The 72,089-nt window shown below is 34.9% G+C and overlaps 4 protein-coding genes and 1 long non-coding RNA gene across 13 annotated transcripts; 3 read left to right on the top strand and 2 right to left on the bottom strand.

Annotated features, from left to right (window-relative positions):
- Positions 1–13,573: 13,573 nt before the first annotated feature.
- On the top strand, positions 13,574–15,412 carry LOC132187830 (protein neprosin-like). Its single transcript, XM_059602266.1, has 5 exons — positions 13,574–13,789; positions 13,923–14,081; positions 14,286–14,330; positions 14,798–14,944; positions 15,032–15,412. The coding sequence occupies exons 1-5, from the start codon at positions 13,574–13,576 to the stop codon at positions 15,410–15,412; spliced, it is 948 nt and encodes a 315-aa protein (XP_059458249.1).
- A 4,696-nt stretch (positions 15,413–20,108) lies between these two features.
- LOC132187116 (protein EARLY FLOWERING 3-like) lies at positions 20,109–27,078 on the bottom strand. 5 transcript variants are annotated; one of them, XM_059601298.1, is made up of 5 exons: positions 26,540–27,078; positions 25,666–26,037; positions 23,869–24,884; positions 21,343–21,394; positions 20,109–21,245 (listed from the first exon to the last, which is right to left on the bottom strand). In XM_059601298.1, exons 2-5 carry the CDS (start codon positions 25,888–25,890, stop codon positions 20,250–20,252), a joined length of 2,289 nt encoding a protein of 762 aa, XP_059457281.1. In that variant the 5' UTR covers positions 25,891–26,037; positions 26,540–27,078; the 3' UTR covers positions 20,109–20,249. The 5 variants fall into 5 exon arrangements, with proteins under 5 accessions (XP_059457281.1, XP_059457280.1, XP_059457282.1 ...); XM_059601297.1 differs by having other exon boundaries at positions 25,666–26,034; XM_059601299.1 differs by having other exon boundaries at positions 20,109–21,242; positions 25,666–27,078.
- A 305-nt stretch (positions 27,079–27,383) lies between these two features.
- LOC132187766 (uncharacterized) lies at positions 27,384–36,437 on the top strand. Of its 5 annotated transcripts, none has more exons than XR_009440851.1 (6): positions 27,384–27,681; positions 28,731–28,783; positions 30,474–30,570; positions 31,904–31,961; positions 35,618–35,785; positions 35,934–36,437. It is a non-coding gene; the product is annotated as an uncharacterized LOC132187766 (long non-coding RNA). The 5 variants fall into 5 exon arrangements; XR_009440849.1 differs by having other exon boundaries at positions 30,474–30,562; positions 35,934–36,436; XR_009440852.1 differs by lacking the exon at positions 31,904–31,961 and having other exon boundaries at positions 30,474–30,562; positions 35,618–35,806.
- An 11,092-nt stretch (positions 36,438–47,529) lies between these two features.
- On the top strand, positions 47,530–49,309 carry LOC132188424 (transcription factor bHLH87). The gene is made up of 3 exons (XM_059602869.1): positions 47,530–47,740; positions 47,904–47,956; positions 48,088–49,309. The coding sequence occupies exon 3, from the start codon at positions 48,172–48,174 to the stop codon at positions 49,243–49,245; it is 1,074 nt and encodes a 357-aa protein (XP_059458852.1). The 5' UTR covers positions 47,530–47,740; positions 47,904–47,956; positions 48,088–48,171; the 3' UTR covers positions 49,246–49,309.
- A 15,568-nt stretch (positions 49,310–64,877) lies between these two features.
- LOC132187829 (LRR receptor-like serine/threonine-protein kinase IOS1) lies at positions 64,878–71,160 on the bottom strand. The gene is made up of 14 exons (XM_059602265.1): positions 71,104–71,160; positions 69,740–69,887; positions 69,092–69,629; positions 68,477–68,949; positions 68,231–68,369; positions 68,056–68,127; positions 67,533–67,604; positions 67,361–67,444; positions 66,616–66,788; positions 66,301–66,524; positions 66,083–66,209; positions 65,910–65,972; positions 65,628–65,817; positions 64,878–65,316 (listed from the first exon to the last, which is right to left on the bottom strand). The coding sequence occupies exons 1-14, from the start codon at positions 71,158–71,160 to the stop codon at positions 64,878–64,880; spliced, it is 2,799 nt and encodes a 932-aa protein (XP_059458248.1).
- Between the last annotated feature and the right edge of the window lie 929 nt (positions 71,161–72,089).

The following is a 72,089-nucleotide window of genomic DNA, read 5'->3' as shown; positions in this document are numbered from 1 at the left end:
TCAAGCACAGATACGTTCGAGCATAAAGCTGATCGGCTCGATCCTTAACTCTTAGGTGGCTTTTTCCATCATTGCTTTTCTCACATTAAATATGCAATTTTCCCTTAGCAACTGTAAAACACTAAAATCACAGAACTAACACAAAACATTACGTTATAATACGACTAAAGGATTAACAGATGCAAATTAAGGCGCTCAAATATGCAACATTTGACACTTATCAACAGGTATGTTTGACCAAATATAGTCCTTCCTAGAAAGATAAAAGTTAATTGAGTTAAAGAATTTCTTTTGATTTTGAGTGTAAATCTAAATGTTGAAACAAGTAGAAACTTTGGGTTTCAGATGAGGAGGAGAAAATTGATGTCAAAATGAAATTCAAAACAAAAATTGTAACATATGAATCAAGTATTTGGAGAATAATTTCTCACCAATAATTTCATGGGTCCAGGTTACTTCACGTTACAAGGAAGCCAAGTTGTTCAAATACTTAATTGTAAGTTAGCTCCTTTCTTTCCCTATCACAGCACTGTTATATATTGTATGCATGCTTCTCAAACAAAAAGATAATCTCGAGTTTTTCAAGCTAATCCTTAGGATGAATATGTCAAATCACTAATCAAGCTATATATGTGGTTGTAAAGTTGATGGATACCAAAGAACTAGGTGCTACAATCTCAATTGTCTTGGTTTTGTGCAAGTAAACAGTAGATTTGCACTTGGGGAGCCAATACTCAATAGGAATAACCATATACAATTCAATATGCACATGTCTATTTTCTGTTGAAAGAAATGTGTGTTGGTGTGTGTGTGCGTGGGGGAAGGAATCCTGACATTTTTGTTTTAAATTCATTTTATAGTTCATAATGAACTTCTCCAACTTATTTGCTTTAGAATATGGGAAATCGGTGGTTATGAAAGCAAGACTAGGTATTTGGATATTGGCCTTGCTCCCTCTTCGCGAATTTAGCAATTAGTACTACCCAAGTGGGCTGGGCTTAAGGTTGTAAGCGAGCCGAGCTAAGTTGAGCTTTGCCAAACTCGAACATGCTCATTTTGGAACACTAGTAAATGAGCCAAGGTCAAGCTCGAGCCGACCTAGGAAAACCTCAACTCGGCTTGGCTCGTTGGGAAGATTTAATAGCTCGAGATCGAGCTTGGGATCGACAAAAAAATAATTTTGAGCCAAGCCATCATGTAGCTCGATTCGGCTTGAGCTCGAGTAACTTGCTAAGGAAAAACCTTGTGCGAGCTCAAGCTAGGCTAATAACCGAGCCACTTGGCCTGAAAATGTTTTTTTTAATAAATCATCTTGACTTAGTTGAATCAATTATTGTTAAAAAAATTGATTTCTTCTCACCATTTAAATTTCAAATGGTTTAGCACCAAGGGCATTTTAGTGATTCCATTCACTACCCATTAGTTGGCAAACACTTAACCTACAAATGATTGGACCATCTAATTTATAGAAGTGTGAAGTTGGAGTGTTTGCTTCTTTTTTCGATGTGGGACAAAGACAAGACAAGGACAAGCATATGAATTATCTCCTCTATGAGTAATTCATCATCCCAACAAAAGACTGCAACCTAGTAGTAGACAGAGGAGGAGGCTTTCTGTACATAAGCATCACAATCCCCCAATGGCAGCAACAACAACACTTGCAACTAGTACATCCCAATCCCCAGTCTACCCAAGGATTGTTGCCAATGCATTTGCTGTGTAGAAACCCAAAAGAAACAGAAATATCTTCATTGGGAACTTCTTCCTAATCAAGTTCAACTTCTCCAATACAGCTGCACTCACAATTCTGCCCAATCGAGTGCGTCCCATGATTAGGGCATCACCATTCAATATATCAAAGCACATTGGAAGGAAATTCATACATTTGAAAACCAATTGACTTGTTCATATTCTTCAGTGCACTGAGTCAACCCTTTTTTTTCTTCAATATCACCTATACATCATCACTCTAGTTGTAACAACACAAATGCCTCACAAAATTCAACAATTTTGGAACTAGGAGTTATATACTATTCAATGAATCATATTGTCATTACATTATATAATAAGATATATTGTGTTATATGCATCACTTAACATTTAATATCATTGAATTTATTATACTATATCATATGATTATATAATAATACTTAGATCATATTATCATATAAAACTTAGATCATATGATCACAATCGTATGATCATTTGATATAAAGTATAATGATAATACATATCATCATATAATCTTATGATATCAATTCAAATGACAATACTTAATTTGTGATTATATGACATGACATACATTGTTATTCTTGATTATAATGCTAATCAGTTCATTTGCAATTATTCCAATCACATTGACATTGTATATGATATGATTGTATGAAACTATGAATAAAAGGATCAAGTGTAATAAGTTTTCATTCGAGTTCTAAATGAGTCAGGCGATTCACGACTTCAACAACTCGAACTCACAAGCCCCGTCGAGTTTAATTGAGCAAGCAGAATATGTATCACTAACTAATTGAGCGAGTTTCAACAATAGCGAGTGAGCTTGTACAATGTCAAGCTCAAGTTCGGGTCAAGCTTAACCGAGTGGGTATCGAGCAAGCTGTCGAGTGTGTCGGCTCAGTTATAGCCCTAGTTGGGGTGGAGAGATTGTCAACTCAGGAGAAAAGGGTCATCACACATCAACTCAAATAGGGAGTGGACATTTTGCGAGTGAAGGCTTTTGGAAAGCAAGTTATTTTTGCAATGTTCAATACATGGATGGCAGTGAAAAATTCAATGACGCTCATAAAGGTTTGGTAACAAATGAAACAAAAACTTTGTGCTATAGTTTAAGTGTTGTAAAACATAAGAATGTAGGCTTTGGAACCCATTTTTATTTGGGGGATCCTGGTTATTCAGAAATATCCCCTTAGAAAGGGAAGACGAAAAATTGATAGTATTAGTAATAATAAATCACATATTGGAAGGATCAAAAAGACATCACCACAACCTTTATCATCCACTATTTTTTTTTATTTTCAATAATATCCTTAATAAGTTGAAATTCGATCATTCCATAAGAGGCAAAAAATGAAGTTGATAATTTGAAATGTCAATTCAGTCAATCCTTAAATGTCAAATAGAGCTGATCAAAGTCCACAAACATTTAAAAAGGAAATAAAAAAATAAAATAAACAAACAAACTCTCTGTGCTATAGTGATACCAAAATGTTTAAGATCAACTAGCTAAAGATTATACAAATGTTGGACGAAAAATTAATGTGACCATGAATTGTTTTATTTTATTTTTTCAAATTGCGATTGTTAATATCGTTTTTGTTACAAATGATTTTATTTCATACTCTTACAAGGGAAGATTCTCGTACAAACACTACTAAAAAACCTAATGGACTCCAATCTACACCTAGAAGGGGATTGAATAGGTGTTTAGCAACAATATGTAGAATTAAAAATTAATAATCATGCAAGCATTCACCAAATATATATATGCAGTAGATCAATGAGACACAAATATTTGGTTATGAAGTTGAAACCTTTTGAAGAATGCTTCAAAAGTAAAATCACTACAAGGTAGCCAAATCCAATAAATCATTTTATAATGGGAAAACAAGAAAATACACAATGTCAATACTTACAAAACCTTTGCAACTAAAAATCTCGTATACTTGTGGTTTCCTCTATTCCTTGGGTATGGAGATGAACATGTGCTTATATGTATACTTACACCCTTCATGACAACAATGCGTTTTAAAGTCATGATGATCATGATCCTATTAGAACTCCTTAGTTACGCAAGCTTATACAAGAGTAGTATCAAGATGGGTTACATCTCGGAAAATTTGGTTTAGGGGAGCCAAAAGCAGACAATATTGTGTTAAACAAATGGTATCATAGCCATTGTCCAGCCTGAGATGGGGGGATCATGTACAAGTCCATGAAGGTCGCTAGTGGGCACTCGTTGGGATGTCAAGAATGGGCTAATCCCTTGAAGGTCGCTAGTAGGGATGATGGGTCCCAAGAGGGGTGCTTGTGGCATCCCACATTACCTTTGTATGGAAATGGAGATGTGCTTATATGTATACTTAACCCCTTCATGAAAACAATGCGGTTTAAAGCCTTGATGATCATGATCCACTCAAAACTTCGCAGTTAAGCGAGCATATGCAGGAATAGTACCAAGATGGGTGAACTCTTGGGAAGTCTCGTTTAAGGGAATTAAAAACGGACAATATTGTGTGTTAGTGGGGAAGGGTGTTACAATACTAGGCAAATGACCACTTGACTGCCACCACAGTAATTCTCCTAAAACCTCTTGAACATTTCTTCTATGTGATCTTTATTGGAACTCCGGTAGGCTTCAGTTATTTTTGCCATGAGATGAGGATACAACCTTTTACTCGAAGAGAGAATAATCCTAACACTCTATATCTGAAAAGCTCTCTTAGCACACATGATTCTCACATAGAATCTATATAGAATTCATGCTTAGTAGTTCCCTATATATAGAGTACAAGATTCCTTAGTCTAATAGAATACAAATTGTGAAGAAAAACTACAAAACTTAGTCGGCGTTCGACGTGGTCCTTTCTTGTTCAGACGCAACTAGGTTTCCTAGTGCAGAATACCCAAACACTATATAGGTGAGAATTCAAAAGAGACTCCCTATAAGGGTGTCTTGTTTCAACAAGGTCTAGACGAGCGTCTTTGTGAGGGCCTTGTTCGGACGAGGTGCGGATGAGATTTCAAACGAGCGTTTCTGTGAATCTAGAAATGATGTCTCGTCCGAACATGCTTGAGACGGCATTGTAGATGGGCATATTTTATCACTGAATTTGGCAATTAAAAATTTAATAAACTCCCCTTTTGGCAATTTTGTGACCAAATTCACAAGTTACATCAAAATAGATAAATCTTATTTCTTGAAACACTCAAAAAAATGTTAGGTTTTAGGTTGGCCTAATTCAATGAAATCTCTTGTAACGTTTTTTGTGTTTAAAACTTTATGGAAATAGCTCTGATGTCTTCAAGCTGTTTTTGGTGAAGTCTCTGTTTTCCTATTATAACGAGATATATAATGGGGAGTTACTGTTTCCTCATCAGGAGTGCCGTCAAAACGAGACATGTAACGAGGAGCTACTGTTTTCTCGATAGGAACTGCGTCAAGATGGAACATGTAACGGGGAGCTACTGTTTTCTCGTCAAGAGTTGCGCCAGGACGAGGATGTGACAAGAGTGAAGCTGAAGCTACTGTTTTTCTCGTCAATATAGGACATGTAACGGGACCGATGTTGGGCTCTCTGTTTTCTCGTCAGGTGGCACATTAAAACGGGACATGTGATGAAAATGAGACTTTTATCCTTCCAGTTATAATGGAGTAGCTTTCTCGTTAGAACGTGGAATTCTCAAATCTACGGATTTGTTCTTCCTGTCATAACGAGAAATGTATTCCGTTAGGACGTGAAGAGTAAAACGTCTCTATTATAATAGGATTTTCCTGTCACTGTTCAAAGCAGACTTTGGATTTTATTCTCTGAAAGCACTTTTCACTAAAGTCTCAATAGTTTCTCTTCGGGCGCGGTGTCTCGGGAGTTTTGTTCAAGAGAGGACGTGATATAACCTTGGACTATCCTTTGCTCTTGATTGTTGGCATGTTACCTTGTTCGCTTGTTGATAAAAAGATCGTGAGTTCGTGAGTTTGAAGAAGGAAGTCTATTGAAGGGTTGGTGAGAAAATGCACTCTGTGAAGATAGTAAAGATGGAGACAAGCTAAGATGCTTGTTATTCTTACTAAGTCTAGAGGTCCTCAAGGTTGTGAGTATTGTCTAGTCTGTAACTCTGAATCTTCATATAGTGATTTTATGGGTTTGGCTGCCCCGTAGTGATTTTTACCTTTGATGTGTTCAAAGGGTTTTCCACTTCGTAAACAAATCTTGTGTTGTGATTATAATGATTGTTTATATTCCACTATGCTTGATTTAATTTGTTGTATATGTAGTTCGTTGTTTTGATTATTTAGCAATTAGAGGTAGAGCACGATGCTAGTCATTATTTTAAAAAGATATCAAACATATGTGGAACTAGAATACCCAATGTAACAAATAATATAACAGATCTGAATAGAATATAATCATGAATAGCTCACCAAATTTGTTAGAATACAAAATATCAATCTTAGATGCAACAAGTATATCAATATCAAAACCATTTATGGTGTTCTATCTATTCCCCTAGTCAAACTCTCTAAACTTTCTCTCCCCCTTTATTGTCATGAAATGGCAAAGAGTGTGACAATTAGTCAACCAATAAACTTAAGGAAAGTCAGAGAACAACACAAACAAGATCGAAACGGCAAAATGCATAATGAATGAAATGCAAGATCATGATAAAGAAAATTTACTTCTCCCCCTCAATGTAAGCATTTACTCAATACATATATAATTGTAGTAAATCAATGAGACACAAATATTTAGTTAAGAAGTGAAAACCTTTAAAAGAACTCTTCAAAAGTAAAACTACTCCGAGGCAGCCAATCCTAGAAAATCAATTCACTATAGAAAAAACAAGAAATAGGCAATCCCATGTACTAGAAAAGAGAGCCACTTGCACACTACCGTCATAGTTCTCCCAAAACCTCTGGAATATTTATTCTATGTGATCTCCTTTACTAGAATCTCGATAGGCTTCGGTTATTTTTTATCTATGATGAAGACACAACCTTTTACTCTAATAAAGAACACCCTAATGTTCTATATCTCAAAAGTTCTCTTATCACACTTGATTCTTACATAGAATCTATATAGAATTCGTGCTTAGCGTTCCCTATATATATACTATAAGAGTCCCTAGTCTAATAGAATACTGTAGTGACTCAAATAATTAACTAGGCTTAGGTAGCTTGGTTAAAGGCTTAATTGGACTTTAGGTCGCTTGGAACAGTTGGAGGGGCATTTTTGGGAACTTCAGACTTTCTAGCTAAACATTCATGTGAGGGACCATGCGAATGTTCGCCTTCAAACAATACACGAACACTCGTGTGGGGACTGGCCGAACATTCGTTGACTTTTGGTTGACTAGTGGATATTGCCCGAGTGTAAAATGCAACCCTAAAACTGCTTGGGTAAATAGTACATGAACTATTAGATATTTTTGTCAAATATGTATCTGGCATATTTCGGTGATCAAAACATTGTAATTGCATTCCACATGTAATTTGGCAACTCTAGGTGTAGTAGGAGCACTTTGCAACACTTAAAGGAGAGGTTAGTGTTCTCCGTTTGCCCTCCACCAGAGGCTGCTATCCACAGGCTGAAACACTGATAAAGAACGCTCAGAATCCCATCTTCACAATTCATATTAAGGATTCACGTGTCATGAACATCTTTGCAAAGTTTCAGTTCAATCGGACCACAAACGCTCATCAATCGAAGCTGTTGATCAAGAGTGGTCAGAATTTTTGAATTCAGAGACACTTTGGAACAATTAGGGGAAGGCCGTCCATGACCGTCCAGACGAACACATGGGTGTCTAGACAGACGAAGCTTCGAGGAAGCTGCCGATGAAGTTAACAACGTTGAAAAATTGCCCGATACATTTAATGCAGTTTTCGATGCAGTTATTGCAGGACATCCAGATGGAGACTAGGGCGTCCGAACGGAGGAAGCTTCCATCCTGAAATTATCAAACCATGTGAGAAATAGTTAGCCGTCACATTGAATGCTCTTTGGGAGACATGACGCTGCAGCATTTAATACTAGGCCGTCTACATGAACCCTATGCCCGTTCAGACAAACTCAGGTCAAAGCTGCGTTGAATTTTCCCTGACAAATTTAATGCTTCTCGAGAATCAAGGATCAATGCCATAAATGCTAGCCCATTCAAATGGCCTCCCAACCTGTTTGGATGGCTTGTGGTCAAAAGTCAGCACCGTACATTAAAAGCTTGCCGAAATTGTCAAGATGTTGTCCATGTGTCACTAGGCCATTGCACCGACAAAGTCCGTCCGAACGGCCCAAACAAAATTAAATGCATGCTGAAGTGGCACCCCATTGTTGCCTATAAATTGAGCACTCATGTTGCTCATTTGGATCAAGGAAAACAAAGGGCAGAAGCATGAAATTGAGAGAAAAATTCTAAGTGCTTGAGTGAAGTTTTTCCTTGTGTTCTAAGAGAGGTTTGTTCAATAGCTCTTGTTTTTACATTCTAGGTTCATTTTAATTTGGACTTAGGACTAATGTTAGGTTTTCCACAGATTTGGAGAACTTGAACCCCTTGGTGGATTTATACGACCCGGATGAGTACGAACTCACATAATGCTAGCCATTTCTTTTTCTGCATTACACTACTATTTTGTGTATTAAACATGCATGTTTACAGCTCTCATTAAATACATTTTGCTACATCATGAACTCTATCATTTGTAAAAATTTGCTACATGACAAGATAATGGAATGATTAGACTTGTAAAAGCATGCATGTAAAATACGAACAAGACTAATTGCATCGTATGACATGATACACTGGTACATGCGGGATAATGGCCATGGGCTTACTACACATGTTAACTCTATGGTCAAATGTGTGTGTTATATGGGTCTTAGATCCAATGGTTATTTCATAACCGGCGCAGCCTTAACGAGGGAGTCACTATAAGACGTACATCATTAATAGCGTGGGCACCCAAGGTTGGACTCGGTTTGGCTGCTAGTGTTATGCACAATAGCGTACAATGATTGAGGCATCGACATTGTATTAGAGGTCCCTCGGGAAAGCGCCAAACCTGCTGAGAATGAGGAATATCTCGAGTAGACCATATAGTTGAACTATCATTGATTCTCATGATTATAGCATGTATTGATGAGTGCCAAATATTGCATATTTGAACCCTTTAATTTATATTTGTTAATCTTTTAGCTATGTTTTAATCTGATGTTTTGGGTTAGTTTTGTTTTTTTAGTGTTTTGTAGGTAGCTAAAGGAAAACTGCTGGTTTAAGATGAGAAATGCAGAGTTTTGAACAAAGTTCATTAAGGGAAAAGCAGCACCTATTCAGACAATGGAAACGCCTGTCTGGACAGGCGTGCGCTCAAACGCACTGATCACGCACTCGAGTACACTCGGGAGAAGCAAATGTGTTCGGACACAGAAAAGGCCTGTCCAGACAGTTCACTCATCAGATTTCATAGCTTCAAAGCCCAGTGTCGTTTTGAAGGCAAAAAGCCCTAGAAAACCCTAAAAATGGCTCTATAAATAGAAGAGACATCAGAGGAGGCTAGGGGGGCTGTAGAGAACGAAATTCCACCATTTTTCTCCCATTTAGTTTAGTTTTTCTTTAAGTTTAGGTTTTATTTTTCATAATCATGTGTAACTAAATTCTAAACTAAGGTTGAGGATGAAGCCTCATCAATGAAGCACAACATTGTTTTCATGTAAGTTAATATTATCCAATTTTATTGAGTTTTAACATTTCAATTGTTTTACTTCTAATCAATTTGTTGAGTGATTCTTAGATATCTTGTGTGATTCAAGGATACATTTGATGATTTGAGATAATTTCACATAATTGATTGCTTGATTTTTTATTTATAAAACATTTGGATATCCCTTGTGATTTATTCTACGGATACAAATGATGTTTTGATTTAAATTGGATATCTTTTGTGATTTACAGATACACTTGATGATTTGATTTAAAGTGGATTTCTTTTGTGATTTGTGTAAAGGAATAGATACATGGAATGATTTTGATTAACTCTTTGAAGCGAAAGTAATACAAACCTATGATTTTATTATGAGAACTTTGGATAATATGGATGAACATGGAACATGTTGCTATGATTTGGTGAGTGTGGATTCCAAAACCTAGTACTTTATCTCTTGATTTATTTAACTTTTATTTAGTTTATGTTTTCTTTTTATTGCAAACAAAAAATCAAATCTATTTTGGAACTAGGTTAGGATTTAATTAGTTTAGATATAATTTGTTCTTCAAAAACAGAATTTCCTATGAGATTGACCTCACACTTGCAATCCATTAACTGCAAACAATTTGTGCACTTGCGAGTACATTAAAATTTTCACAACAAGTTTTTGGCACCGTTGCCGGGGAATTGTTTGATTTTTTAAAACAATTTATTTCTAAATTAATTTTATCTTTCTACTAGTTATAGTTAGGATTTTAATTTTGCAATTTGATTTTTTTTTTTTTATTATTCTTGTTGCTATATAAAAAATAAAAAATAGAGTTTCTTTTTTTCTTTTTTCTTTTTGGCTTGTTTTGCAGCTTCTGACTGACCTTCGTCCGTACACTAACTCGAGTGCGATCAAGTGCAAGTGCAGCACGCTCGAGCGCACTCGTGCCATATGGAGAACCAGTCAACAGACCAATGCACAACAAACAGCACCTTCCGCATACCAATGTAAGTGCAATGGAGCACACACCTAGTACGCTGGAGCGCACTCGCAGCCAAGGCAGCATCTAGCCCAGTTGAGCGCACTTGTGCTCAACAACTTCGTCAACTCGAGCGCACCAGCGCTCAAGGCGGCACCACTGACTAAACAGTGTGCCTGCGCTCGATCCCATCTAGCTTGCACTCGAGTGCACCAATGCTGTGGGCAGCCCCAACAGACTGGCAGTAGCTGAATTTTGCCAAAATTTATTTTGGAAGCTTTTGTGAGTTTTTCAATTTTAGGTTTTGGTATTTTTTTTTTAGTTTTATGCTTCTTTGTTAGTAATAATTTTTGATTTCATAATTTTTGTTTTTGTTTATTTTATTTTATTTAAAAAAAAAAATTGTTTGTGTTTCATGTGAGATATGTGCATGCTAAAGAGTGAGAGTGAAGCATGAATTTTCTGTTTGATAATTTTAATAATTTTTCTATACAACATGCTTCTCCTAGTTGTAGGACACTAGCTCCTACCAACTACCCTCACAATTTTTACCCACATGGACCATGTTCACGCTGCTCCAATCCTTATCATCATATTAGCAATTGTTTTTACAACTCAGACTGAAGCAACCCTTTTGCTGATTTGGTGCAACCTGATTCCACTTGTGGTGGGGAACATTTTCCAACTGCTCACATCGATGACCTTGCTGGTAGAGCAAACCAACTCATGGCAGCTAGGCTTGCCCATGCCCAGTTTCCTCACACTTAAGCACCACATAAGTCATCTTCATATTGTTTTAATCCTTATCACTATGCAAGAAAGTGTCCATTCATAGATACTACATGATTGATGATGATGATGCTAGTAATTCTTATCATGAGCATGTCAAAGCTTATTTTTCCACCACACTTGGGAGTGAGGAAATTATGGATAACCATGAGGAGGAAGAAAAAGAGGAGCAAGTTGAGCACCCATAGCAAATTGAGTCCCCAGCAGATAGTCCAAGGACAAGAAAGTGAGTACTGAAGCTCCTTCCTTCTTCATAGTCTCTCTTGAGACACATCATGAACCCAAAGCTTCAGCACTTCAATGCCTCAAAGAGCCATATTATGTCAAGATCTTCAAGGACTTATGCACACAAGCGCACAAATTTGGGAATCATTTTCCTAAGAAAATCCTTCAAAGCAAGCAAATTGCCTACCTAAGATGGTAAAACATCCTTCTAGAGTGCTATCAAATTTTAAAGAAGAAAGGGTGGAAGGAATTGGTTGGACATCCAAGTAATCGGGGAAAGTACGGTAATTTTTAATTTTTTTTTTTATTTTATTTTTCGCACTTCATTTTTTTATTTCTTTTTCCTTTTTCATTTTATTCTTGTCATTTTATTTTTGTTTCTAATAGCAATTAATTGTTTGATGTTTGTTTCTATGAGAAAATATTGCTATTGGTTTTGTTGATAGGTGTTTTGGTGTTTATGTTTGGGGGACGCCCTAGCCTTTTTCACACTCAGTTGTTTCCTTACTGCGGGTAATGTATTTCTATACTACACATTGAGGACAAAGTATAATTCAAGTTTGGGGGTATGGAAAGACACTCTGTCTGTTTGTTTGTTTTTATTTGACTGTTTGTTGTAAAATAAAAAATAAAAAATAAAATAACAAATAACAAATAAAAAAAAAAAAATTTGCTATGTTATTGTTAAGTATGAGTTAAGCTGTAACTGTGGTTTGCATTTCATTGGTTTCTTTAAAGTGTTGAACTCATAATGGTTTGTGACAGCTGCCTTACCTTAACTTAGATAAAGGCTTTGTATTTATAGAATATTCAGTTACACAGGACATTGATGTATAGAGTATAAATATATGTCTTTGTGAAAGCTGTTTACATATGACAATTAAACTATACATTAAACTCATCTTTGGCTTGTTGAGTAGTGTGCTTTTCTTGATTTGAATCCTCTTTTGTTTTGCTAGCATGAGATGATGTTTCAAACATATCCTTGACAAAATAGAAGTATTCAAAAAATATAAGAGAAGTTTGCAACTTTGTTTTTCAATGGCAAATACAAAAGTAATTAGAAGATGCATATTTTTCTTGCTAGCCCTATCTTTTGTCCTGAGTGATAGATTTGTTGGTGGAAGAAGGATTGAGAGCAAGGAGAGCAAAGAGTTAGTTAAGCATAATGGAACTGTCAAAACTATTAAGGTCATAATGAATATATTACATCTTTTTTAATTTTTAATTTTTATTTTGATTCTAGAAAATCTATTCCTCTCTTCGTTTTCTTTTTCTTTTCTATGGCTATATATATTCAGGCTTGCTTATTCATGGTCTAGTAACTATTAAAATCTTTGCAGGGTAAGGATGGTGACGTAATAGACTGTGTTGATATCTATCAACAACCTGCATTCAACCATCCATTACTCAAGAATCATACTATACAGGTTTCTTTATTGTTTCTCCTAACCCTAGTTGATGTTTTATAGTGCTATGTAGTTGCTTTATTATTGTCTCAGTCGTTCTCTTGCTTAAACAATTTGTATAATTGAAAATATAGTTAAAATTTATACCCAAAAAGTTTCTATTTTTTACAATTTTTCTTCTTTCGGGATGGGGGTGTTAAAACAAAAATAAAACAAACAAAACAAAAATGGAAAACAAAGAGCTTTACTGCCCATGGATGTCAGTTAACTCAATAACTAGGTTTTTTTGTCATTGCACAAGAGACCTATATATGCTTGAATCTTGCTAAAAGGTAATACTATGCTTGAATCTTGCTAAAAGGTAATGCGATAAACCACATTTTATCCCACAACTATCTCACAATGTTGACATGGCAATCATAACCAACTTTTGAATCAATCCCTGTTGAAAAAATAATAATAATAAATAGAAAAAATATGGGTTGGTTCGCACTACCACATGTTATTTATGAGATATAAAAATTTAGTTTATAAGATTACTTGTTGCTTATATAAACTAAAAGAAAGATGGATCTTGATGATGTTGTGATAGGAAGCTAAACAAGTTAATAATTTTCCTATCCTTTCAAATGCATCATTTTCGAGATCAAAATCTATTTAATATGATACATGTAAGAAATTGTGGCTTTGGCTTTTTATTTGGTCAATTGAAGACTAAGACTAATTATAGTAATTTGTTTATGGTTAATAAGATGGAACCCAGTTCCATTCCAAATGTAACAAGTAGAGCATTCAACAATGTCGAGTTGTCTCAAGGTTGGCTTGAGAATGGAGAATGCCCTGAAGGAACAATCCCAATTAGACAAACTCGAGAAGATGAATATGATGTACATCGTGCTATACCCCCAGTTGCACATCGGAAAAAGTTTAATATCAGCCTTGATTATGATTATAATCGTGGTCACGAGGTATATCATATATATATATTTTTTCTCCTTTTTACATATGAATTAGAAAAATGCTAAGGGTACTAAATTTTTACCAAGAGAGGCTTACCATATTGATGTGTAACTCATTCATATGAATTATTTTTCAAATTAGTACGCTGTAGTTGATCTACGTGGTGGTAATTACTATGGAGCACATGCATCAATTAACGTATGGAACCCTGCAACATATACTGGGGAAATTAGCATTGCTCAAATATGGCTTGCATCTGGTCCTAAGAACCTAATAAACACCATTGAAGCTGGATGGCTGGTAAGTTTGATCGATAAAAACATCATTAAGATTAGCAATTGCTTCTGATTTTGCATGTTAATTTGAATGTTCAAGCAATTAGAAACTTTTGGATTTCAAAAGTGGGGGAGAAAATTGATATCATAATGAAATTCAAAGCAAAAATGTAACATATAAATGAAGCATTTGGAGGATAGTTTCTGATCAATAATTTCATGGCTTCAGGTTAATTCACGTGACAAGCAAACCAGGTTCTTCATATACTGGACTGTAAGTTGGATAATTTCAATTCCTTCCATGATATAACTTAAATTTGCATATATTGGACTGGTCGTTTGTTGCCACTTAAGGGTTTGGGCATGGTTGAAAGGTATTTTGAATGTCATATCCCTGTTTGTGTCCCTCACATTGAGGATCCGGGTAGGGTTTAAGGATTTCAAGATAGTCATGCCCCATCTTATACCTGCTATTCGGAAGCTTGTTCTGTTTATGGAACCCTGCATACACTTACCGCCTTTTACGACAGCCTCAGTTAGCCCTTTGGGCCGGATCACTTATTTTACTCATTTCCAGCTACTTTTTGGGTAGCACTGTCGCCTTTTTTTTTTGAAAAAAAAAAACAAAAACAAAAAACAAAAAAAAAAAAATTTTTGCAGTAGGAATCCCCATCAAAACACTATTACATATTGCATGTATGTTTGTCAAACCACTAATCAAGCTATATATGTGGTTTTAAGCGTGATGGGTACCAAAGAACTGGGTGCTACAATCTTGATTGTCCTGGTTTCGTGCAAGTAAACCGTAGATTTGCAATTGGTTCTCCCATTAAGCCAGTCTCAAGCTACAACTCAAAGCAATATGAGATAGGGATAACAATATACAAGGTAATATGCAAGGATTGGGATTCTTGACATTTTTGTTGTAAATTCTCTACATATTGCTCACTAAATTCCCTAACTTATATGATTCAGAATAAGGGACATTGGTGGCTACAAGTGCAAGATCAAGTACTTGGATATTGGCCTCACTTAATCTACACATACTTGGCTAGTAGTGCTACCGGAATTAGCTGGGGTGGAGAGATTTACAACAAAGGGGAAGGGGGACATCATACATCAACTCAAATGGGAAGTGGACATTTTCCGAGTGAAGGCTATGGAAGAGCAAGTTATTTTCGCAATATTCAATATATGGATTACACAGGAAAATTCAATGACCCTGATCAAGGACTGGTAGCATATGCAACAAAACCTTCATGCTATAGTATAAGTGTTTCCAACAATAAGAATGGAGGCTATGGAACCAATTTCTATTTTGGGGGTCCAGGGTATTCACCAATATGTCCGTCTTAGAAAGGGAAGAAGAAAAACTAATAGTAATAAATCACAGATTGGAGGGATCTAAATGTCCTCAAAAGAATGTTACCACAACCTGTACTGTATTTTCAATACTATTTTTAACTAGCTTATAACCCGCGCAATGGGCAGGATTTTTTATTACAAATGAATTATAAAATTTAAAAATATTATAATCGTACTTTTCATAAGTATTATGAAATTTACTTTTCATAATTGCAAGAGAAAAACTTGAATTTTGCTTAATCAAAACATTAATATAAAATTAGAAAGAATCTATAATATTGTTGGTGTAATACTTATTAGATTTCAATACAAATAAAACTCAAAATTATGAACATTCGAAAAAGTACTTTGGTTGTAGAAAAAAATATGCGCGAGATTTTTTGTTATAATTTAATTTAAAAATTTAAACATATCTCTATCGAACTTTTTATTATAGGTTGTAAAAAAAATAAAAAAATTACACCTTTTTAAATATAAAGACATACTAAAGGTTATACACCAATATACTACTCAAGATAATAACACACAATCATACACAAAACATTGGATAAATGTATAAGTAGCATAAAATTTTACTATCATAAGGCATTTAACTTTAATTAGTTTAATCCATATAAATTAAAACACGTTAAAATCTTTGTTCCCATATGTATAGTTTAAAATGAAAAATATAAAAGAAAAAAAAAATAACGAAAAGAAAACGTGGATTGTGATTATCAAAGCATTAATAAAAAGTTAATAAGAATTAATATTATTCATCTTATACCTATTATATTTCATACAAATTATAAAAACCCATATACTTATGAGCCTTAAAAAAAGTACATAGCAAAATAATAAAAGATATTTCAGTCAACAATGCAATCAAATAATCATCTCACATTATATTTAATCTTAATTATCTCTTAGGTATTTCGAAATTCTTTTTTTTTGTATAATAATCAAACAAAATTTTGCCTTCTTTTGCTTTCAAAAGCATAAAAAGTATTTTAAGAAAATATCTGAAAATCATGGTAAATCATACAAATAAACAAAAAATCTCATAGGCGAATAGGTCTTAGGCAAATATCAAAGATCCAAAGTTCATCAGACCACCAAAAATAATAGGTAATCCACCCGAGAAATATAGCAATAATTATTGTGAGTTTCACGAAGCTGGAGGCCACTACACAGAAGGATGCATAGCACTAAGGCTATTAATAGAGAAGTTCATCAAGGATGGAAAGTTGAGTCAATTCTTGGGGGGTTGGAGGGATCAACCAAGGCATGACTGGGACAACCGTACTCGGGAATACCGTCCACGGAACCACTCGCGCAAGGATGGAGGAGGCCGGGAAACCATCCCCGGGAAGATGAACCCTGGGAGCATGGTTATAGAAGAAGAGAAAAGAGCCGGAATTGTTATATCGAACAATTAACGATTTTATAAACTAATGGACATTAAGAAAAAATAAGTCCCAAGATGATCGTTGTGATTTTACACTTTGGTTTGGACATTGAAGATATAATTGCTCGTAAGATGCTAATCATATATACAATTAATAATTAATATACAATATATACAATTAATAATTAATATACAATTATATATTAAAAAAAAAAAAAAAAAAAAATGCAATGAAATTTTTGATTAATAATCTTTATGCCTCTTAAAAAACCAGTTTTTTATTATTTTTTATTAAACGACTAAACCCATGCAACTTAAGTTCTTTTGAACCGGTCTCTTATTATTTTTGATTGATAATGCAATGAAATTTTTTTCTATTTTGTTTCTACATCCTATCGTTTAGTTCATCTAATTCAACTATAACATATAATATTATTTTATATACATATTAAAGTGATTAAACGTAATAGGGCAAGACTTCCAGGCGGTAAACTAGGTTGAAAGGTTGAGATTGCCTAAGGGTTTTTTAACCCCGTGAAATCACAAAAAAAAAAAAAATTGATGGAAATTTATTCCGTTTTAACTCTCGTTATTTTTTTTTTTCTATCCAAAACTTCTTCTCTCTCTATTTTCTCACCATACCCAAAATAGACCGTTTTGTTTGCTTTTTCTACCCAAAACCGGCACTCCATTTTCTTGCATCCCATCCCTAGCAAAGTTCTTCTACTTCTTCTTTTTCTTCCAATTGTCCTTTCTTTTTATTCTGTTTAATTTATGAATGATAATCATTTCGTGTAATTTTGATATATGATGAGCAAGATTTGATTTTTAGGGGGTAGGATTTGGTATTATTCCTCGTTTCGGTCAATCAATCTCAATCTTAATCTCTTCTTGATAATCTAAAGGAAATTCTATCTTCGGTAGCTGAGGAGGAGGCCAAGTTTTTAAATTTTTTATTTTCTTTTTAGCTTTATTATCATACTCACAAAGTATCATTAGCCTGAGAATTGGTTAAAAGGGATACTGGGTTTTTGGGGGGTGGAGGAGGTAACCTTTTGTTTTGTTCTTATCTTTAATAGTTGCTTAAAGCTATATGGGATTGGGGGAGGAGAGAGCCTTCATTCTCGTTGGCACTCCAAAGAAGAAGAAGAAAGAAGAAGATTTGGTACATTTTGGGTATTATTAGAAAACAGAGAGAAGATGTTTTGGGTAGGAAAAAAAAAAAAATTAAACGGAATAAATTTCCGTCAATTTTTTTTTTTTTTGATTTCACGTTAGTCTTTGGGATAAAAAAACTCTTACGCAATCTCAGCCTTTGAACCAAACTACCGCAGATATGCGGTAGTTTGGCTCACCGCATGTAAGCCTCTTCCAACATAATAATACATAATAATTTGATTTGTATCATTTGTTTCCTTATTTAATTTTGACATTAATAATTAATTTTTTGAATAATTTATATATGGAAAACTCTTCAAATATAATTAAACGCCATTAATTACCTTAATTTAATGACCGATTTTTTTAAGTAAAAACCGGTTCACTCTTAAAAAATCGGTTCACAAATTATGCCTTAAAAAGCCGGTTTAGCATTAAAATAAAAAAGGTTCATGCCACATGTCGCAATATTAAGATACTTCCGAGAGTGATCCGGCTTTTATATATGAGAAGTTGAAATTTGGTCATTGCATAAGTTTTTGTTCTTACACCTAAGGCTTCATTTGTTTTGGCGTAAAATTTTTTTCGTAAAAGGTTGTTATTATTTTTTATTGTTTGGCGTGCCATAAAATATTGGTCAATCTGAAAATGATTTCAATTGACTAAAAAAAATAACATTGACGAGTCGTAAAATGGTTTACGCTTCTCATTTGAGTAAGCTATTTCTCTCACAATTTCCAACCCAAATTGCAAACAATATGAGTAGGCAATTGCCCTGAATCATCTCAATCCCACCGCCAAATTCTTTATATTTTGACACACTCTTTTCCTTTACGACTCCTATTCATAATGAAGATAGAAGAATACAAAAAAGTTATACTTGCATTTGCATTTGACCACTTGATGTACGATGAGAAGGCTGAAAGATCATTTATGGCAAAGAATGCTAGACTTAGAAAGATTTAGTTGGACAAATTTTTTCAACAAGCATGGATATTAAAATTTGCGTATTATCGATATGTGTCCATTAATTTATTATTATTATTATTATTTTCAAATTGTGATTGTTAACTTCATTTTTGTTACGATTGATTTTATTTTACACTTTAACAAGGGAAGATTCTCATACAAACACTACTTTAAACGTGGCACACTACAAGTTCGAACACCCATCAAACGAAACTCTTTAAATTTGATACAAGGAGGTGTGGCTCTTATGCCAATTGATGAGGGAAAGTATGGCTCTTGTGAAACCCCGAAAAGTTAATTTCACGATCCAAGAAAAATGCTAACAACATTTGTGTTGAAGTTAAAAATTGAAGCTCTTTGAAATCACTTACAAAGCTCAATCTCACATATTAAGGAATCGTTGCTTGACTTGGCACCCATGCAACATGTTCATAATCCACCTACCTAATGTGGAACCAAAATTTGGGGTATCACAATCTCCTGCGCTCAAATCTTTGATGATCTTTGATGCTATCATCATGGTTTACATCATGATGTTACTAGGTTTCTCGAATAACATTTGTAACAATCAAAGAAAAACACTTACCACATCTACACAATTACTCTAAAAGGACTAGTCAAAGTTAGATTGAAGCTTCTTGAAAAAATCTATAAATCTCAATCCCACATAATAAGGAACCAATATGAGATTAGTACCTATGGAACACCTTCATGATCTACTCACCCCAATGTGTGACTAATTTCTAGGGTATCATAGTTAAGTGACAGAGACATAGATGTTGAGTAGCTCCACCTAGATCTTTAGGGCATTGTATTAAAGCCTAAATCCTGCATACGAACATTGATACATAGTGCTTTGCTTTCACATCATATTTAAGTATGCTATTAGTCTTAAGTTTTAACCTTAACGAGTGATTTGATAAAAGTTAAACCCTGCAATATTTTTCGCCTGATTTCTTAAGAAATTAATTGTGATGCAGGTTTGCCTTAATTGTCTCAAATAAAACCAGTAAATATTCGCTGGTCCGTGGTCTACCTGCAATCTTTATTTTATTTTTGATCAAGTTGGAAAAGGGTTGCCTGCATAAGGAACATATGATAACAGAAGAGTTCAATATTGCCAGTCAAAAGAATTTCTGTGACTGAATTTTTCTTCTGAATACATAAATGGAATAACAAGGCAAAAAAGATTGTTTTTCAACCTTTCAAAAATATATTTACAATATTAACATGTGTGATCATAAACAAGATGATTTACAGATACAAAATTCTCAAAGGAGTATGACAAAATAGTTGATTCCCGCCAACTACTAATCATAATTGTTTCCTCTCTTCCTGTATTGACCGAAAAATCCGGAATGCTGATTCAGTTGCTGATCTTGGATTATGAGGTACAACCTTAATAACTTGTGTCCGATTCTCACTAGTTTGCACATTTTGATCCATTAATGCGTGAGCTGTGGGTGTTGTAGGAAAAAGAGGAAGTGCATCATCTCCTTTAGCCCTGTAAGAGGGGCTACTTGCTGCACTTCCCTGTAACTCACTCTCTTTTGATGCTGGGAACTTGCCAGCATGACATGAGATTACTCGAGTTACCTCGCTGGACATGTTACATGAGCTTTGCTGGGGTATGGTGAAGTTGATGTCCCCAATCATCAACTGATTGTCCGGTCTATTCGACTGAGCTCCAGCAAACGGGCTCGTTTCCTCGACACCTGAACTGGATACAGATTGATTCATGACTGGGAGACCATACAGTGAAAAGTATGTCTGGCCTAAAGGAGGCGTGCCCGGAAGAATGGGAGCCGGAACACTATAAACAGTGTTTAACATGAAAGCTGAAGTTGGAAGACATGGCCCCGTGTAGGGCTTGTAAACAAGTCCTTCAGATGGAGACATTGCAGGGACTAACCACTGGTTTCCTGGTGGTGGGTGGAAACACCATGGGGCTGGTTTGGTGCTGGTGGTCAAAGGAGTTAAAGCTGGATTTGCTAAATGAAGCCCATCATTTGATTGGTGGGTAGCAAGTCCCTTGCTGTTATCATAATTGACAAAAGGAAGGGGAAACTTTCCAACTGCACTTTCATCTGTATATTCATCATCTTTGGGGTTTGACTTCATAGAATCATCATTGGCTTTAACAATCAGGGGAGCTGGTGGTTCTGCAACATACTCAGACACCAACTTCTTAACTGGAGGAGATACTTTTGTTGAACGCTTGCCCAAATAAAGGTTATCTTCAAGCAATAGTTGCGGTGACCCAGCCATCATTCTTTGTACCTGTTTCATTTGGAAGGAGTAATATAACTCCTTTTCCACAGAGTGAATTGAAAAACAGGAAAAATACGACCACATCTAATCGAAGAAGAAACGGCTTAGCAATTTGAGCAGGCAATGACCAGCTTACCTTAATCAGTCTATGCAACTCAAACACTTGCAGTGCGAACACTCTTTGTTGACTGAAAATTAAAACACAAGAGTTGGATCAAACACTAAATAATTTTCAATCATAAAAAGTTGGAACTGAAACATATAAGTTTTAAAAATAAAATGTTCATGGAAAAAGTAGAAGTAAACCAAATGGAATCAACTTTATGGTCTAGTCAAGAGCAACAATGAATGATGAAAGCACAAAAGAAGGAAAAATTAGTTTGGTAAAAACAAATAAAGAAGGACAAGTGTTCATCCAAAAAAAATAAAGAGAAACAGAACATCACTGATTGACAGAAGAAATTGTTCTTGATTGCCAAACCCCCTAAAACGAGAACAGCATCCGATCCATAAAAAAGTGAGAAGCTGTAAACAACAAATCCCAAACTGTGACCTCAAACTTTACTCATATGATACCACTCTTAACAAGACTCTGGCCTCCTTGGATCCGCTTACTCTTAAAGCTGGAGATAGTTTAGGATAAATTTTAATTATCTACCTCTCTTTTTACACCATTTTCTTTGGATTCCCAAAGTCTGGCTCTTTGTTTAGAAAAGAAACAGGAATCAAATTTTTTCTCGATGTTAATGGGTTCTGAAGAATAAAGAAATAAAAAGACACAATTGAAAGTGTAGGATAGGGGAAATTCATTGGAGAAGTGATGCTTTTCCTTTGCAACCCTTAATGATTTGTTCAATTTGCACTGTCATTGTATCTCTTTATTCTCCTTGCATCTTATTGCAGTGCTTTTCTCCTTGCATCTTCTTGTTCTTTTTTAATAAGTAATCGAAATGTCATTAAAAGCGAAAAGCGATATCCAGGTACACACGAAGTATACAAGAGAAACATTTAGTTAGAAGGAGAAAAAAGAACAAGAAAATCATGAACACTAAGCATCAAAGGAGTTAGAAATGCAGCTGTCAAATACAAAGAGTATTAAAGAAAAATGACTGAAGTTCCACCAACATCCTCTCGCGGTCCTCGAAACTCTATAATGTATTTCCTTCCAAAGGCACCACAAAAGACAAGAAGGCACCATCTTCACAATCTAACAACTACCACCAGTCCGCCAACAAGCAAATTAGTCAACTAACCTGTCTAGGCATAACCTAAGACAACCCAAAATGATTGAAAGAAGTATTCCATAAGGCACAAGCAACCTCACAATGGAGGAGAAGATAGTCCACATTCCTCTTACACATACAACACCTATTAACCACAATGACATGCCACTTCTTAAGGTTGTCCATGGTAGGATTTTCCGTAGGGCTGCTGACTAAGCAAAAAGAGTCACTCTCAAAGAAATCGTAGTCTGACAAATACTCTTCCTCTTCCAAGAGAAAGAAGGACACTATAAAAGGAGTTAACAACAATCCTTTTTTGGAGGGGGGCCCATCAAAGCTTGTCTTTATTTTCCCGTCTCACTCTAACTAAATTGACCTTTTGGATCCAATAAATTCAAAGGTGAACAAAGTGGGATTAGGAAATGTGTGGCAGTAAAATGGTTTTTGCAACCACTGTTGCATGCTTTAGTTTCGAGTTATTACCATATTCAAACTCTTGTTTAGTAAATTCAAGATCTCTGTTACTATAGCTCTAGTATTACCTCTACAAAAAGTTGAGTTAGCCTTGTCGTATCTTTAGAAGGCTAGGAGGAAAATTGAAATTTTAATATTTACCATCAACCAAAAGAAAAAAAACCTTCAATTTTTTCCTAAATGAAAAATGGGATTGCTTTCCTGCTGCATTAGAGGTTGGTTCAACAGTCAGAAAACCACTAAAGTAGCAGGAAGCAATCACATTTTTCATTTAGAAAAAACCACGATTGCCCAAAACACGATCCAAATATATGTTCAGCAGAACCACGAATGCCCATAATAAGGTAAAGCATGTGAGAAGTAAAAAGGTCTGTTCAAGGGAGAGGGAGAAAGTGTTTCATGTGCACAAGAAGTCAAAAGATATGGGATGGGCATTCTGGTCATTTAAAAAAAAAATACCACATTCCCAAGCCAAGGGCATGTTGGATTCCCACCTCTCTAGAAAGGAATCCACATTCCCAGCAAAAGGCACTTGGGAGGGAATCCACATTCCTTAAGTGCAGACAAAAAAGGTAAGCTTTTAGGATTTGCAGGAATCCTAACAGATTGCGTTCATCCAAACGCCCCATAAATGTTACCAAAACCAAGAATACATTAGAATGAAGTAGACACATCAAGTATCAAAACTTTCTACAAGTTGAGAAGTATGTGGAACCATTTATGGATATTCTTCAAACCAGACCACAAATGACAGAAAACAGATTTCAAGTTAAAGAACCCATTAGAAAATAAAAAGAGTCAATTGTAGGTACACCAATCAATGCATATTAAGAGAAATTGATAGATCAAATCTTATCTTAATATGGTTGCAAATTAATATGAATAAACTACAACTGATTCCATATTTTTGACACAGATGAGCACAAGTAGATGTACATAGCAATCAGCAGGTAAGAGATACTCACTTGACAATAGCGCTTCTGGCTTTCCAGAATAGTTTCTCACCTATCACTCCAACAACATCATCAGGAGAAATATCCACAGCCAACATAGTTTCCACCATGTCGGCATCCGAGACATTGTCATGTCTGTCTACCACTTGTACAGATCCACATCTCTTGTCTTCACAACACTCACTGCCACTTACGAACACATTAAGACTTCTATAATCATCTCCAAGTGATGGCCTTGAACATGATTTGCTTCTCAGCTTTGAAGCATTTTCCATGGGAACACCTATTCTGGGTACTACCATATCATCTCTGGCAGCTGTTCTGTCTTTCACAGCCACATACGCTTGTTGCGACTGTGCATTGGTACCTTGCAACCTGTTCAAATTATCTACTGAACTGCTTCTATTTTCTCGATCGGATGATGCAAGTTTTCTCTTTAATGATTCAGAATTTTTAACTTTAGTTGATGGGATTGAGGATGTATCAACCAAATTATTTCTAGATGACGTGATTGAAGCAGACCTTTCCACAGGGTCCTGATTACTAGGAGACACTTTTGAATCTTCTCCTGTTTGCTTCCTCAAAAATCCTATTGAATTTAGATCTATGGTGCCATCACCATTTATATTCTTGTCACAAACATTTTGATGTTTCACCAAAGAGCTTAAGCTCAAGCGAGGGGGTTTTTCCCTACCTCTTCTGTACTGAGAGTTGTCACAATGTGGAGTTATTCCTTGACCAGTAGTAGGAACTCTACCATCCTCATCTCCAAGCTTCTTCGAAGATAAGTTCTTAAAGTTGGAGAAATTGTATGACTGACTTGATTCGCATTTCAAAGTTGATGATGACAACCCTGTGGCATTAAAACTTCGATAACTTGTAGGTTTCGTGGAATTCTGCTCATGATTTGCCATCACAGTGTTCGACTTAACTCCGCTGAAAGAATACGAATTAAGCTTCTCTGCCAGATGAGAAGGTGAAGGGGAGTTGCCGAACGGAGTAAACATACTCCTTTGGTGTGCACCAACCTACAGTAATGAACCACTTCGTATAATTAGGCAAGATAAAACAACACAGAAATAAAAGCATTCATAATTTATGCAAAAAAAAAAAAAAAAAAAAAAAAAAAGATCAAGCCAAATTTAGTAAAACCCCTTTTAGTTTTAGTACAAGGCAGTGAAACTTCCTATCAAAAGTGATGAATGATAAAATTCTGTCACATGCAAATTAAGCCACCCTGAAGCACCTAAAGCAGAAACGAAGGAAAGATACAATATAAATCCAGAAGTCTTCGTAAGCAAGCAGAAATCATCGTGGCACTTAGGGGAGGAACTACTAAGAGGCTTGGGGGGCTTCAGTACCCCCAAACCTCAAAATGTTTCACAATTTTTTGATTTTATTTTATTTTTTAAATACCCGTATAATTCTTTCCAAAACAAATTTTTAATATCCTAATTTGTTTTTTAAAATTTCGACCCCTACATCTAAAATCCTAGTTCCGCCCCAGACGGCACTATTTGTTCCCAAGGTATTAGCGCAGCTAATAAAAAAGTAGTGAAATGATACCCACAAATTGAAGACGGGCAAACCAATAACAAGGTTTTAAAAAGTCATGGTTCAATCAACCAGTATGAATTTTATTCAAAGTGAATGACCTAAAACAGAATAGAGCTAAAACAGAAGTAATGCCGTTAACTACATGCTATACAACACTACAAATTTGAATCACTTCACAACAAGGAAATAATTGGCTACATGAACTATAAATTTGATACTTAAGAACAAAAAGGCATAAGTTATTGAACTCACATAACTCGAGGACATCAAAGGAGTCAAGCTGCTGCCGTTACTGGGCAAAATAGGCAACATGGATGCTGATCCAGAGGTAAACCCTTGAGAAGGAATACTGAACTGTTCATAGAGAGCCATTTTGTTCCTTGGAGGTGCTCTTGGCCCTCCTTTCTCTGTATCATTTACATGAAGTCTAGGAAACATAGGACTTACCAACTTTTCCTCATCTTTTCTCCCTCTCATCCTCTGTTTTCACACTATCTCCACTGACAAAAACAAATCCATTCACCAACTTCACAACAAAATCCCATTTCCTATTCTTTCCACACAAACACCTGGAATGCTTGGTCCGCTAAATACAACTCTCCACAAGTACTTGGGATAAACCTACTTCCAAAACGAAATTTTTGGGATAAATTCAACCATCAAAAACTATAAAATGGACCAACCATGTAGCAAAATCAGTCATGTTCTGAAGAATTCACAACTTTATAACTGCCCAAGATCAACCCACACCAAAGAAACAAATATCCTCATTGAAAATCCTTCAACCCACACAAGAAGGATTGGTGGGAAAACACACATTTAGAAGTACCCAAAACCAATCCACTTGACAAAATCAGAAATTTTTGGCCGAAAACCAAAAACCGGACTAACAAGAAAACAGGAGTTTGCTACCCTAAGCAAAAGTTTTCATGTGACCATAACCAACCCACCTCCAAATAAAGAAACCAAAAGTTCAGTTGAAAATCAGATACAAACAGCAGACACAAATGAAAATTGTTGACCCAGCATAGAATAATAGGCGGTAGAGCAAAGTTAAAGGAGAGAAAGAAACAGCAAAGGAAGATATACGTGCGGTAAGATAGATTCTGCAGGAGAAGAGGGTTACCTTGAGAGGATCTCATCAACGGAAAAGGTGGAGAGCCAACAAAAAAACTAACAAAGAAGGTGTGGGCATTATCGGACCCAAGTGGATAGAACTACAAACTCCTTTTAGAAAATATGCCCCTCTCCAACAAAATTCCTTCCATTACCACCAAGTCCAGTCCAAGATCCTGCCAACTCATCACTCATCCACTACCCACGCCACACAACATTGTTCTTTCCCGTTAGAAGATAGACAGGATCCTCCGTACATGACACGTATGTTGATAAAGAAACATGCATGTTGTTTGAATCAGATAATGAAGACCAAGGGATAGATATGATTTAAAAAAAAAAAAAAAGATTATTACATTTATTTCATGTCTGTTAAAATACATATTTATAAATTTCCATGAAGGAATACAGATGTGGCAGAAAATGTTGCACAGCCAGTGCAGAAAGCTGCTGCCTTCTCGAGCCTCTCACATGGTGGTTTTTGGCCAAAGTGTTGTATGTTTTATGACCACATGTTTTTCTCTCAAAGTTTTGTTAACGAAATATCTGCTAAAGGTTGTGTTCCATTGTCCATTGAGCAAGAGCGTACACTTTTTGGTACAGTCTACAGAATCACAATAAACGTTGTCACGCGCAGGTTAGAGCGTGCTTGAAACTGTCGATACCTCCCACAACATTGCTGTATCCTGTCCTGTATATGCCCATGTGCTTTTTAGGATTTTTTTTTTTTTGGTAAGAATATGCTCATTCGGTCACAAATTTAAGGAGTAAATCTTCAGACAAAAGGCCTACCATATTTATTGGAAGCATCATGGGAACCTCGATATTTGCATTTTACCATGTACGGATTAATGTCTCAACCAGAATGAACAAGTCTTAGAGAGAGAGAAGCTCTCACCCTTTTTCCACTGGGAAATCTTTTAAAAGGCACTTTCAAACGATAAACTTGATGCAGTATAAAATCCCACTTTCAGACCTTCTCCAAACACACTATAATGGAGAGAGGGTAGCAAGTGAACGAATTGATCGTACCTGGGCTGGAGGGGCCGCTTCCTACCTATTTGCAGACTGTATAATTTCCTGACTTTTCTCTAGTAGGGCATGAGTTTGGGGAGTAAACGAAATCGTGCTCCTGCCTAGAAAATCGGGGAGGTAATTTGAGTTTTGTCACAGTTGTCTATGTCTCAAATCTCAATATTCGCTCATACTTTCTATGCGGCCAAACGCGCATAATTCCTTACTAAATGGACGAAAATTTAACGGAGCAGGCCCTCGGAGACCACACTGTATCTTTCTCCAAGTCTCGAACTTTGCATTCTTCTGCACTGATACAGAATGCCAAATGTAAAACTAAAAAAAAAAAAAAAACCCATGTGCATGCTTATAAAACAGAGCGATGTTTTCTAAATGGCTCATTTGTGTTTAGGAAAAGACTTGACCCATTTGAGTGTTGGGGGGTTTTGATCACACATGGCCTACACCCCTTTGCCTTCTGACTCTGGTGTATTTGAGCTTATTGTAGTTCCAACTGCAAAGGTATACATTTTCTTTTTGGGTTCTTTGCTTTCTGGGTTTTGATTATTCTTATGATTGTGGTTTTGGTTTTTAATTGTGGGATTTTTTCTGATATTTTGTTGACTTTTGCTTTTTCTGGGTTTTGACAATTACTTGTTATTTGAGCTCAATCTAGTTCCGAGTATTATCTTTTACACTGTTTTGGGTATTTTGCTTTCTGGGTTTTGATTTTTAGCAGCTTCTGATTATGGGCTATGCATATAATTGTGTGGCCTTTATCGAATTCGCTCAAACTTATTGCTTTCAAGGTTTTGACTGTTCGACTTTAGGATGTGGTTTTTACCTATAATTGTTGGGGGTTTCTTTTTTACTTCTGCTCTGGTGCCTTCGATTATTAGAAGCTTTTCAATGTCGGTTTTGCTTTCAATAGTGTCATCATGGGAATTGTTTAGACTATTTGGTATTGTGTTTATGTTGATCATGAGGATATAAATTTATTGGATTGCCATAAATTGATCTTTGTTTTCTGGGGTAGCTTGCATTTTGAGATGCTATAATTTGGTTGATATTAATCCGGGAGGAGAGTGAGTTCTCAGTTAATTACTTTTTGATAGATTTTGACATTTTGTAGAACATAGTATTCAATAATAACCTCAAGGTTCTCCACCAATTTTTCTTTTTTGTAGGTATTGTATAGTTTCAGTGCGGTATCAAGTTGCGCAATGTTACAGATACTCAGGTTGGTTAAAATATTATCCTCTCTTGCCTTTGGAAGAAATTGCTGCATGTAGTTCCTCTGTACTCATAATTGCTTTTCTGGCGCATGGAAACCTTATTGAACTATTTTAGCTTATGCTCAGTCCACGCACTCTGGACTGGCTGTTGTAACCCAGAAGACAGTATTGGCAACTTGGCATTACTTGCGAATACTATTTAATAAAAGAACTCAAAAACATGGGGAAAGGAATCTTTTTTCTTTATTTGTTTTCTATTGATAATTTTCTAAATTTCCCTTTTTATTTTAAGGAAAAAGTTGGGGTGGGTTGCAGGGATGAGGCAGATTGGTACAAATCTTGAGTAGAACTTACCCTTGAAAATTGGCTTGTAAGAAGAGGGTGTCCAATAGCTTATATACACATAATTAAGATTAGACTTAACCAATGTCGGATACAAGAATCGCAATATACCACCACACACCGCAGCCAACATCCACGGCAGTTCACTTTATCAACACTGATTCGATGATAGCCATTTTTCTTTTGATGGCTCCACTCATCTGTTAATATTTAATGATTTACTATACTCATACATAGTACTAAGATATTTTAATCCGGTTTGTGGGTCACCTTCTACGTGACTTGACTACAAAGTCGCAACCCATTCGATTTCATACTAAACTGGATCTCGATCCCATACTTGACGGGGAATCTGGCTCTGATACAAAATGATATAAACATTAAGTAAAACTCACCTTAAAAAACGGTTTGCGAGAGGAGGGTACTTAAGAGCGTATATACATATAGTTAAGATTAGAACCCATGTGAGACACAAAGATCATAATACAGATAGGGCTTAAAAATTTGAGAGGTGAAGACAAAGGGTAGGTTGTTATGCTTGACATAAATTGGTCAATGGGTACTTATCTACAGAATGATATACATGCTGGCATTGATCATCCTGCTTTTGCAGGTTTTTTGACCAAATCAACCTGATTAAGCTGCCTTGTTACCTGGTCCTTCACTCTGAATCCTTTTATTTAATGAAGAGGTCTCTGAAAACTTTTTATTAGTTAAAATAAAACCTGTATGTTTGATTAATAAATCGTATCTTACCTCTGCTTTTTGTGTCCCTTATGCTAATGAATGAAGGTTTGTTGTTATCAGATAAGTTAATTGGTGGTTTTCCTTAGAGCCCTTTTTGCCATAGATTTTAGTCACTGCTTCACGAATTCATATGATCATATAAATAAAAATCATCGCAGTTGACGTGATTATTTAGAGGTAGGTATCATGAACTTTAAGAATGAGTCCTAGCTTGACTTTTACCATGAAGTGTTACATTGAACTTTTGTCTAGACTGTAGTCGCGACGATATGGCATTTTCAATTCCAATTTACACAACTTAACAAACTTCATATTTTTGGAGTATTGTGAGAGCATAAGCTATTCTAAGTTTTCAATCCTTAGTTTCAGACTTTATTATTTATTCATGCTCAAGTTACTGGGTTTACACCCTTAATTCTTCTGTCACTAGACTTCATTGCTGCGTCCTGTTTTATGCTTATAATATTAAAAATATGAAACTGTAGGGGCATTGCTTCATATTGTTCCGTTTAAAGTAAAATGTTTTGATGGGAAGCTTTTACGTCATGAGTGATTGTTGGGAGTACATTTCCGGGGGATGATTTCTATACACCCATGTCCATACAGGTTGCATATTACCTGATAGAGGAACAACGGGGATGTACAAGAGCACCAGATGGCTACGTTTCTTTTGTTGGCCTCCTTGCAGATCCATGGTATTTTGGTACTGTGTATTTACGGTTCTTTTCAATTCTTGTAATGTTTTCTTGTCTTCTCTCTAATTGAGAAAAATTCATTACTGGTAGTACTTGTTTTCTGTTTTGTATAAGATATTCCTAGCAATTATCTCTTACTTTAGCCTTTTCAGCTACTCTTCTAATGTTCATATTCTGTTATCATTATGGTAGCTTTTAAGAACATAATCGGGCATATGTCATAGTCATTACCTTTTAGTTTCTGTTGCAATGAGCATTCTTTTGTTTATAAAAGCAAGCATAACTGGAAGTAACATATGGAATAAACCAAAAGGACAACAAAATAAAGATGATGCAGTAAGGACTTTCTCTGATTCTACCCTGACCAGCTTAGATGATGTAAATTGAGAAATAAAGATGATGCATTTAGGACATAATTGGGCATATGTATTATCATTAGATACTTGGTATAAATATGATTCATAATTATCATACTTATCATAGATGATATTATTCATTATTATCACACTTTCTTTTGCCCCCTCCTCTCTCTCTGTCTCTCTTTCCTTTCATAGCTTCTTCTCTCTTTCTCTCCCCTTATCTTCTTCTTCCCCCCTATTTCCCGTTCTCTCTTCCTTCTTTTACTTACTTTGTGGTTTTGTTGTTATGTTGCATCAATTTTGGTATCAGAGTCTTTTGTGATTGTTTCCTATCAACATTTGTGTGATCCAACACACCCAACCTAGCCACACACTTGCACCACTTGTTTTTGTCAACCACACAAAGCCACATCACTGAAACCCAGTGTCCAACCGCACCTAGCCACAGTGCACCTTGTCACACGGCAGCCCACACCCCTTCATCCACCGCAGAAAGCACTGCACGGTATAACTTCAGCTTTCTATTCACCCTATCCCTACTGATCCGTATGCCTAGAATTTGTTTTGCAGCCCCCCAATCCTTAGCAAAGTCCTTGGACAGCTTTGCCTTGAGATTTGAAATCTCCTCCATGCTTGAATCTGCTACAAGCATATCATGATTATCATCTACATACAGGAGCAATATGAGATAAGAGATGTCAAGCTTTTTGAAGTAACATCAATGATCAGCATGACCTGTGCAAGCCCTCATTTCACATAAATCCATCAGTTATGACTAGAAAACCCTCATTGGACATAAATCCATCAGGTAGGTTAGTCATAACATACATTCCATAGCTAATAATGATGTAGTGAACAGTTGAATTGGGATAGTGTTTTGCACTAAGGGCCATTTCCGTTTGCTGAGAATTTCAAAACTCAAGAGTTTAAACTCATCAGAATTGGAAATCCCTGAATTTGACAGTTTTTTTTTTTTTTTTAGCATGTCCGCACAAGGGGAGGAGGATGAAGATTCGAACTAGTGACCTTTGCTTAATGAGGTGTGGTCTCCAGCCAATTTAGCTACCCTTTGGAGACTTGACAGTGTTCTACGGATATATTTAGAATTTGAGTAGAAACGGTTTTTTAGACATCAATATATTTGAAAATACAAACTTTCATTGTTTAAAATATCGTATACATATTCATTTAGTACATACAGAATTAATACTTTGACCATTATGGGCACTATTTTAATGACAAAAATGCCCTTGAACATTGATAAATGTACGGTTGTGTGAAATATAATAATTTTCCTTTCTAAAATGGCTCTATGCAGTTACTTTTTTCACTGAAAATATGAATTTAAGTTGCATTATAAATTATTGTAAAGACCGTTATGCAAGACTTGACATTTCCTACCTTAGGGAATTAGAATTCTCGTTTTTTATGGGAATTGAAATGTTAATGGAAATTGTAATTTTTGTGAATTTTTTTAAATGAACAACCAAATTTTCACGAATTCCCTGAAATTAACAATTCTCATCCTAAGTTCTTGGGTCACAAAAATACGCTAAAAGTGAAGAGGGACTCAGTTCATACATTTCTTTTCCCTCTACCTTGTGTGTTTTGGCACTGCTTTTGTCCTTATTTTCTCCTCAAATTCCCACCCAAAGGTCATTTAAATTCATTAACATATCTTAGATCTTTTCTGTCTCTCTATTGTGTTTCTGGTATTCCAATTTTTTATCATTTCTTCGGAACCGTTGGTAGGCAGTTGATCTCTCTGTATCCATGAAAATTCCTTGATAAATTCAAAATGTCTCTTTGTAACATTATTTGCAGAACTTTGTCCATTGTACTGGCTTACGCTGTGCCTCATTAAAAGCCCGATGCATCTGGCTAAAGAATTAGTTCCTTTTAGCACATGTGTTAAGAAATGAAGGGATTTTTCAAAAGGATGGCGGCCCATATCCATACACTTTACACAAATGTGCATATGCTTTAGTTACAAGTTCATTTTCTCCAGTCTGGTTGGTATAGAAACTGATATGCATCTTAACTTTCATATCTAGGACATATAGACCCTTGTCTGAATTGATGATCTGTGCAGCTGCTGATGATGTCCGCTTTTTTTCCTAAATAATACTACTTTTGCGAATTCACGAACGTGCATATGCTTTATTGTCAGTTTGGATGTCAACCGCCCAGAAAAAAAGGTTGGATGTTAACCTTTTATAGTCACTTTCTTATTCCTCAGAAACATATTATATGCAGGTTTTAATTCCATTTAGATACATTAAGGAGCTATATGTGCTGCAGTAGGATCGTCTAGAGTGAGGGTTTTTCCTAAATAGCAAGTACCACAAATTTATTGCCACTGGGATGCTCTCAAAACAACATTTTTAACGTGTTGATGTATAAATTAGCTATAACCTGGATGTTCCTTTGGACAAGTACATTAAAAGCACGCTTGCATTCTTGCAAAACTAAGCAGTTGTGTGGAGAAGAGTCTTTAATTCAATAAACCATGTAGTGAGCTAGGAATGAGAGGTGAGAAATGTGCCCTGCAGCTTGTAGATAGCAGTGGAGCTACTAAATTGACTACGTTAGATTTGTAAGAAAATGATTGTCAATTGGTGTTTTAGAAGGAAGATCTTAGCAACGATAGTTGATGATATTGAAAAAGATTGGAGGGTTGAATAAGCGTTCACAAGGATCTAAGAAAAGGATTAAGATTTAAGTTGCAGAATTAAACTCGGAGGGCAAGTGACTAGGCAAAATTTTCATTGATAACAAGGGTGTCGATACATTGTTCGTATTTAAGGCATCAACTATGGTGTATATCTTTACACCTAATGGATATGTCAAAAATTGAAGGAATTTTTGTCTGCTGTGTCTTGAATTGGACTCTAATTTGATCTACTCACTTGAATATTCTGGTGAACTATATAAATCTGCCTTGACTTGTTCATGACATTATTGACGACACTAATGAAATGTTTAGAGGAACATCGACTGGTGTAAAGACAAGTGGTAGAGAGGGATGAGTTCTAGTTTAATTGTGTCCAGACCAAGGATTATTATCATGAGCCATATTCTTTTGCACAGGTTATGGTTAGATCAATAGTTTATACAGGCATTAGATACTTTGGCATATGCTGTTTGTAGATCATTTGATGTCCATAAATGAGGCTAGATTAGAGTAAATGTAAATTGTATGTGCTGATGGTGCATTTAAATCCAATGGGTTCAGTATATATTATAAGTTGGACACTTGAACCAAGATTGATGATCATATGGAATACAACTCTAGATACAAAATTATATATATAGAAATATACATGATGAAGTACTTCAGTGAAACCCACATTACTATTCTTGGGTCAATGAAAACTAGGATAGGTAGATTAGGGAAATGTCCCTTTAATATAAGGGTTCGTACCTTTGAGTAAGATGAGAGACAAGAAGCATATCTGGAGTTATATCTTGATTTGCGAATCTTTCTTTTCTCAGCTAAATTTTTATCATTTCATTTTATGATGGTTAAATCATTTCACTTTTCAATCATGTGGGTATCCAAGTAATTTATTAGCATACTTCGGGTTGACTTATGCTGGTCTGGATGGTCAGTCAAGTCGAAACTCTGGTGGGCTGAGCAAAGGTTACTTTTTTCTGAGCTGAGATCAGGGTGAGATAAAACCCTGGAAAGTGTTGAACTTAATTTTGAGAGACATCTTGAGATGATTTTAGCAAAACAAAGTATTAGAGTATTATGTGGAGAGGATGTTGCTATCGCATGATGTTGGATCGGACATTTGAGCATCTCATCTAAAAATCAATTGATGGCCAATGAAGCGTTTTTTATGGCATTTAAAATCGCAACTCGCAAAGCATGTTCTAAAAGTTGTGCATATGAGCAGAGCGGCACTATTGCACCTCAACAATTTCTCCCTTGACGTGACGCTTCCGCGACTCGAACTCATGATCCTGACATTAATACCATTTGTTGGATCGAGCCCTTGATCATCTCATCTAAAGAGCAATTGGTGGAGCTTACCAGGTGTGCTGGTGGGGAATAGTTCCAATGCCTAAGTCAATCAATGTTTTACACAGAGAAAGCAAAGAAATTATTTTGAGAGTAATTAACCAGATACCTGGCAGGAGCTTCCTTTTTATAGGCATTAGGTAGAGATTATAGTCAAGTACGGCCCCTGAATTCTCGACCCCTACATTACCGAGGAGTCCAGTGCGAATAATGCTGAAATCGTGCATAGTGGATCGTGGGATTGTGGGATCTTGGGGTCCTGTTGAAGTCTTGGTCACGTTCTTTTTAGAACGTGGTTAAGCGCTCTTAGCTCGGCCACGTTCACTCAGCATGTGGCTTGGCGCTTTAGATGATTGGATTTCTGTTGTACCCTCACGGGCTTGTATCTCTTTTAATATGGGCCTTTTCTTCATGGGCTTGCACAATAACTTAGTTTGAGGGCCCTTTATTGGTATTTTGGCTGATCCATTACCCAACACATGAGATATGATGGACGAGGGTCTACAGGTTTCTATGTAGTCAAAGATTATATGCTGCTTAATCTTACAAACATGAAATAGGAATGCATTACCATTTTAAATTTAGAATGCATTTCTCATGCGCCTGCAGTTTTGATCATGAGACAAGAAATCGTCCTCTGAATGCCATTTTTGTATTCATCTTTTTCAGATTATCTCACTATGGAGGAGAATGCTCATGAAGAAGAAGATTTTATCAGTGAAAATGGAACGTGTTATTGGTAGAGAAGGGGCATGAGTATCCATCTTGTCAACTAAAAAACTCTTACAGGTCTCTCCCTCCATCTACTGGGTTATGACACAGCATGCGCCAGGCAAGGTTAGATAATTAGTATTCAATGTAATCTTCTTCCCTGTTCTGACTTTTAAAGCTAGAGTGTTGGTGGAACTTTTATGAATTTTGATGAAACACATGACTCAACTGATTTTGTGACCCTATCTACTTTTATTGTCACCTCATCTTGCAGGTTTTCATAATTGGACCGGTTCTGCAGGTAAGAAGGGCTGAAGCCCCATTATAAGAAAATGTGGATGGGGCCTTTTGTGCATGATTTTGACAGAATTATGAACATGGAAAATCTTTTCTTGCTGTACAAAAACGATGGTTCGCCAATTCATTTGACCCATCAACTCGAATCTAATCCCATTGCTAAACAAATCAGGTTACAAGTCCGAACTCAATGAAAAATGCTACACTTTTCAAAACAATATTTCAAAATTTGCACTCCAAATGATGTCTCACAGTTTTACGAGATGGTGACACATTTTTCAAAATAATATATTATATGGGATAGGATTGTAACACATGATTTAGAGAGCAAGTTTTTAGAAACTTTTTTTTTTTAAAAAAAAAGAAATGTAACCTTCCTCGAACCCAGAAGGGAATCGACAGTATCCGATGCTAGTTTTGTCTGCACTATAACTCTAGTGATGTGGTCACGTGGGTCTGCTGCCTGGTGCACGTGCGGGTCAGCATCATATTCTGGGACGCCAGCTTGGGAATTCTAGGATTATGTATATATATATATATATATATTAATTTTTTTTTTTTTTTTGGGTCGGATTCTAGAATTTATACTAGTTACTAGAAAATGAGAGGCTCAATACTGCCCCCCATTCCATGGGCCTTTGGCCCTATATGAGTGGCAGGCTAAGGCCATTGAATGTGACAAACTTAAGTACATGCATTTACATGAAAACCTAGCTGCCACCCAAGTGATAGAGATGGATTTCGTGGACCGCGACAAGTCGTCGACGGTGGTGGCCACTGGTCACATCTGTTCTGTGCCGACATGCCGTTTGACATCTCTACTAGGAGCCTGGAGCCGCACACAGCCAATGAAAGGGTTGTCAAAGAGCGAATAGTAGAGCTGGCAATGGGCCATGTTTTTGTAGGATAATACCGACAACTTGGCCATCCTGAATTTAATGTGGTTATTTGGGTACTCAATGCTGCTCCATGGATCACCGAGCCTGCACGAATTGAAACGATCGACTTCATTTTATGTGAAGCGTCTAGATTTTCTTTTGTCGTATTTAACGCTGTATATTATGTCACGTCATTTAAAAGTTTAGAATATATATATATATATATATATATATATATATTTTGCATCTGAATGAACAAAATTGGGTGTTGACTATTTTCCTCAATAACCACTTGTTTCACAGAATGCAAAAAGAAAAAAAGGGTGTCAATACATTTAAAAATGTTATCATATTATAAAAAAAGATTTTCAGGATCTACTCTAATATCTCTACATACAGATGAGATTATTACAAAATGTTTTTCTAGTGGCAGTATAAATAAATAAATAAAAGAAGAAGAAGAGAAAAATCCATGGCAACATCTGCATTGTAGAGGATAATGTTTAATCCGATGGTCCCAGTTCGAGTTCCACCAATCTCATTTCCCATGTGGGAGAATGCTATCTCATCAGTTGATCCGCCAATAGTGGAGGGCCACATGTGCACAGGAGCGTCGACTTCACGTGTCCGCCGTAATAATAGAAGAGGGGAGCCGTACGTGGGGCCCTAGGTTTGTTGCGTTTTAGCCCCCTTTAGGGACCACAAGCGGCTGCTCATGAGCCGAGCCGTGAGGAATTTGCTTACGTTGTGTAGAAAGCCCGAAATAACGCGGGAGGGGACATTGAGATTTCGACATTCTAGAGAGATAGAGAAAGTAATGGACCACTTCATCACCGCAACGGCCCGAGAGTGGGGCCCACCAGATAATAAATTTTTTAGGAGTTTTTGGATAAATAATAGGGGAGGAGAAGGAAATAAATTGACAAGTGTTTGTTTAGATATTTATCGAGGTTATAAAAATTATTAAAAAAATAGAGTATAGAAAAATTCATTGAACTTGGTAAAATCTTGAATAAAATTCAAATAATAATAATAATAATAATAGAGGGAATTTAGATGAAAAAGGAAGCTACGCGAAGTTCATGATAAAGGGAGGAGAAAATTTTATTTCTTATATTTTTATTTTTTTTCTTTCTCCAAATTCCTTTATCTTAAATAGGCAAATGTTGAATTCACAGTATAGAATAGAGTAATACTACATATACTCTCACTTTCTCACAGTCATTTGGCTAAAGTAGGAACTTATTCGACTTCCTCAAATTCTTAATATATGTTGTTATAGGCAATTATGTTATTTACAAGTGATTAAATATATATATATATATATATATACATTGCAACAAGGGAAAAATGTCCTAGGACTCCAAATAACACATAGAAGAAGGTAAATAAATAAAAACTTCCAAACCATGGCGACTATCGCCAAATTAATTAAAGCAATAAAGAAATTGTTAAATAAAGTAAAGATGAAATGACATAAAACAAAATAGAAATGCTCCTTAGATGAGTTACAAAGTCACTTTCCTTAAGAAATTATTTTTTCCCCCCAATTCTGATATTCGTATGCAAAGAATTACAACAAATATTGGTCTAGATACAATGAAGCGCTATATATATGGTGTTTTAAAACTTGTTTGTGGACTATTTATAGTGTTTTTTTTTCTTTTTTTTTTTTCTTTTTTTTTTTAAGGAAAATCATTCTTATCTCATTAATAGAGGAATCCAGAGCATTAAAACTCTTACAATCACAGAACATAACGTTCTAAAATATCCTAGCCAAATTAAGCTAAAAGATCAAAGTCGTAACTAAAAGATTACACATCAAAGACGCCAAACATCCACTAACCTATAACTAATCTTCAATTGGAATAACAGATCTACGCTAGGCAGACACAAACTAATGCATAGGTAGCTCTTGTTCCTCGACCCTGGGATCAAAAGGACCCCATGCCGACACACATCCTCCTGAACCTGAAAGCCAGGGTATCGTTCACATCCACAATCCCAGGGGTCTGGACCAAAATAACAAGCGAAGAGATCAAAAGAGAGGACATGGCCTTATTACAAGCAGCAAGAAAAACAAGAAAAATACAGGAAAAATCAAAGCAATACAACTAAAAATTTAAAAATAAGAGCACACTAGGTGGATGACAGCAGCCGGAAAAAAAGCCGATCGCGTGCTTGTCGGAAACCGATGCGTAGATGGCGTTGGAAGCACATCGCGGTGGGGACGCGTGGAAAGACTCAGCAGACGACAGTAAATGGCAAAGCTGGCGCGGAGGAGATCGGCGGCGCACTCAGAGAAATTGGGGGGAAGTTTGAGTGAATCCCTCATGAGCGGCACCCACAAAGTGTGCCCAAACAAACACCTAGCAAGAAAAAATAAACAAGCAAACAAAGAACAACAACAGGAAAAAGAAAGCGAAATCCAAAAACAAACACAAAAAAGAAAAGAAACACAGATATGAAAAGAGAGGGAGGGAAGGAAAATGGGGAAGAGAGGGGGGAACAGATCAAGGAAAGAGAGGGGGAAAGAGAAGAGGGGGGGAGGGGGAGAAACCCCTCTCCCTCAGCTGTGCGACACTTCCTTAAGCTCTGCTAGGGTTTTTTTTTTGGGTGTTCAAATAAATTAAAGAATTTTATAGTGTTAAGATAATAGCTATTTATGTCTATTCACTAACAGACATTTGATTTTTTTTTTTTTTTTCTCTCTAGACCTAGAGAGGAAAAACCAGACCTGTGGGGAGGAGGATCCTCCTCCTTTCCCCTCCCCCTACTACCCTCTTCTTTCCTTCTCCTCCCCTTCTTGTTTTTTTCCTTTCCTTTTTCAGATTTTTTTTTTTTTTTTGGTTTTTCCGACTAGTTCAGTTGCTCCGGTCATTCCTTTACTTATGCCACGTTGCCTCCGTCTGCCCTCCACCATACTACGCCGCCCTTCGCCTCCCTCGCCTCAGCTGTTGTAATTGTTTATTGATTTTTTTTTTTTTTTTTTTTAAAGGGTTTGACTTCTCCTTAAATCTACTTTCATGAACAATCTTTGGGGTGATAGTTTTTGTCCTGTCCTTTGGGTCGAGGAGGATTAGTTTCGGTGTAAGGGTTTTGCTCTTATATATGGCCGAGAAAATAAAAGTTGGAATATGGTCTACCTATATATTAGATTGAGTCTACCTGAAGCAAATCTATTCTATAACTAAAGTTTTGACTTAGGTTAGCGGATGTTGAAGTCATACATAAAACTTGATTGCAAGATTTTATATTTGTCTCTATGACGTTGTAACTTCATAGCCTTGGTTATGATTTATTAGAGCTTTGTGCTCTCTGATGTAAGAGCTTTATGCTCTTGATCTTTTTTTAATGAATGAATATGAAAGATTCCTCTAAAGAAAAACGGCTTAGTAAAAAAAAAAAAAAAAAATACACTTGATTTCGAAATTAAAAAAAAAAAAAAAAAACTGTTATTTTAACAGCAATAAACTATTGTTTTAACAATTATTAAAATATGACTAGTAGATCTTAACAGATACTTAGTTTTGACATTTATATTAAATATTATTAACGAATATTTAATTATAATTGTTAGATTGTAATTATTAGTAATTGTGATGTAGATAGGAGTGCTGGAGTGCTCTGGACTACACGAAGAAGACCCGAACAGATGTGAGTGTGGGGGCACCCAGAAGAATCAAGACTAGATCACAAATGCGCAAGAAAGCAGAAGCCCGTCCGGACGAGGAGAGCATCCGCCCGAATGCCTGTGATCCCGAGAGCTTTGTCTAAAGCTCGTTTGCCTCAAGTCCGAATGAGGCTCAACCCAAGAGTTCTCGTCTGGAGCTCGTCTGCAATCTCGTCCAGACGGAGTCCAATCCGAGAGTCCTCGTCTGGGGTTCGTCTACCGCAAGTCCGGACGCCTATGTTATTTTCTACAATTTTACTGCTTTTTCGCTTGCCCGGCTAAATGGCCCTATATCTCGTCCAGACGACCAGCGTAGCTATAGTTTAAACCAACTTTAAATCTATTTCCTTCTAGGTTTAGGACTCTTAGGGACTATAAATACATGCTTATAACTGTGAGAACGTAGCTTTTGATTATTATATGGTTTTCTTCAATAAGAATACTCAGAGTTTAGTTTCTTTTGTTTTATTTCCTTAAACCTTAGATAGCATCTATTGTTTTAAGAACATTTATTTGATTTGTTGATAGTCTCACAATCACAAGAGTATTTATCCCTTCTACTTGCTGTTAATTCTTGTCCATCACAATCCTAAGCTGCATCAAATTGTCACTTAATCTCAACCTATAAATCAAACTTAATTTTATATTACAATTGACTTTACTAATGGTACAGCATATTGAACCGTTAGATCTAGCTTAGAAGTATTCTATGATCCAGATCAATCTACCAGATCATATGATCTTAATCGTCCAAAAATAAATGGTCATGATTTGACTGCTCCGATGTTCCGTGCTAAGTGCCAAGTCCAGCATCAAGGCGCCACTAGCACCCTACTACCCACTGCCATGATCTCATTATAACGTTTTTTGAAAGGGCTTGTGTTCAAGACATTAATTCTGCCTTGCATTTCTAAAACTTATAAAATTGCCTCATTCTTTTAATTTCCAAGTCCAGCATCAAGGTGCCACTAGCACCCTACAACCCATTGCCACGATCTTATTATAACGTTTTTTGAAAGAGCTTGTGTTCAAGACATTACTTCTGCCTTGCATTTCTAAAACTTATAAAATTGCCTCATTCTCTTAATTTTTCCTCTAAATTTCTCAAGAGCACAATAACACCAAAACTCGTACATACATCGGCAACTTTTTCCTAATTTTTAATTTTTAAGCTGGTATTTATTATTATTATTATTATTAGAATTAAGCTCTAAGCCTATTTTTATAGAAAGAATAATTTTAGAAGGGGGAAAAGCCATGAGAGTTCTTATTTTAAAACCAACTTCTAATTGTTTAGACTTCGAAAGATAGGACTGACATTTAGGAACTTGGACTCAAGTTCTGAGAAGTCGGTTGGTCTAATATTTGTAGCTAAGATATATATATATTTGAAACGTAGGTAAATGATATTTCTTACCCCTTCTACATATATACATGTGTTATGCTATACTTGGATATATAAAGGTTATGATTCTATCCAAGTTATGAAAATATTTTCATGTTATGATTTAGTTTATACATGCTATAAAATGGTTTATGTTGTTTATATGTTAACATGTGTTATGTTAAAGTTTAAAAATGATATGATGTTATTTATATACACATGGTACTCATATGTTTCTAAGAGAAAGAAATGAATTATTTTTAAGAAGAGAAAATATCCATCTCTCATATTGCCTCCAAATTGTAAGATAAAAGTTTAAAAAAGAGAAAGAAAATGATGGGCATATGAAGATGCGGTCGACATTTATATACATATTTGATCTAAGAGATTAGAGAAGGCATAACATGGTACTAGAGTTGGGATGGAGTGCAACCGCCATAAAGTAATTCACCACCATATTTGTCAAGCTGAGTGCACCTAAAGTTAATTAGCTAGTCAAAGGGCATATCCTTGGCCGCATATGATGCCATGATCTAGAAGGAAGATCACACAAACATAGCATGCATGCAGGGTGTAACGGTATGCATAAGCCATAGTAAGAGAATAATAAAGGAAATTCTTAAGAGATGTTATGAAGAAGGAATTTTAAGTTTGTTTCCTTATATAGTCAATGAAATATTTTTCAAGTACATTTTCAAAAGGAAGTTTTTTTTTTTTTTTTTTTACCTATAGTATAACATGGGCAAGAGATTTTATGAAGAAATTGATTAGGAATTTCTTTTTTGATGTTGAAGTCATTGTTTTCAAAGATGGTTTTTCGAAGAATAGTTTAATAATCTTTTATGCTAAATTATGTTTCAAGGAAAAAATTTTAAAGAAAAGATTTTTACCAAACCACTTTTAAATTGTTTGGGAATATTAGTTAGTGAGATTTTTCGCTAATTCGTTTTGTTTTCATGTTTTCAAGACAGGATGAAATGTAGAAGGAGGCCGGATGAAACTTAGATGGGGGATATCATTTCATGTCATGCTATGTTTTAAGATTGACCTATTTTCAATAAGTGCCTAAGGGAATAAGAGAGAAAAATTTCCACTCTTTTATCATTCCATGTTTAGACCTTTAAATTTTCGAATTTGTCTTTAGTAAAAGCTTTTAAGCTCATGCATTTAATGTATTGTTTAGTGCTCTATTGTTCATATTTATGACCTTTACACCTTTGAGGCAACTAAGTTAACAAACCTAACTCTATAATGATACAAATTTTGAGTAAAACTAGTTATCGTTAAAATCAGCTTGGGAGGAGAGGCTTGAGCTTATATATACATGATTATAATTGCACTTAAGTTGTGTAGAATGCTTAGAACTGTAACATATGATGCAAAGACAAACAACAAGTAAGTAACAATTTTTCTTAAAAACTTTGAGTCTATCAACAATTCAAGGACAAAACATAAAACATACTTAAACTCTAAGCTTTCTTATTGAAAACTGAATAATTATCACAAAGCTACCTTCTTGGGTCTATAAAACATGTATTTATAGGCTCCAAATTCCTAACCCTAGTAGTAATAGTAAATAAGTCGGTTTAACAAAATTGCGCTACTCGTTTGCACGTAACATATACTAGTTTGAACACGGTGGGATAAAACTAAAGAAAATATAACTTTTATTTCTTGTTTGCAAGCTCGTTCGGACGGGCTAGCGAACGAAGGCATATGTGACTCCCCTAAAATGCTTAGTTTGCAAGCTCGTTCAGATGGGCTAGCGAATGAGGGCTTTAGTGACTTCTTTCTGAATAGCTGGTTTTGACCCAGTAAATATTGGAATTAGCAAAACCTCTTGAAACATGACTTTGTAGATATTTGAATTAGCTTTCAAATGCCACCAAACCTGCTCCAATCCGATGTCCGAAATTAGAGATATGACCTTTTTAGTAAAACCAGTCAAATGTGAATTCCACCTTATGTCAAGATACCATCACTCTCCACAATCGACGCTCACAACAGCCCATTCTATTGACACTAAACTGATGGTAGTCCTTTCTTTTTTAGCGGCACTATTCATCTATCTATATTCAATGACTTAATATGGTGTTCATACATTGTATTAAGGCATTTTAATCTAGCCTATTGGTTGACTCCTCCATGCATACTCAACCACAAAGCCACAAGCCAATTGATCCTATACTCGACGAATTGTGTCTGATCCCATATTTAACGTGGTAGTTAATATTAATACCAAATGATACCAACATTGGGTCAAAATAACATTTGAAAATTGGCTTGGAATGGTATGGCGCCCAAGAACATATATACATACACATGCATGGTTAAGATTTTTTATTTTTTATTTTTTTATGTAGTTAAGATTAATGCACTTAAGCCATATGAGATGCTTAGAATCATAACATAGAGGATTGTGGGTGCTATAGAATCGTATACTCTTAATACTGTTTAAAGGAAAACTTTTTCCCCTCTATATTACCAGATGACTCCAAAACCCATAATTAATATTCGGGATAAATGTAAAATTGGTCCCTGTGGTTAGTCTAATTTACAAATCTCTTCTTGTGGTTTAAAAAATAATTTATAGATCTCTAGGGTAGGCCAAAATAATATTTTACTCCCTGAACTCATTTTCCATTAAATGACTTAACAGAAACTATTAAATTGCCACATCATACCCAATTTATTTATGCTTTTAAAAAATTACAAACAAGCTTTTTCACATCATTTTGAGGCTCCAACACACATTTCATGTCAAATTAAATAATCCTAATCCCTCTATATCTCTTGTGCCGCCGTCATCTTCGTCTTCCCCAACAATTTTTGCCGTCATCTTCATCTGTTTTTGTTAAGACTTACATCCACACATGAATATTCCTACAAACACAAGCACCATCTTACACATGCACATGCACTAAGGGACAAAGCAAGCCCACAAAAGATAAAAAAATAAAAAATAAAAAATTGCATATCTAAAAAAAGAGATTAATTTTTAAAAGATGAACCTATGGTTTGCTTTTTAAAGCCACCATCTTTCAATATCTATTTAACACAAACCAGAAAGCACTTGCCATAGAACAAAAACAAAAAAATTAGACACAGAGAGGGAGAGATTGTTTCCATAGAAAGCATTGCCAAAAAACGCAGATGCCCAAATCTCAGACGTAGATGAAGACGACGGCAATAATCATTGGGGAAGATGAAGACGACGGAGGCACAGTGGATATAGAGGAATTAGATTTATTTAATTTGACGTGGAATATGTGTTGGAGCTTCAAAATGACGTGGAAAAGCTTATTTGTCATTTTTTAAAAACATAAATAAAAAAGAACACGTGCCTTATTTTTATTGGATGTGATGTGGCAATGTAATGGTTTCTATTAAATCATTTAATGGAAAATGAGTTCAGGGAATAAAATGTTATTTTGGCTTACTCTAGAGACTTATAAATTATTTTTTAAACCACATGGAGTGATTTGTAAATTAGGCCAACCACAAGGACCAATTTTGCATTTATCCCTTAATATTCAATCAAACCCAAGATAGAGCTTGCCGCTTCCTACAATTAATGTGTTTAGAAGCATTCTCGAAATCTCCCATTTTTTAATTTTTTCCATCTTACATGCATATTAAAATTGAAAAAGACCCTTTCTAGGCTATATTCCAATTTGACAGGCCGTAATTGACAACTTGATTTAAACTTTACAGGAATAGGGTCAAATTTGGTGACAAATGGCCCATCGCTAGTCAACCTACCAAGGGAATTTTTGATGAATCCCCTCTCCTAAACAAGTTGTCTCTAGCACAACCAGTTTGTTCACATTATTTGGTTTTTCATTTCTTCTTGAACATTTTACTTCTCCATTCTTTCTGTCTTTTAGTTTTTTTATCAATTTTGCCAGCAAAGAAACGAAAAAGAAAAACAAAAAGAAGGGGTTCAAGCCTCTTACTTCAAGGTAATTGAAAGCCACTTATAATCTGTAGTTATTTTCTCTCTGTATTGCTCTCTCTCTCTCTGGGGCTTTTCAATGATCTCTCTCAAGAAATCTAAGTTTTACTTTTTATATATCCTCATCTGCCAAGCAGGTGAAGAAAAACATGAGAGTTGACAATAAGAGATGTTAAACAACTGCCATGGGAACCCATTCACTGAGGTGTAATCATGGGGCGCATGTGGGTAGGTCTCAGAACCCAGCTGATGCCTTTCTCTCTCTCTCTCTCTCACAGTATATATAATAAAGTTAAGAAAGGAAAAAATGAAAAACAATGGTTTCGAAGAGACAAAATTCTTTTAGCAACTTGCTAGCTTTCGCTATCTTCTTCTCTGGCCTGGCAATATCTTTTATGCTTAAACCTCCCACTACCAGTCTAATGTTCAAAACAGCGATCCTGAATAATCATGCCTGCAGATCCTGTTCAAGTTTTTCATGTTTTCTATGTTATAATTGTTTTGTTTTTTTTAATGTTATTGTTGTGGTAAAATGTAGGATCTCACTGTCATCCACAATTAATGGTTCATATTTAATCTACCTAGCTTAGCTATATTGTAGTTGAGGAAGCTTAAGCATTTATTGGGTCCGTTATATTATATATATAGAACGTACGTTACACATGTACAAACTGACGTTACATTGTTTTTGTACGTTTCTTGGATGGGTGACTTTTTCCACACAAACAATATAACATACCGACAAAAGATGTCTAAAACTTGGAAAAGTTCACTTATTTCTTCAAATTTTCACCCTCTTTAATTACTTTACCACTCCATTTCGATTGCGTCACTATCCCACCAACAAAAAGATCAAAAAAAACTTAATAAGATAAAAATACTTCTATAATTTTCTTTTTTTCTAAAAAACATAAAAACTGAAAACTATATTTTTTCTAGAAAGGTCGAGGCTGGAACAGGCCATTGCTCCCTATTCCAGCCTTTTCTTTTCTTTCGATTTTTACTTTTATTTTATTAATAGTATTTTTGTTATTGAAAGATATGGATAATTTTTGATATTTTGATGAGAACATTAACAATTTAGTTTGGAAAAATATTAACAATTAAATCATAATTTGAAGAGAGTATGTGAATTTTTTCTTTACTCGTTTAATTTATATCATAATACAAAAAGTAACATCTTTATTAATTAAGACCCCCAGTCGGATTTCATGTGTTTATATAATTCAATGAAGCTTTAAACCCATGATATCGATGGACTGTTAACAAAAAAAAAAAAAAAAAAAAACCGGAGATCGATCTTTTCGATGGGAAGAGAGTTGTACCATGTATATATATGTTCACCAAGTGAAAGTAGTACTGTAGTAGAAAGTGAGGCAGTAAAGGTTATGATTAAAACTATGATTAAAGGAAATCCTTTTAGGAAGAAAGTGGTACTGTTAAAAGATGCTTTCATTTCATTCTCACTGCAGTTTTGCTGAAACTTTACAGTGCGCATGGAAGAGAATAAGCTACAAAAGATGGTCAGAGCTTTCCCCCCACTAAAACAATACATTAATCAATATATATTAAACAATTTAACTACATACCATTTAAAAATCCTTCTCTGAAATCTCATGCTCCCCATCTGCAAAAATATACTCTTACACCCCCACCAAACTGACCAAAAAGCCTTATCTTTTTCAAACCCCATTATACTTCTTTCAACTGTTTCAAACTATATTTTATTGGGCTTCTCCTTTTCTCACACCATTCATCTTCAAACCTCTGTAACCAACATTTGTTGCACTATAAAATTTGACGTTTTCTTCTTCCCATGATCTCTATATAAGCATTCCAATTAACATACCACTGTACATCAATACTACTTCTAGCTTCTCCATGGCAGCTCAAGGTAAAATTAATCTTCCTTCTTTTTCTTTATTGGGATGCTTTTATTTTTTATTTTTTATCTTTTTTTGTGTGAGTTCTTGATGATGAAGCCGTTTCTTTGGGATTGTCTCTGCTAGCTATAACGGTTGACGTTTGCACTTGTTTTTCTGTTCCTCTGATCACAGTTTTCATGGTATCGGATTAGTTCGAATTCCAACAGCTGAATCTGGAAATATTGGTATGTCATATTTTTATTCTTTACAAATTAATTAATTAATTTCTCCTTATAGCAATGATGTTTGACTTGTAGGTTTTTTCTTGATTTATCTTATAACATTCATGTCTTCCTCAATGTGGATTTTTTTGCAGGTGTTGGAAAGACAAGCGCTTTTCATCATCATCTTATAATATTTTGGAGATTTGTCATATATATAATCTGACACTTTTTTAAGAATGGACGGTTTGGGTTGGGATGATGGCTCACAAGTACTTGTAACAAACGCAGCATCCATGTGGAGTAATAATCATCAGCAACATGTTGAAGAAACCTTTGTTTTACATCCAATCGGGGAGCTGCAAGAGCCTCAAACATCTCAATTCTGTCCTTCCACTTTGATCAATAGGCCTTCCAATATCATCAACCCTTTGAGCAGTTTCATGTCTGATTTCAGCCTCGCAAAACAATCACAAACTGGCAAGGCTCCGGCAACAACATGCTCTCTTGAGTCTCTGGATTGCCTGCTGTCGGCTGCCAATAGCAAATCAGACACGTCGGTGGAAGATGACAGAATTTCCATGATTTTCTCCGACTGCAGAAACTTATGGAACTTCGGTTCTGGCGGCAGTACTGCTGCAGTTTCGTCAGGGGAATCCGAGAATACTGCTCCCAATTATGTGAGAAACAAAGACATGAACTGCAAAGTGAGTGAGCTGGACGAGGCAGTGTCTCAAACATCCTCGGATCTTTATGTCAACAACCATGGAAAGTTTCAAATCATATCTGAGAATCCGCCAAAACCGAAGAAACCCAGATCGGAGAAGAGTCCGAGGACATCCAACATCAACTTCCAACAGACAAATTCATCGGTGTCCTCTTCCATGGAGGAGCCTGATCCAGAGGCCATTGCACAGATGAAGGAGATGATTTATCGGGCCGCGGCTTTTAGGCCGGTGAACTTAGGCCTGGAGGTGGTGGAGAAGCCGAGGAGGAAGAATGTGAGAATATCAATGGATCCTCAAACTGTGGCAGCAAGGCAAAGGAGGGAGAGGATTAGTGAGAGAATTAGGGTTTTGCAGAGGCTGGTCCCCGGTGGGAGCAAGATGGACACTGCATCAATGCTTGATGAGGCTGCAAACTACCTCAAGTTTCTCAGGTCACAAGTCAAAGCACTAGAAAATCTAGGCCACAAACTTGACTCAATCAATTGTCCCTCTACTGACTTTGCTTTTTCTTTCAACCCCTCGTTTCCCATGCAAATCCATTTACCACTCCAAAACCCTAACCATATCCACCATTCAACCGGTTGATCACAATGTTATTTAGTAGACTGTTGTACGACTAGGATAACGTGGCAGTAAAAATTAACTTTGGAAAATCAACAAGAGCTTTGTAACAAAAAAAAAAAAATCAATGACTGATTTTTACTGCCACGTTGTCTCATTAATATGACAATTGTATGAAAGTTAACTAAATATCATTTATGTGAAAAAAAAAAAAAAAAAACTAAACTAAACTAAACCCAGACCAGACCCAAAAAAGAAAAAAGAAAAAAAAAATGGCCAATAGCTAGGACTATCAAATCCCTTAAAATGCATTAAGAAGCTTTAACCAAAGACCCCTAATCATGTTCATCATCATTTCAGCACCAATGATTAAAATCCAAATCCCCTTTTCTAGCTAAAAGCACTGAAGATCTAATCCATGACCCCTGTGATATAGAGTTCAAAACTCTTAATGGCTTCTTCTTCTCTCTCTCTCTTTTCCAATTTTTTTTTTTTTTTTTTTTTTTTTTGTTTTTTTCAAGTTATGTAATATCATCATGTATGAGACCCACCACCACCCAAAGAGAGTTGTTTGGCTACGCCATTTTAAGTAGTAGTTTTGCTGCTTCCAGTATTATTATGTTTTGTTCTTTGAGCCAGGGAAGATGCATGATTGTAGTGGAAGTGATCACATTATAAGGCTGGGCATATTTGAGTTATTCATCATGACCCTTTTCTGCGCAGAAAGGCTTAGCAATTATAACACTTATGATTAAGATGAAGGGCAAGAAAGTGATTCTCACTTTGTTATTATATAATTGCTTAATTATGTGATCTATGCAGTTAAATCTCACTTTCTTGTTCATCTTTATGGTTTTTTATTACGTAATTATTTGTTAGCTAACCAATGCAAGAGACATTCTCTTAAAACTTGTGAGCCCCAGCAGTGGTCCTGTCTCCTTGATTCAACCCAAAGCGTGCCCTTGAAAATCACCCCCAACCTCATTGCTCAGCACGTGTTTATGCTTCTTTTTTGGCAGGCGGCATAAAATTCTTCTCCCCATTTAAAAACTCCAAAATCCATGGCTTATGCAACTAATCATATTATAATAAAGATGAACATGATATTAATTTTTAGTTAGTCTTGTTAATAAGATCAAGCATGTTGCAATTTTTTCAACGGTTCAAATTCATTCGAGAGGCATATATATATATATATATATATGCATTTTATAATTAAGATTGTTTATGGTGACGACAAACACCCAAATGGTGATCATGTTGGAGTCATAGGCTTTAATGCATATGTTGTCTTGTTTGGCATGGTCTTTAAGGTTTGGGAAAAAAGTTGGTTTTGATTGGATGAAAGAGGTTATTGTGGTTGGAATTGTTTGCTAAATTTAGACTTTCTGTTGCCAAAAACAAGCCAGATCTCCCGGTTGGCTTTTTCTTCTTGTATTTCTAATTCAACAAAAGCTAGCTCTCAAGATAAAGATAACCAGTTTGCGTGTGTGTATGTATATATATCTTTACACATTCATAATTTGTAGGCTTTTTGACTTTGTCATACAGTTGCGATGTATGTAGAGCTGTTGTTCTGCTGAGGACAGCTACATGCATGTAGCTCAATTAAAGGACAAGTCATCTTCTTAACTGTACAGATCTCCAGGTGTCTTTTTTTGATTGCTTACAGCTAGCAGCAACTGTCCTCAAGTCGCTTGTATATATGCATTGCTCTTCAATTTTTTTTTTTTTTTTTTGTTTTGAACTTCACTTTCTTCCAAACTGTACAAAGGTTTTGAAATAATTGCAATTTAATGTTATTCTTATCGTTAGGATTTTGTATTAATTATCAAATCGCTAATAAGTGAAATATCTCTTATATTCATGTATTCTCTTAAAACCTTTTTTGAACAAAAATGGATGGTAAGTTAGGTGACCCACGCCGGGCTGTCGCGGGTCATCTAATATTCAACGCTCCTTTTTTTTTTTTTTTAATTTTTTATTCTTTTTTAATTTTATTTTATTTAAAAATAAAATAAAAGCATAGTATCTTAATCATTTTGGCGGCCTCTATTAGGATTTAGTTGAAAATTTTAGTAGCTGATATTTAAAAATCCAACATTGAGAGTAATGATAATTGTAAGTTTTTTATTTGTCGGTTTTTTTAACCTTCTTTGATAGAGGCAAAGTATAGGGGAAGACGTTACATTTTACGACCCATTAATTGGACGAGCCCAGCCCACTCGATCAAAGACCTACCTTCATTCTTGAGGTAAGGTGCCGCAAGATGTTGGAAATGGTTGACTCAAATGTTCCTGTTTAGAGGGAAAAAAACAAAAAACAAAAAACAAAACAAAATAAAATAAAATAAAAAGTTATAGGAGGATTCATTAAATTCAAATAACGGTTGATTTTTGTAGCATAGTAACATTTGGGTAAGAGAAATGCTAAGGGTATTAACTCTTTTATTAACAGAAGTTTAATAATTAAATTGATGTGTAGCTCATTCATTAGAGAAAAACAAAAAAATTAATTAAGAGAAATAGAACATTGTTAGAGTGAGGCAGGCGAGGCAGGCTTGAGAGTTGAGAACTTGAGAGGCAGAGCCGCAGTCTCGTAGATGCAAGGAGAAGGAGAAGGAGCTTCGGATTTAGAATCGCAGATGCAGGGAGAAGGAGCTTCGGATTTTAGGGTTAGAAAAGAGAGGAATATATAATAAAAAATTAATAATAATAAAACTGATGTTAGGGGGAATCGAACCCGGAAGTTTTGTTGAAAAACTTGCACATGTACCACTATGCTATAACGCCTCATTGTAATTTATTATATGAAATATATATATAATATAAATATATATTATATTTAAAAAAAACGGTTAGCGGTTAGCGGGTTTCCACAACCGCCTAGGCGGTTAGCGGTTTTTACTAACCGCTTTCAAAGCGGTTAGGCGGTTAGACGGCTAGCGGTTAGTGATTATAGCGGTTAGGCGGTTTTAAATTTCAGCCCTATGTAACAAGTACCAATTATGAATGAGCTACACATTAGTTTAATAAACCTCTGTTAATATAAAAGTTAATTAGTACACCTAGTATTTCTCTGTGGGTAAATTTTTTTTTTTTTTTTTTTTGGAAGTGAAGGGTAAATCGAATTAAACCAACATTAAACAAAACCAAAAACCAAAATAAATAAATAAAAATAAAAAAAAATCATAAAATACTACTTAATTGTGACATATTTAGGCTCCTAATTCTTCACCATAAGTCCTCCACAAACAAAAAATGGAGGAAATGGTTAACATTTGGGTAACAACAAACCCAGTTCGTGGGTCAGCTAAAACTGGGTCACTTCACTGCTATATATGTCTTTAATTAACAAGTAGCATAAACATTGATTCGGGATCCCAGTTTGTGAGGAGGAAGGGGATTGAGGAAATTAGTTTTTTTGAGGAACTACCTCACAAAATATATATTTTACATATTTACAGTGTTTACTCCATCAGATACAGAAATAATTTTAGAGCAGCGTAAAGTCAAGTGTTATTGTACACTCATGACAGAAAATGGACAGTCGACTTAGTGCATGTGAAAAGTTAATGATTTCTATATTTATTGATGTAGTGTAGAATTCACACTTGGCCTGCTTTACTAAAAAGCTCATATCTCAAGTTTCGAACATCAAATTGAAGCAAGCTTCTTGGTGTTGGAAAGAAAATTCAAATATCTACAAAGTCATGTTTCATGAGATTTTGCTAATTCCAATGTGTTTTGGGTCAAAACAACATGTTTAAAAAAAAATCACAAAAGCTCTCGCTCGCTAGCTCGTTCAAATGAGCTTGCAAACGTGACGTTCCAAGGGAGTCAGAAAAGCTATCGTTCGCTAGCTCGTCCGAATGAGCTTGCACCGAGACAGTCCAAGGAAGTCACATAAGCTCTCGTTCACTAGCCTGTTCGAACAAGTGTGCAAATGAGGAATAAAAGTTGTGTTTTCGTTAAATTTTATATCAAGAGCATTTGAATGAGCCTATGTTCCGGTTCAACGAACAACACAGTTTTTTTAAACCAACTTATTTACTATTACTACTAAGGTTAGGAGGTTGGGACCTATAAATACATGTTTTATAGACCCAAGAATGTAGCATTGTGGTAACTATTTAGTTTTTCAATAAGAAAGTTCAGAGTTGCAATTTCTTTTATATTTTGTCATTGAATACTTGATAGACTCAAGGTTTTTAAGAAGAATTGTTACTTGTTTATTGTTTTTAATTGCGACCCACAATGACACGATGCATCAGTTGTTATTAGAGCCCAGATTACTTTCTATGGCTCCACAAGGATGAGGAAGGGGCAACCGTTTTGCATTCTTGAACGATGTGTAAGAGCGCGATGAGACATCACGTAAGGATCAATTGATGATTCATTTGCAGGACATGGAGGATCAATTTGCTAGTATGGCCTTGCAGAGAAGGGAGCAGATGCACACCTAGTACGAGGTTGTTACCGATCAATTTGCCGACATGGGTGGTCCAAATGGTTGTCGTCGTCAACTAAGTTTGCAGTACGCAGAGGCAGATTACGAGAATATCGTTGAAAGTGAACTTATCAATAATTTTGCATGGTGCGAAGTGCGGGGGAGGTATCCTACGACGCAAGCTCATTCTATTCGATGGGATGCCGGATTTAATCTCAAGATTCTGGAGTTCCAAATTTGCTTGCGGCCTAAAGAATTCCTTGATTGGGTGGCTGCTGTCAGAGAGATCCTCGACTTTAAGGAGTTGCCTGATGAACGAAGGGTCTCTCTAGTAGCAACCAAATTACGGGGGAAAACTACTGCGTCGTTGTAACACCCCGGTCCCATATTGGGAAGATGAGAAGAAGCCCACATAGAGTGTGTAGTTTATAAAGATAGTCATAGGTGCTAAGTCTCACATTGTCTAGTTACTAGGTGAAAGTGGGCTTTATAATGAATTATAGGGAAGCTCCAAATTGACTAGTCATTTTGAGGTGATAGCGTAGATGTGGCTAGCGCTTTTTTCTAGGTTGTTATAAATGGTATCAGAGCCACCTAGTAACGCCAGGTCATGTGTTATTAGAGCACTACATGATGTGGCCTTGAAGAGGACATCAGGAATTTAAAAGGGGGAGTTTGTAACACCCCGGTCCCATATTGGGAAGATGAGAAGAAGCCCACATAGAGTGGGTAGTTTATAAAGATAGTCATGTGTACTAAGTCCTACATTGCCTAGTTACTAGGAGAAACTGAACTTTATAATAAATTCTAGAGAAGCTCCAAATTGACTAATCATTTTGGGGTGATAGCGCAGATGTGGCTAGCGCTTTTCCCTGGGTCGTTACATTGGGAGTAGGATGTCTCTCGGTCTTAAGTCCCAACTTTCGGACTACTTTCTTTGCAATGATATTCTTGCAACTCCCAGAATCGATGATGAGCTTGACGACCTTGCCACCGATGGTGCATGTAGTTTGAAATTGTGGCGCGTACCTCTAATGCATCGAGAGACCGATTGGTAGTTGGGTTCTGCCATCTCCACATGTGTCCTCACTTTGTAGGACTTTTCCATGTACTTGTTCACGAATCTAGATGCTTGTCTCCGACTTTGTGACTGTTGGCACATGGTTTGGATATAAAGATGAGAATGCAGCTCTGATGTGCTTCAATAGTTTCTCCTAACTATTAATGTTCTTCTTGCCTTGTCGCACTCTATTTTGCGACATGAGAGGAAGCCCACATAGAGTGGGTGGTTTATAAAGATAGTCATGTGTGCTAAATCCCTCATTGCATAGTTACTAGGTGAAACTGGCTTTATAATGAATTTTAGGGAAGCTCCAAATTAATTAGTCCTTTTGGGGTAATAGTGCAGATGTGGCTAGCGCTTTTTCCTAAGTCGTTATACCCTACCAGTTGTAATGGCTCAAGAAAGGAAATAAGGTAACAGTTTCTAAGCATTGTCTAGTGTCCTTTTCCATTGGAACTAAGTATAGAGATAAGGTTTGGTGTGATATGATCGATATAGACACATGTCACCTATTGTTGGGAAGACCATGGCAACATGATAAAGTTACCGTCTATGATGGAAAGAAGAACACATACAGCTTCATGATTGACAAAGTAAAACTTCTCTAGCCAAGAGGTAGGACCAAAACCTTCACAAAGGGATGGTCAACCCTTTTTAGCAAAACATGAGCTGATGGGTAAGGAAAGTAGCATCAAGGGGGTGTTACTGGAGTCGAAAAAGGGGACATTCAAGGAATTTGTCAACGTACTCCTGGCAGAATTATCAGCAATGGATGAGGTTATAAAATATCACCAGGTCGAGTAAAACATTTGTAAAATGTTTTGAACATTTTAAAAACTATTCTTCTGCTCAATAAGTAAAATACATCTGTTATCTACTTAACTTCAATAGATGACTCTAACCAAGTGTAGCGCCCTGACTTTACCAGGCAAGCTGTAAGTGGAATTATGTAAATTCTTATGTGATACTACTACTTTTTCCTTACTGTAAATAACACAACAGAAAACCAATAATAAAATTTTCTTTTCTTTTTATAACATACACTCACTAATAAATACATACCAGAGCTTCTATTATATATCATTATGACATCACAAACTTTATCCATAATACAATGAGTCACATGCATCATAAATACAACTAAACTAACCATACTAACTTATGGCAATATAGCTCTTCAAAAGTAGAAGCCTCCTGTAAGCCTCAAGGGTGAAAGTCCCAAGAAGATCTCTATCATCAATCACCTCAACTAATCCTGCAATAATTGTGTTTGGTGGATTACGCCAATTGAATCCATGATTACACTAGCAAATAAGTGAGCCTACAGTCTCAGTAAATTCAAGCAAATTGACCATTTGTGATTAGAGCCATTCTTTATTTGAAAATCTATCTTATCTTCCAGTGTTTACTAAACAACCATGTATGCAATGTGTTCACAAATGAATTTTAATAAACGTATGGCTAAATGGTAAATCAGGTGATAGACAATTTGATACATATGAATAAAATCGTAATAATATTTCCTTGCATTTTATTACTACATAATTAACTTCACATTTCATAATATGAAGCAGTAAAATAGTTCATAACATAATGAGTTAAAACATGAGTTAAAAATCTTCATAATTTAAGTACATAGCTTTGCGTAACATAGCATATCATAACATAACATTTTATAACATACATAACATCATAAGTAAATTTATACTACCGCTTATCAACTGTAGTTTGCTAAGTGTTACCCCACTTAACCAAAAGGTTGCTAATAATTTCTCACTCTCATAGCTTCAAGGTGTTAAGCGTATTACTCCACTTAACCGCTGAGCTATTAGGCAACTTTGTTTCACCCTTCCTAACATAGGGGTGTTAGGCGTCTAATCCCCACCTAACCGCTAGGCTCTTACATATATTCATCCATAACATCATATCTTTCATATCATCATCCTATTTGTAAATTTTGTTTTCCTTCCAAAACTCAACTTCATTTCATAAATCATTTTCTTTGAAAATACATTTTCATTTAAGACATAGGTAAAACATTTCAAAACATAATCATATGTGTAGTTAAAATAACAGGGCTCAGCAAAACATATAGAACATGTTTTTGTAAAATAATGCAGGGTCAATAAGTTTGAACTTACATTCTGAGCTTAATATTCTTACACGTAATCTCCTTTGTCGGTATACTTTCTGCATTAATATTGTACTTTTTACATTAGCATGTATTCTTTCATTTCCTATTCCTAAGCCTTATTTCAAATCCTAGGATCCTTAAAAATTAAAATACTTTGAGAAACATTATTTTCATACTTTGTCTTTATTCTAAGAATTAGGTCAGCATAACGACATGTTTATAATATCTTAGTATTAATTGGACATTATAACAACACATCTAAATATATTAATACTATTTGGGCATCATAATGACATTAGTAAAATATTTATTTGCAATTTCTAATATCTTTTTTTTTTTTTTTTTTTTTAACTTTTTATTATTATTATTATTATTATTATTATTTTGACATATCCACACAAGAGGGGGGAGGAGAGATTCGAACTAGTGACATCCGCTTCATAAGGCGTGGTTTCCAGCCGATTGAGCTATTCCTTAGGGACTACAATCTCTAATATCTACCTGGGCATTACTGTGCTATTGTAAAATACCTAATAATATTTAGGCAACACAACGACACATTTGTAATATTAAAATGATTATTGAATATAATATCATACTTTTTCTTAGTAATTTAGACATCATAACGACTTAAATTAAATTTTAATAACTATAATTGATATAAACTAGGGATAACAGAAGTATACCTAGCAATTCCAATTGAAGCAGCTCCAAATCTATATATATATATATATATATATGTGTGTGTGTGTGTTTATTCTCTTTCATTTCCTTTTATTTTATTTTGAGTCTCTAGTACGTACGCGAGAGTGAGAGATTTTCTGATGCAAATATACTGCAGTACTACACAAGGCTATCTATAGGCAAGAGTTTAGGACATGGATGGAATTTGGCATAAATGATTCACGCAGTGAGAAAAACTCTGGAATGCACTCGTGAAGCCAACCCTAGCTCCAGAATATTTTAGAACATGCACTACGATAAAGAGAATTGGTGGAGTTCTCTAGAATTTTATGTTGGCCATGTCTAGTGTTTTTTAGAAGCAGGTGTGAAATAGAAACTCTAGAAATCCAACTAGTCCGAAGTACCTTCTAAAAGAGAACACCAATTTTCAAACTAACGGGGCCTACTTGAATTAACTAGGGGTGCAAAGGCGGGCGGTTTTTAACCGCCCGCTAACCGCTAACCGTTATAACCGCCAACCGCCTAACCGCATAACCGCCTAACCGCTATAACCGCTAGGCGGTTAGCGGTTATTGGGTCTACTAACCGTAACCGCTAACCGCTAACCGCCTTTTTATATAATATATTTTTATAATTATAATTATAAAAATATTTATACATATAACATAATCACTTGATCATTAAATCACAATTTAAAAAAAATAATAATTAAATCACAATTTGAGTATTAATATATTATCACTATAATTTATATGATTATATCATATAATCACTTGATCATTAAATCACAATTTTTTTTAAAAAATAATTAAATCACAATTTGAGTATTAATATATTATCACTATAATTTATTTGATTATATCACATGAGATTGATCATTAAATCATTTGATTATATAATAACAAATTATACATATATAATATAACATAACTCATAAGTATACCAATTCATACTAATACAACAATTAAATATCTAGAGACTTATTTCCAATGTATGTTATAAACTTATAAGTCTATATATGTTATAAGTCTATATAAGTCTACATATGTATATGAATAATATAAATGTATAATATCAATAGTTAATCATATGATTCAATGACAATTCAAATACTTTATTCAAGACTTCAAGTGAATCATATTATTAATGTACAATGATGATATGATTCGTATAATATCAAATTAAGTAATTGACATTGGATTAAACAATGACCAATGTGTTACTTATAAACACAATTTAAGTATTAATGTATTATCATTATAATTTTAGTAATTTATATATTATCACTATAATTGATATGATTATATCACATGATGACTTGATCATTAAATCATATGATTATATAATAATAAATAATACATATATAATATGACATAACTCATAAGTCATAAGTCTACAAGTTAATCATATGATTCATGTACAATGATAATCACAATTGATTCAATTGAATTAAACAATATGTTACTTATAACTACAAGTCTACAATTTAATTAAAGCATTATTAGATACTTTAGGAATTTTGGATTTAGGAGTTTGAACATTACCATTTACCATTAGATATTAAGTTCAATTCAAAGAAAAAAGATTATAAGTAAATATGATAAGAATTTAAATAATAATCATATGAATCATATGATATAATTTAATGAGACTATATAATTATATAATATCAAATTAAGTAATTAACATTAGATTTAACAATGTGTTACTTATAATCACAATTGAAGTATAAATGTATTTGTATCATTTAATGTTTTATTTGAACTTATTTTATATGCTTTCTGTTGAACTTTTTTTATGTATTTTTTTATATGTTGTGACAGTTGTCTGAATTCTGAACTTTTTTTTGTATGTTGTGTTGATTTTTTTTTTTTTTAAAAAAAGTTAACCGATTATGATTTAATATTTAAGGAAATTTTTTTAAAAGTACAAGTAAATGTAAATTTTGGGTCAAATATTTTTGATTTTTCAATATGAGCTCTTTTTATAGCAATTGGGCCCAAGAAGATATTAAAAATACAAGAAAAAAAAAATGAGGATAAAAAAAAGCCCCAAAAAATAAGCCCAAAAAGCCCTAAAGAAAGCCCAATTTTAAAAAAGCGGTTAGCGGGCGGTTATCTATTTCACTAACCGCTAACCGGCGGTTAACCGCTAACCGCTAACCGCTAAGAGGTTAGCGGTTGCGGTTAGTGAAATCTACTAACCGCTAAGGCGGTTACAGTTAGCGGTTATTGCCACTAACCGCTAAACGTAACCGCCTTTGCACCCCTAAAATTAACTATATTATATATCGATGAAATCACAACTTCTAAACAAAATCATAAAAACTTTCTTGAAATCCCGCTAGTCTAAACTAGAACACCAATTTTTAACCAACCTTGGACACCAATTTTTAACCAACCTAGGACCTACTTGAATTAACTATATATATATATATAGAGAGAGAGAGAGAGAGAGAGAGAGAATAAACAAAAACTGTAAAAGTATATAACACAAGTAATGAAGCACTTAATTAAACTGGACATTGATGCTCATAAATAAACATAGGATAATGTTGATAAAAACTTACAAATAACAGATTGACTAATGAAGATACAAGTTCTTTGAAATCATTTCAAAGGTTGATGCTTCCAAGGTTTACAAAGAAAATATTACAAGGATTGTGGGTAGTAGGAATGGATAAGTAAGTTTCAGCTAGAGAGTATTGTGCAGTCTACAAAAAACTCGGTATTTCCTTCCCTTAAATAGACTCAAGATTCCATTTCTGAATTATTGCCTTCTTCACCGAGTGACTGGCTCGATCTGGAGACTCTGTCCAGCTTACTTTAGTGAAAAGAGTAACTTGTCTGATACTACCTGACAGCATTGTGCAGAGGAGCTTTTACTATGCTTGGCTGCTTATACCGACAGTTTTTTAGTCACTGTCCAAATTATAAGCATCATAAGGGTCTTGTGCATATATATATATATATATATAGTGAAAGTTCTAGTAACATTTATAAGTTGCTAGTGTAGTAATTGTCTAGAACGTGGAATATATAAAAGAACTAGTGATGTTTATATATGCATAAACATTCACTATTTCTATTTAATAATTAAATCTTGAATGACAAATCATCCATAATGAGAATCAGAGTCTAGTTCGAACCAACTACTTCTCACATTAAACCGAGAACATAAAATTAGACATCAGATATATTTTTTGGATATATTTGATCTAATTTAAACCTAATATTTATACCAAAGTATTCTTAGTCATCCTAATAAATTATTCCGGTGTTACACCAAGTGTGCAAATGCTCAACTGCATGTTCACATTGCAATCATACCACAAATCAGAGTCCGGCCATGACCTGTCTAAAATTTAGGCAACTACCCGATACTTGATCATCACAGCTATCAATTACTCATAGGAATCCCATAAGGGCCATAATAGCTTGGGGTTCCACAACTACCCATAACTTCTAAAACCAACCCACAGAAGAACTTCTAGGTTTAATACTCAAAAATCCCCAACTTATAGTTCTTAGAAAAACTTAGGGTTTTGGGTGTAACCTTGATAAGTGGAGAACTCCGAAGCTTCGCTCCACAAAATGCCTATCCTCGACTTGACTCAAGCCTAGCACCCTAAAAATCAATCCATATTCAAGGAATTAGGACTTAACGATTTATCTCAAAGTCAATCGATGAAAATGATATTCTAGGGTTTGAGAATTCTGTTTCCGGTGTTTGATTTCACTTTAGGAACCTCTTATGACCAATACCATAGGGTTTGAGCAAACCCTAAGAGAGCAAGATGTGTTTTAGGAGTGAAGAGGGAGAGAGAGCTGATAAATCACATCCCAGTTATTTATGGTAAGTAAAGATATAAGGAGGATTAGAGTCCTCCAAAATGTAATATGACATTTAAAATCACCATTAGATTAAAATTTAATAATGATCATCTCAAATTCAATAGTAATTTTAAAAGTTATGTTACATTTTGGAGGATTCTAGCCCTCCTTATATTATTACTCATTTAGAGTGAGTTGACCCTTGGCATTCCCCCTTTGAATGGATAAGCGACTTGTTCAAATGATACATTGTAACAAAGAACTGTTCAGACGGACAAAATCCCCATTTGAACGAGACATACCAATGTAGTTCCGTTCGAAGCCATTTAATTTAATTTAAACTTTAAACCTCGTTCTAAAACTCACTGGTTCTAACGAAAGACCAGAAAAATGATTTTTTCTTAAATTTTCCAAATCCTTCACTTAGGCTATTACTCTTACTTGTCCAACTCCTTTAATTTAATTTGATAAATATTAATTAATTATTTTTCTTGGGCATTGCACTTCTCTTCCACTGAAGTTGGCGTCACGGTCACTGTTCATTTTTTTAGGGATAAATGCATAATCAATCTTTGTGGTTGGTCTAAATTACAAAACGCTACATGTGGTATCAAAATGAATTCAAAGGTCCTTGAGGTATGCCAAAAAAATGATTTAGTCCCTGTAGTCAAATTCCGTTAAAAAATTTGACAGATTTCGTTAGTTGCCACATCAGGACTAATGAAATCGTGACGTGTGTTATTCTTAATAAAAAAAAATATAAATATATTAAATATATAAAAGTAAAAAAAATAAAACAAACAAACTAAAAAATAATTTTTGTTTAAAAAAAAAAAACTGCAGTGTTCTCTCTTCTCCCATTTCATCGTTCTCTCTTCCCCTTTTCATCTCTGTGTCTTCCCCCATTTCATCTCTCTTCCCTCTCCCCTCACTGACAGCCGGCAACAAAGACTACGACTTTGAGCACCACTGACGACGAGCTAGCCATATCTCCGACAATTGAAGCTCATCAATTCTCATATATTGCCACGAACTAAACCCATTTTTTTTTTGGATGAATTAAACCCACTTCTTTTCTTCTTCAGCAAAGGTGAGAGAATAAGAAGAGATAAGGAAACTGAACCAACTTTTTTTTTTCTTCAGCAAACCCACAATTAATTTAAATATGATAGGGAGCTTCCTTTCCACAAAGAAAACACCAACAAACCATTTGAAACATGGAATAACCCATGAAAAAATTGAGAACAAAAAAAACGTAATAGACAAGACGCCAGGGTCGGTGAGGGTCTCTGGTGTGGTACATCCGATTGTCGCACGGAGAGGAAGGCCGACGGCAGTGGTGGTTGTCGCACAGGGGAAATTTTGGGGGTGGGGAATATGTGTTTGGGAAGAAAATTGAGGGAAATGAGAAAATGGGTCTCGGTAAAAAGGACTGAAGCAGGATTTTATTTATTTTTTATTTATTATTATTATTTTCTTTTGAGTTAGACTTAATTGGCCTTGGGCAGACCCTGAGACTTAGGGGTGTCAACCCGATCCGGTTTTTCGGTTTTTTGCCAAAATCGAAACCGGAACCGGAACCGGGGTACCTCGGTTCTCGCTTTGAAAACCGGAATCGAACTGACCGGTCCAGTTATGTCGGTTCCAGCCACCGGTAACCGGTTTTTGAAGAAAATTGATTTTTGAGCTTATTTTAGATGTTGAGCCTAACATAAGCCCTTTTTTTTTTTTTTTTTTTTTTCATATGTTGGCTCATTTTTTAAAAATATCTATTAATATTTTTGTCTAAATTAAAGAGGCTTTGTTGTGATTATTCCAAATAATTAAACAATAAACTTAAAAAAGCCCAAAAATCCTAAAAAATCAATGTTTTTAATATAATATATATTATATTAAAAAATATTCATAGAAATTATCCTATATATATATATATATAAACCCGGTTCCGGTATTCCCAGTAAAAACCGGGTACCAAAAACCGGGTACCGGAACCGGGGTACCCAGTTTTTGAATTTTTCAAACCGAAACCAAAACCGGGTCCCCGGTTTCCCGGTTTTTTGGGTTTTGGTTCCGATTTTTCGATAATTTTTGACACCCCTACTGGGACTACCTGGGTCTGCCGAATATCTCTACTCTTAGCAAGCATAGTGCTAACCACATCCTCCTCCTTCCTAAAAGCAAATTGAGCACGACCTGGAGTTTTATTTTTTGTTGCTTGCAGAGTTTTTAAAAAATCGGGCCAAGGTCACTCAGTAGATCTAGGGGTGGCGGCAACTAACATAATCTATTATATTTTTTAATGGAATTTAACTATATAGACTAAATCATTTTTTTGGCATACTCCAAGGACCTCTATTTTGCTACCACATGTTGATTATGCATTTATCTTATCTTTATTTTATTTTATTTTTTATTTTTTTTATTTAAAGCAGTGATAGAGCTCCATGCCTGAGAAAAAAAAATATATATATATATTTCCCTCAAAATATTCATGCTTATGTTGACGTATGGATTTAGCGTGTGGGTCCAGCTATGTTTCCTTCATTCCTTGTCCTCGTGGGTTTTGGAGATAACTCAAAGATTAACTTAAAAAAGGGCATTTGGTCCTTTGGAAAATCATAAGCACTAGTAAAGCAAAAAAAGGTGGATCAAGAGTGCTGAACAGGGAGATCAAGAGTGCCTCAAGGTTTTCTTCTTGTTTTTGGAGGAGCCGCAAAAACAAGAGAGAAGAAAAATGGTGTTACAGAGTGGGAGAAAAAAATAGAGATTAGTCGCTATTTATTTTAGTAAAAGAAGACTCTGTATTTTTATTTTTGGTATTCACTTTGAAAATAATCTATTTTGTGTGATAATGAGATTTGAGTGTATTAGGGTTTTAGATTTGAGTGATTTTCTTTTTACTATTGTTTACTTTATCTTTTGATAGTGAATTTCTTCGGGTGGTCTTCGCCAACGGATGTATACTTGTTAAACCGAACTACCTAAATCTTGGTGTTATGTGTGATGGCATTATCTTTATTATTCTGCGTTCTTCTTATGTTTTTTGCATTTCACGGGTCTTGAGAAATAAGATTAATTTCCTAATAGCTTAGTGTTTGTTTCTCTGAAAATTCAAAATATTTTTCAAAACGTTGACGAAAATATCTTCATATCCCCACATAAAACACTTATCAAATGTTGATCATACACAAAACACTTTTCAACTTTCTGTCACATAAAAACCTTTTTCGAATCAAAATACAAGAAATACTATTCAAAAAAGTTGAGATAAAAAATCTTTTATAGTTAAAAAGGCATTAAACTAACAATATTTGTCAAAGAAAATTTAGTTATTTCATATGTTTTGCCATCACTTTTAAATGGCCAAATTGAAAGGATCGAGGTTTTGACAATGATGACAGATGTAGTACATATTACAAACAAATAGACCATTAGAACCATCATGGATGATTCATTTGAAGTATAGTATGCACTAACAAAATATTACAAAAAGTCAAAAAGATTCAAGATTCAATATGTCCTTTACCGTGCTAAAGGACTGAGTTCGGTAGTGAGATTCATATTGATCATCAATTAAATCAATTGATTTGTACTCGTTGCCCTCCTTTGTGCGAGCTAATTCAAGTGGCAAACACTCATTTAGTACGGCCACTACTTGACTCATAGTTGGCCTTTCAGCAGAAGTTGGAGATACACAAACCATTGCTATTTCGACAGCTTTCCAAGCAGAGTAGATGTTGAAATTTCCACCTAGCCTTGGATCAACAATACTTTTTATATCCCCTTTAGCAAGCAAGAAACTCACCCATTGACTTATGTGAGTCCTTTCGTGGGATCTTTCAAGTGCGGGCCGACTTGTAATTATCTCTAAAAGAACAACTCCAAAACTATAAACATCACTTTTTTCCGTTAACTTGTTTGATATGTAGTACCTGCAAGTCAAAACATGTTATTTTTTCATATTTGTAGCAAATTTATTCTTAACAAAGTTTGCAACTACATTGATTTAAAATATATTAATATTTGAGATCTTTTTAATTTTCTCATGGATCAAAATAAACATTTCACGTTAGGCCAAAATCAAAAACATTTCATCTTTATTCTCAGTAAATCATTTGTATTTCATTTTCATTTTGTAATGGGTCACATCATTGCAGAATATAAATGTCACTCTTTTATTGGGAAAGAAAACGAATGTTGAAGATGATTAATAAGTAAATGAAGTAATAACATAAATACTCACTCAGGGTCTAGGTACCCAGGGCTGCCAGCAACATCAGTCGACATATGGGAGCCACCATCACATGGGAAAATTTTGGATAGGCCAAAATCAGCTAGTTTGGCATGGAAATTTTCAGTTAACAAGATGTGTGTAGACTTCACATCTCTATGAATTATAGGTGGCTTACAACCACGATGTAGATACTCCAATCCTACAAATTCATAACACATCATTGACAGAAAAAAGGAGAAAAAAATGACGTTATAAAGAAAGAATATTTATACAAATTAACTCGTTGCTAACCTTGTGCTGCATCCGTCGCGATTTGAATTCTATCTTCCCAATTTAAGATGTTTGCCTTCTCACCTGCATTTGTCAATAAAATGCTTAAACCATTATCTGTTTTGTTATTCAAAATAAATTAATAAGCTGAAATTTGAAGTATTCTTTGCTTAATATTTCAATTATGCCCAAACCTGAAAGATGTTCTTTTAAGTTTCCGTTGGCCATGTACTCATAAATGAGCCACATGTTACTTCCTTCATAGCAAAACCCAACAAGAGTAGTTAAGTTTCTATGATGAACCTTCATAAGAAGTTTAACCTGTAATTACAAATTATCACCTTAATTTTAATATATACATCAGACCATATATATATATCATGAAAATTTTATGTGTGTTACAGTTACGTGCTTCGGATTGAAATCGTTGAAACCCTTGAATTGATGATGGAGAGAGCATCTTCACTGCTACTTGAGTGTCATCTATGGTGCCATGGTAAACTGTTCCAAATCCACCTTTACCATCAATTCTCTCAAAGTTGGTAATTTTTAGGAGCTCAGGATATGTAAATTGTCGTTGTATTGACTCCAATGATACATTTTGAATGTTGGATCTAGCATCTATTATTACAACTGCTAAAATCACCATGATCAGCATAATAAGTGCGTATCTAAGGAAAATTTTTTCTTTGTTTTGTGAATTTGAATATTATGATTAAAATATTACCTTTAGTCTTATCTTGATGTTTTCTCCTTCTAATTCCCAACAAGATATATATAGCAGCAACAATCAATGAGAGGATCAACAATCCACCAAGTGATGCAACTATTGGAACAACAAAATTGTTCTTCTTCTGTTTGCACGAATCGGATCCACAAAGATTTGGATTGTCACCCACACTGGAAATGATAGTGTTAATGGCATTAAATAAGTTATGCAAATAAAAGTCAAAAGAAATTTTTAATGTATCGATAGCAGTTGTAATTGACCAACGACGCTTAGGGATTTTTGCATATATCTGTTAACTTTTTTTTTTTTTTTAATTTTTATGAAACTTGGAGTTAAGAAAAATTATAGGAAACTACATTTACCCCCTTTAATTACTATATTTAAAATGCCCTCCCAATCTATCACATGCATTAGGGTTGCAATGCTCTCTTCCTCGCCTAATTAATTAGAGGCCATTATTTTTTATATTTGTTCTTTTTTCGTTTCTTTCCCGAAGTTCTGCCTTTTTTCAGATTTTTTTTTTTTTTTGTTTTTTTGTTTTTTTTTTAAATTATTTTTTTCGGTTTTTTTTTTTTTTAATCATTTTGGACGCAGAATGTGACATTACAACCTACGTGCAAGATTAGGGATTGGGGTGACAAAGATTTAAAAATTGGAGAACATAGCAAATATGATGCATATGTACGTTGTTAGAGGCATGGGAGTAAATGCAATTTTCCTTGATCTTTGACAAAAATCATACCTTGATGATAATGAACGACCATTCTTTGATCTTGCAATTAGTTCAGTTGGAACTGAACCGGACAGCTGGTTTCGCTCTAAGTTTCTACAAGCAAAGGTAGAATGATTGTTTTTGCCCTAACTTGTTTAACTGTGAAATTTGTAGCATCAGTCTTAAAATAAAAGTAACTTACAAGATCCTCAAGTATTGCAATTGAGATAGAAAATTAGGCACGGATCCAGTTAAGTTATTATTAGAAAGATCCCTGAAATGAGCAAATCACTTATATTATTAGAAAGTTCCTCATATTTAGCCAATATTTTTTAAAAAATTGAATACATCAACAATTAGATTTTTGGGATCCACCATTAACTTATGTGGAATCCGCATAAGTCCACAAATCTAATGGTTGATTATAAGAGAATATGGGCCAAATCTAGAAAAAAATATTAACCGCTAACATTTTTCCGATAGAAAATGTGTAGGTTGGCAATCGAGTCATCATTGCATCCTTACAAATATGATGTGAATTTTAAAATTACCACTGAATTTGATATGATCATTATTAATTTTTGATTTATTGTTAATTTAAAAATTCACATCACATTTGAGATGACACATTTCTAAATTATTGGTAATCCTCCTTCTATCATTATTTATAGCAATCATCATCACGTTTCTATAAATTATCTAATCATGTAAATTGTGATACTTACAAATATTGCAACATTACGAGATTTGATATGTCGGCAGATATCTCTCCAATTAGTCCACTTGAGGACAAGTTCCTGAGGAATTTAATTAAATTAAGTTTTACAATGACTTAAAATAAGAGTCAAGATAAGTTGGAAAATCATAAAGCTAATATATATGAATTAGGCATAGCCTTACAAGGATGTAATTCTAGGAGGAGTATAACCATCATAGCTACAATTTAGACCTTCCCACGGGTATTCTTTTGGGGCACACGGATCTCCTTGCCAAGTTCTCTTTATTCCATACGTTGACTTGATTTTTGCGATGGCATCAACTAAAATTTCACATGCATGATGCTTCCCACAGTCAGTCAAATATATGCAAACTAAGACATATAGTGAAAAGCATATCTATATAAATATGTGTGTAAAACAAACGTACCATCTCCTTGGACTGTTTCTGATTGCAAGAGATATTTCACGGAGTATATCTCAATCGCATTGATGATGGGTGGAAATGTTGAATTTTCAGTTTTGAAGATTGAAATTTCATATTTTGCTTTTCCACTTAAGGCTGATGAGCTATCCAGAGTGTTTGTTTTTAAGTAATTAGGAGCAAAGGGTCCATACCAGTAGTTCTCGTTTACAGCAATGTTGAAGGATCTGTACTGGTTGGCTTCGAGCTTTACGACTTCAGCAAAGTACATGTACACATAATATTCGGAAGTCGCATACTCTGAGTCCCAGGAGAACTGTAAGGAATCGTTACCATTTACAGGTGTGACGGCAGTACTCATCACAACAGATGGTGGTTGGTAACTATTGGTGGTGTCAATGGTAAGCGAGGTGCTTAAATCTGTCCACCCAAATTTGTTATAGGGCACCCAATAGCGATCATGAACATCATATCCATACCTAAATAAACACGTGTCACGCGTGTATATATATATATATTTAGTATAAGGCAAGAGAAAATTGAGTATGTTCTATTGTGAGGATCGAGGATGAGATCTACAAAAATAATGCAAATGACTTGAAATCATGTAAAACGACTCACCTGTATCCTTGATTGCTTGTTGATCCAACATCCAAGCGGGAAAAGAGTGACAATGATCCAGATGTGGTGACATAGGAGGTATTTATCAATGGCCTTAACTCTATTGCTGATATAAATGGTGTTCCGAGGCCGGTGTTTACGAGACAGAAATGTACATAATTTCGAGATGGGACATGTATGAGCTGCTTGACGACTCTAAGCGATGAATTTACCACTTTGACCGTGTCCCACGTATTTGGGCCAAGATATAGATCGAATTGTGGTAAATTATCTATTCCATCATAATTCCCATACAAGAAGGTTGCTCCGATCAAATATTTAGTGCCTGCTGTGACGTTTATGGTGTAACAGTTTCGGTTTCCTTGAGGAAAGCTTCTGAGATTCCATACGTATTGTTGTTGGTTACCTGTGAATTCAGGTGATATGCTCTTACTTATACCTGAGTCTATGAAGGTCTCGTCCGAAATGTAATTAATGCCTGTTTTCGTCTCCTTAAATCTAGAATTCGCTGGTAACCCGCAAGCTATGCTTATGAAGCCTGTGACGACAGATCAGACATGCAGAATATTAATTATCAAAACAAAAGTTATATATATTGAAAGATTAAGAATTTGAGACGATGATGATTATATATATGTATATATATACCTGATTGATCCTGGACATGAACAGCAAGTATATCATGACCCAAACCAGCGAGCAATATAGAGATGAAATGTTTGAACCCCATCCCCATCTGTTTCCTTTTCTTTATCCGCGGACATATCTTCCGCCTGGTATGCATGCTTAATTTATACTGCAAAAGTATAGTACTGTTAGTAAACTCAACAGTGAACACTTCTAGAAAGGCAATTTTTTCCCCTGCGAAGGTAATTATTGTATAAGGATTATCTTGCTAACTGATACCTCATCAAATTGTATAATTCATATGTTCCAATCATGTCTAGCACTTGGAGATCGTACCCACAAAGTTGTTTATTTATTTATGTATTTTTAATTATATTTTAACTTCTATTACTCGATCGTTTACATATTTGTCACAAACTATTTTGTGTCAAACTAAACCCCCTTCAACTAACAATTATTAACAAAAAAAAAGAAAAAACCCTTCTTTTTTTTTTTTTTTTTTGGTAACAAACATAACATTAACAGAAAAAGAGCATTACAGCCCCTCAACCCCTCAAGGGGGAAGAAAACAGGGTGATTCTAAACCACTACAATCAGCTGGGAAAGGAGAAAAAGGGGAAAAAATGGGAATGCAGCCCGAGTGAACTCTTGCCGCGGCCCAAAAAGAAAAAAACCTTTAATTTGTTAGCTCTAATGGTTAAAATGGACAGTGTGGTAATTGTTAGACTAAATCTGAATATTTTGACCTAATTTTAAAAAAAAAATTAAAAATTAAAAATTTACAATCATCCCTAGAGATAGCTCGGCCACCCCAAAACCACCCCTAAGGATATTTTTATTATTTCACCTTAAAAAAAAAACATATGTACGTGCGCATGCTCGTGTGCGGCTTTTTGTCTTGTTAAACCTATCAGGAGCTTTTCTTAATGATTGGTAGTTTGATAAAGTTGAGTGTGACGGATGTTAATTATTAGTTGGTGGAAAGAATGCGTAAATGAAAGGTAATTAATTGGGGTATTAAAGATAAAGTTAACTTTTTTCGTTTTTGTTTTCCCTAATTAACTTCAAGTAAAGGAGAGCAGTTTCCACACGCATAGGTTACATTGGCATCGAAAAGAAGAGACCCTTACACACCAATTAGAGTGTGTGAAAGTGTTGGTTAATTTCTTCAAGAAAAAGTGAAGTCAATTTCAACAAGAAAATTGTTAGAAATTACAGGGTTAACACCCCCTCATTGTGTTGATTACTAATTTGCTTGGTGAATAACTAGCGAAGCAGAATTTTGATATATTTAAGAAGAATATTTTACATAAGGTATTCATATATATACTTGGTAAGTCTGAATTTTAAAAACAAGATAAATTTTAGTTATATATGAATGATACCTGGCCATCACTGGATAGCAAATTCTTGGACCAGAAAAACGCACCAACAAGAACCATTTAATAAAAATAAGGGTCAAGATTTTAAGGACTATGCCCTAGAGTTATCTTAAAAGAATTAGAAGATCTTTACCCATCTATTTCAGAGCTTGCAAGCCCCAATATATAGGAAGATGCTAGCTACTATAATTAGGTTTAGGTACTTAGAATAGTTATAATTAGTCTTTCCAACTGTCTTTTATAAATAGATAAAGTAAAAAATAAAAAAAAATCATAAGTACAATGCCCAGGGGTACACGTTTTTTGGGGGTTTGTTATGTACATTGGTTCTAAGACAATTAATTCCAGTCGTCTCTCTATCAATAATTAACCTTTTTTTGTAGGTCTAGGCGTTTAGAACACGTTCTAAAGAAAGAATATCGACCGTGGACGTGAATTTGGAAATTGCATGGCAAATTCATTAAGTCAGCAGTCAACCACGTGGTCCTGTGCCCTTTCCATACTCTTGCTAAAGGTGGGAAGAAAGATAGGTTAATATATTGGTCATCGTCCAAGTCAATGGCAAGCGTCGTGTTCCTAAAACAAAACAATACCTGCTATGGAGAAAAAAACAGAAAGAAAATTGGAGAAAATATTCTTTACCTTTCTGAATTTTAAGCAAATTAATTTTCATTGATATCTGGTTCTGTGAACTACTATTCCGTCTCAAATTAGATGCTTCTTGCATTTTTCTACAAAAAAAAAAAAAAAACCCTTGAAGTTATATATATATATATATATATATACATAAAATAACAGTCAGAAAAAAAAAAAAAAAAAAAAAAAAAGAAGTAAGGGAGCTAATATGAAAAAAGGACCACCCTTTTTGGTATTTTAAAATTTTCACCCTTTTTGTTTAATTTTTTAATAATTTTAATTTATTTGAAATGGTAATTTTTAACTAACTTCAAGGACATTTTGAGGCGAAAAAAAAAAAGTGTCTAATTTAA

This window comes from Corylus avellana, chromosome ca7, assembly GCF_901000735.1.
Source record: "Corylus avellana chromosome ca7, CavTom2PMs-1.0".
In the NCBI taxonomy this organism is placed as follows: Eukaryota; Viridiplantae; Streptophyta; class Magnoliopsida; order Fagales; family Betulaceae; genus Corylus; species Corylus avellana.
This window is presented reverse-complemented; position numbering and strand designations above follow the sequence as displayed.

What these genes read in the sequence shown, in the direction of transcription:
- LOC132187830 (XM_059602266.1), top strand. Translation starts at nt 13,574, where the DNA reads ATGGAACCCAGTTCCATTCCAAATGTAACAAGTAGAGCATTCAACAAT. An exon ending in GGTTCTTCATATACTGGACT is followed by an intron (nt 14,331 to 14,797) that starts GTAAGTTGGATA and finishes TGTGGTTTTAAG; the next exon opens with CGTGATGGGTACCAAAGAAC. An exon ending in TAGGGATAACAATATACAAG is followed by an intron (nt 14,945 to 15,031) that starts GTAATATGCAAG and finishes TATATGATTCAG; the next exon opens with AATAAGGGACATTGGTGGCT.
- LOC132187116 (XM_059601298.1), bottom strand. Translation starts at nt 25,890, where the DNA reads ATGAGAGGGAGAAAAGATGAGGAAAAGTTGGTAAGTCCTATGTTTCCT. An exon ending in CTTTGATGTCCTCGAGTTAT is followed by an intron (nt 24,885 to 25,665) that starts GTGAGTTCAATA and finishes TCATTACTGTAG; the next exon opens with GTTGGTGCACACCAAAGGAG. An exon ending in GCCAGAAGCGCTATTGTCAA is followed by an intron (nt 21,395 to 23,868) that starts GTGAGTATCTCT and finishes TTTAATTTTCAG; the next exon opens with TCAACAAAGAGTGTTCGCAC.
- LOC132188424 (XM_059602869.1), top strand. Translation starts at nt 48,172, where the DNA reads ATGGACGGTTTGGGTTGGGATGATGGCTCACAAGTACTTGTAACAAAC.
- LOC132187829 (XM_059602265.1), bottom strand. Translation starts at nt 71,160, where the DNA reads ATGGTTCTTGTTGGTGCGTTTTTCTGGTCCAAGAATTTGCTATCCAGT. An exon ending in CCTCCTAGAATTACATCCTT is followed by an intron (nt 68,128 to 68,230) that starts GTAAGGCTATGC and finishes TAAATTCCTCAG; the next exon opens with GAACTTGTCCTCAAGTGGAC. An exon ending in ACATCAAGATAAGACTAAAG is followed by an intron (nt 66,525 to 66,615) that starts GTAATATTTTAA and finishes TGGTGATTTTAG; the next exon opens with CAGTTGTAATAATAGATGCT.